Genomic DNA, 60,948 nt, shown 5'->3' with positions numbered 1-60,948 from the left:
GCCTCCACCTCCCGGGTTCAAGCAATTGTCCTGCCTCAGCCTCCCGAGTAGCTGGGATTAGAGGCACGTGCTACCGCGCCCAGCTGATTTTTGTATTTTTAGTGGAGATGGGGCTTCACCATGTTGGCCAGTCTGGTCTCAAACTCCTGACCTAAGGTGATCCTCCCACCTCAGCCTCCCAAAGTGCTGTGGTTACAGGGGTGAGCCACCATGCCCAGCTCCTTAGTTTTAGTTTTTAAACTAAATTCAGGTCCAGGCATGGTGGCTCACGCCTATAATCCCAGCACTTTGGGAGGCCGAGGTGGGAGAAATCCTTGAGCCCAGGAGTGCCAGACCAGCTTGGGCAACATAGCAAGATCCTGTCTTTACGAAAAATACAAAAATTAGCCAGGTGTGGTGGTGTGCACCTGTGGTCCCAGCTGCTCGGGAGGCTGAGGCAGGAGGATTGCTTGAGCACAGGAGGTCGAGGCAGCAGTGAGCTGTGATCACACCATTGCACCCCAGCGAGGGAGACAGAGTGAGATCCTACCTCAAAAAAAAAGAAAAGCCCTTCGCTCACTTCCTTTTGCTCCACCTGCCCTGGCCTCCCCACCTCTCTCCAATCCTGTTCGAGCCTCCACATCTGGGAGATACCTGCTCGTCCCCCTTGACTCACCCTTTTTGCTGCCCCAGGTGGGACCCACCCTCAGCAGGCACACCTGGAGGGACTCACATGGCAGCAACAGGGACCACCTGCCTCCTGCCCAACCCTGACCTGCAGGAGGGGTGTCTGCCACAGTAGGGCTTCAGGAAACGGTTTGTTTGTGGCAGGGTCTTGCTGTGTTGCCCAGGCTGGAGTGCGGTGGTGCAATCTCAGCTCACTGCAACCTCTGCCTCCAGGGCTCAAGCTATCCTCCCACCCCAGCCTCCGGAGTAGCTGGGACCACAGGTGTGCAGCACCATGCCCAGCTAATTGTTTATTTTTTGTAGAGACAGGGTCTTGCTATGTTGCCTAGGCTGGTCTCAAACTCCTGGGCTCAAGCAGTCCTACTGCCTCGGCTTCCCAAAGTGCTGGGATTACAAGTGTGAGCCACCATGCCTGGCCCCAGGAAATTCTCATTGCATGATTCAGTCCAACCAGCAGCTTCCTGACTCATATTTGCCTTTCCAGAAAGCAGATTTTCCCAGGCTGAGCGCCAAGCCTGCCATTCCTCCATGAGAACCACACTGAGTGCCAGTGAACACCCTGTAGACTGTCACTGTTGAAACAATTGTGTCTCCAGGTCTGCAAGAAGTGCAGGGAAAATGACAGCTTGCTCAGTGCCCCTAAAGTGCTAGGATTGCTCAGGGCTGAGGGTGCTTCAGAAACCCAAGCTTTTTGTCCTCAAAGTTTTTTTGTAGGTACTGAAAGTAGTGATTTTTCTGCATCCATTAGCCATATGGGAGTATTGCCTGGGTCCTCCTCCTTCAACGCAAAGGGAAGAGTCATAGAATGGTGGAAAGATGACTGGCTTAGAGTCTGAGACCTGAGTTCAAATCCTGGCTCTGTTGCTAATGAAAGCCGGGCCCCAGTTTCTCTACCTGTAACTTGGCAATCAGAATTCTCCGCTCACGGTGTTGCTGAGAGACTCAAGTAGGCTGAGATCCATGGGAATTTTCGGGAATGTTTATTTAAATTTATTTTTATTTTCATTATTGTAAAGACAAGCTCTCGTTATGTTGCCCAAGGTGGTCTTGAGCTCCTGGGCTCAAGCAGTCCTCCTGTCATGGCCTCCTAAAGTGCTAGGATTACAGGCATGAGCCACCATGCCCAAGAACTTTCAGGAACTTTTGAAGCACAACATAAATGTGAATGACCCTGGCAAATAAAACGTCCAAAGAGCTAGCCCAGTGCTGAGTCCAGTTCCGTCCTGCCTCATCCCAGACACCCCAGCCTCGCTTTCTGCATTTGCAACTGCACTCCTGCCTCAGACCAGAATCTCCTGGTGGCTCTAGGTGGCTGCAGGGAGCACATGGCTCCTCCAGCCCAGGAATCCAGTGGAGGAGATTTCCGGAGACCACCGTGATTCCACCCAGAGGGCAGCCCTTCTCTCCTACAGGGCATATTCTTTCTAGAGCCATTGTGCAGCCGCTTCCATAGGCGAGCCCTCCCTGAATAGGCGCACAGTGGGAGCAGTTGGCTCAGCTCTGGGCTCACAGCTCAGGGCACAAGGATAAATAAGCCATCCTTTCAAGCTCATTGTCATCCCTGGGGTAAAACAGAAGATGGCCTGGTGGCCTTTGTGAGGTGAGTGAAGAAGCACAGCAAGAAGGAGGAGAGATCCGTGCCCCATGTTCAGTGCAGAGAACGGCATGTGCAAAGGCCCTGTGGCCGGAACACATTTGGTGTCTCTGAGGAATGCTGCAGCCTGAACTCAATGAGAAAAGGGAGGGCAGAAACAGATGATGCCCAGAAAGCAGCCAGGGCCAGTGAGGCAGACCACAGCTAGGGCTTCAGAATTCATTCAAAGTGTAATGGGGGCCAAGTGCAGTAGCTCACGCCTCTAATCCCAGCACTTTGGGAGGCCAAGGCGGGCAGATCACCTGAGGTCAGGAGTTCAAGATCGGCCTGGCCAACATAGTGAAACCTCGTCTCTACTAAAAATACAAAAATTAGCCAGGCATGGTGGTGCATGCCTGTAATCCCAGCTACTCGGGAGGCTGACACACAAGAATTGCTTGAACCTGGGAGGCAGAAGTTGCAGTGGGCCAAGATCATGCCACTGCACTCCAGCCTGGGCAACAGAGTGAGACTCAGTCTCAGAAAAAAAAAAGAGATTATAGCACAGTTTTTAGTACTACCTACATTACAACATTGAATAAAAGATTAATTTAAAAAAATTATAATGGGAAACACCAGAAGTTTTGAAGTAGGAAAATTATATAATCAGATTTTTATTTTAAAGGGATAAATAGTAATAAAGGTAATAAAGAGTAATGAATACCTATGTATCACCACCCACCTTCCGTAGTAAGTCATTACAGACAGAGTTAAAGACTGAGTTCTCTTCCATCCCTCCTCATAATGGATGTCACCACTACACTTAATTTCGTGTCTCTTTCTTTTCTTGCTTGCTTGCTTTCTCTCTTTCTTTCTCCTTCCTTCCTTCTTTTCTTTCTCTTTTTTCTTTTCTTCCTTCCTTCCTTTCTTTCTCCTTCCTTCCTTCCTTCCTTCTCTCTCTCTCCCAGCTCCCTCCCTCTCTTTCTTTCTTTTTCTTTCTTTCTCCTTCCTTCTTTCTCTCTCTCTCTCTCTCCCTCCCCCTCCGTCTCTTTCTTTCTTTCCTTTCTTTTCTTTCTTTCTTTCTTTTTTGGAGACTGGGTCTCACTCTGTAGCCCAGGCAGAAGTGTGATCTCGGCTCACTGCAGCCTCAACCTTCCAGGCTCAAGAGATTCTCCTACCTCAGTCTCCCAAGTAGCTGGGACTACAGGTGCCTGCCACCACACCCAGCTAGTTTTTGTATTTTTTGTAGAGGCAAGGTTTCTCCATGTTGCCCAGGCTGATCTGGAACTCATGAGCTCAAGAGATCTGCCCAGCTTGGCCTCCCAAAGTACTGGGATTACAGGCATGAGCTACCATGCCCGGCCATGTTTGTACATTTCTATCATGCTCATATATTTTTTTTTTTTTTGAGACGGAGTCTTGCACTGTCACCAGGCTGGAGTGCAGTGGCACAATCTCGGCTCACTGCAACCTCCACCTCCCAGGTTCAGGTGATTCTCCTGCCTCAGGCTCCTGAGTAGCTGGGACTACAGGCATGTGGCACCACGCTCAGCTAATTTTTGTATTTTTAGTAGAGACAGGGTATCACCATGTTGGCCAGTAGGGTCTCGATCTCTTGACCTCATGATCCACCTGCCTCGGCCTCCCACTTTGGTGCTGGGATTACAGGCATGAGCCACCACGCCCAACCTCATGCTTATATGTCTAATTTTCATTTTCTAGTTCATTTGTCTTTACCACTGCATGATATGATCTCTAAAACATCATTATTTTACATTCACCTATTGACAAACTTTTAGGTTGTTTCCTATATTTTTCCATTACAAATAATGCTGCAATGAGCGTGTTTGTTTCTTATGCATTCATGCAAGTCTCTGTAAAGTAAATACCTAGAAGTGGAATTTCTGGGTCCTAGGAGATGCCCCTGTTCGACTTTATGAGGTCTTACCAAACTGCTTTCAGAGCAGTTGCATCTGTTCATGCTCCCAGCCCTGGATGAAGATTGCTTCACATCCTCAGTTGCACTTGGTAGCATCAGACCTTAAAGTTTTTGCCAATCCGAGGCTGTGAAATGGTATCTCATTGTGGTTTTCATTTTCATTGCCTTAATTACTATTGATCATTCCTATTTCTCCTTCTATAAATTGTCAGTTTCCCCCTCCTTATGATTTTTCTCTTGGGTTGTTAGTTGTTTCTTATTGATTTTTAGCATTTCTTTATATGAATGCTAATTCATTCATTCAGCACATTTTCGCTGAGCATCTTATGTGCCAGATAGTCTTCTCAGGTGGTTGGAGTTTATCGTGAAAAAGAAAACAAAAATCCCGTCTTCCTCATGGAGCTTACTTCTTCATGGCGAATTACACATTATTCTGTGGCCTGAGTTTCCGGAAACACAGTGTACTCTTATTTTGTGTTCAGTGATGTTAACACTGCTCAGTGTTTCCAAAGGTTGTCGGCCTGATCCACAGGATAGGATGGGATGGGATGGGATGGGACGGGACGGGACAGGACGGGACGGGACGGGATGCAACATTGTGTAAAGATCCCATCAATCTCCCATCTAACGGTGCTGGAAACGAATCATGATCATTACCGGGGTCCATGATTTCACTGAGGTTGCAAAATGACTCCTTCTGAATATACTTACTGGAATTCCTTCAAGAAGAACTCATCCTCACCAACTCTGTAGGGTAGAACAGTGGCCACCCCAAAAGAGTGTCCCCCCAGAACCTGTGGATGTGACCTCATTTGGAAAAAGGGGGCTGGGTGGGGTGGCCCATGCCTGTACTCCCAGCTCTTGGGAGGCCAAGGAGGGCAAATCGCCTGAGCTCAGGAGTTCCAGACCAGCCTGGGCAATAAGGTGAAACCCTGTCTCTATAAAAAAAGAAAATTGTTTTAATTAGCTGGGTGTGGTTGAGCGTGCCTGTAGTCCCAGCCACTTGGGAGGCTGATTCGGGAGGATCACTTGAGCCTGGGAGGTTGAGAGGTTGAGGATGCAGTGAGCTACGGTTGTGTCACTGTACTCCAGCCTGGGCAATAGAGGGAGACCCCATCTTGAAAGAAAGAAAAAAATACTGAGAAAGCAGGAGGAAGGAAGGAGGGAGGGAAGGAAGGAAGGAAAGAAGGAAGGAGAAGGGGAAGGGGAAAAGGAAGGGAAGAGAAGGGAGAAAGAAGGAGAAAGAAAGAAAGGGAAAGGAAAGGAAAGGAAGAAAGAAGGGAGGAAGGAAGGGACGGAGGGACGGAAAGGGAAGGGCAAAGAAGGAAGAAAGGAAGGAAGGAAAGAAGGAAAAAAGAAAAGAAAAGGATCTTTGCAGATATAATCAAGTAAAGAATTTTGAGATGAAGTTCTGGATTATTCAAACGGAACTTAAGTCCAATGACAAATGACCTTATAAGAGAAAAGCAGATGGACAAAGACACAGAGAAAAGGGGAAGACCATGTGAGGATGGAAGCAGAGACTGGAGTGATGCAGCTGCAAGCCAAGGAATGCCCGTGACCACTAGAAGCTGGAAGAGGCAAGGAAGAAGCCCCCCACCATCTTTGAGGGCAGCTTGGTCCTGCCAACACCCTGATCTCAAATTTCTGGTGTCCAGAACTGTGAGAAAATAAATTTCTGGTATTTTAAACCGTGCAGTTTGTGGTCATTTATTACAGAAGCCACAGGAAACTGATGCAACCAACCACGAGATCTCTCAGCTACAGTGTGCACAGGGAAGGCGGGAAATATACTTGACCCTTTCCTTCTATTTGCCAATTTACAGAAAAATAAATGGTTTCCCTAGCAACCTCCAAAGAAGACCAGTGCGTTTTCTTTCACTTATTTTTAGGACCATCATGAACTCATATATTTCTATATATTTAGTGTTTCAATTTTCAATCCATTGCAGTTATGGTTCTTTTTATGATATTGTTCTTTAGGATGCTTAAGTTGACCCAGGAGCCCCTTCAAGATGGCGCCAGTGTCTTTTTGACATAAATCCAGTACTCAGATTTCTTGTTTTCTGGCCTAAAAAGATCCCAGGTTCTTCTAAATATTCTTTTTTTAAATTTTTTAATATTTTTTTTTTAGAGACAGGAGTCTTGCTGTGTTGCATAGGCTGATCTCAAACTCCTGGCCTTAAATGATCCTCCCAACCCTGCCTCCCAAAGTGCTGGGATTATAGGAGTGAGCCACTGTGCCCAGCCCATCTTCTATATTCTTGTCCCACATCTGGAATCAGTCATTTCTCCAAGGTTCCCTGATTCCTCATAGCGAAAAATGATATTTAGAAGCCTCTATCTGGGCCGGGCACAGTGGTTTACGCCTACAATCCCAGCATTTTGGGAGGCCGAGGCAGGTGGATGATTTGAGGTCAGGAGTTCAAGATCAGCCTTACCAACATGGCAAAACCTGGTCTCCACTAAAAATACAAAAATTAGCCGGGTGTGGTGGTGTGCACCTGTGACCCCAGCTACTTGGAAGGGTGAGGCAGGAGAAATCACTTGAACTCGAGAGGTGGAGATTGCAGTGAGCTAAGATCATGCCACTGCACTCCAGCCTGGGCAACAGAACAAGACTCCATCTCAAAAAAAAAAAAGGGAGCCATTATCTGGTTATAAGGTGTTCATTGCTTGTAGGTTGTTTTTGTTGGTAGGACGTTTCAGTGAACAGACCTAGGAAATACATGTTTTTAGAAAGAGAAAAAGAATTTATTGCCAAGTGCAGTGGTGCATGCCTGTAGTCCCAGGTAGCTGGAAGGCTGAGGCAGGAGGATAGCTTAAGCCCAGGAGTTCTGGGCTGCAGTGCACTGCGCCAAGTCTGGCATCAGTATGGTGACCTCCCTGGAGCAGGGGACAACCAGGTTGCCTAAGGAGGGGTGAACCAGCCCAGGTCAGAAATGGATCAGGTCAAAATTCCTGTGCTGATCAGTAATGGGATCATGCCTGTGAATAGCCACTGCACTCCAGCCTGGGCAACATAACGAGATCCTGTCCCTAAAAAAATAAAAAAAAAAAAGAATTTATAAATTTATACTGATATTTCTAAATTTATGATTACAGAGTTTTTTTTATCTAGCTTTGTAAATTTTTTTTTTGAGACAGGGTCTTGCTTTGTCACCCAGGCTGGAGTGCAGTGATACAACCATGGCTCACGGCAGCCTTCACCTCCCTGGCTCAAGCAATCCTCCCACCTCAGCCTCCTGAGTAGCTGGGACCACAGGCATGGACCACCATGCCAGGCTAAATTTTTATTATTTGTAGAAACGAGGTCTCGTGGTGTTACCCAGGCTGGTCTTGAACTCCTGGGCTCCAGTGATCCTCCCACCTCAGCCTCCCAAAGTGCTGGGATTAAAGGTGTCAGCCATGAAGCCCAGCCTAATTTTTAAAGTTGGATCTCTGTTTTTTATGCTGAAAATCTTGTTAGTAAGGACAATAACATAATTATTTGTGCACATATAGTAGTAGAGGATAGTAATTGCACACACACACAACTTCAAAATAACAATACCAATATAATTATTAAGAGGATTCCTAAGTACTGTTTAAGATTCCTTGGTACTTTTTCTTGTCCTTAGGATATACTGCAGGAGGTATATAGATGAAAAATACTATGTCTAAAATAACATGAAAAAATCCATCAGTGTTTATGCCACCGACCCTATGTACAATTGTTCAATTGTTCCGCTATATTTTTATGTTGAAACATAACTTGCATTTTATGTTTCAGGAATGCTTTTTTCCTTACTTACTTAATTTTGCTTTGCAATTACATAAAGCCTAATGTTCCAAAGTCAAAACTACCAAACAGGGCACATCCAGAAAACTCCACCTTCCCACGCCACCCTCAGCACCCTTCCCCTGCCTTCTCTTTTTAGGAAACCATTTTAATTTATTTTTGGTTTCTTTTTCCCTTGTTTGTGCTTGAAAACATAAACAAATACTTAACTATATTCATATTTCTAACTCTTCTTGTGCCATCTGTAAAACTGCTTTTTTCAGGCTTAAAAACGTAGCCTACAGGCCAAGCGCAGTGGCTCATGCCTGTAATTCCAGCACTTTGGGAGGCCAAAGCAGGCAGATCATCTGAGGTCAGGAGTTCGAGACCAGCCTGGCCAACATGGCGAAACCCCCATCTGTACTAAAATTACAAAAATTAGCCAGAGCGTTGGTGGCATGCACCTGTAATCCCAGCTACTCAGGAGGCTGAGACAGAAGAATCACTTGAGCCTGGGAGGCAGAGGTTGCAGTGAGCTGAGATCGCGCCACTGCACTCCAGCCTGGGTGACAAAGACTCCATCTCAAAAAAAAAAAAAAAATGTAGCCTAGAGATTATGCCCTATGCAGTTCTCCGTTGTGTGAATAGCTCTGGTTTAGTCAACCAATCCCCAACTGATGGACATTTGTGTTTTTTCCTGTATTTTGCCATAAATAAGGTCAGCATGAATGGCTTTTTGCAAGTTTCTTTCTTTTTTTTTTTTTTTTTTTTTGAGATGGAGTCTCACTCTGTCGCCAGTATGGAGTGCAGTGGCGCGATCTCAGCTCACTGCAACCTCCGCCTCCCGGGTTCAAGCGATTCTCCTGCCTCAGCCTCCCGAGTAGCTGGGATTACAGGTACATGCCACCACACTCAGCTAATATTTTTGTATTTTTAGTAGAGACAGGGTTTCACCATGTTGGCCAGGATGGCCTCGATCTCCTGACCTCATGATCTACCCACCTCGGCCTCCCAAAGTTCTGGGATTACAGGCATGAGCCACCGCGCCCGGCCGCAAGTCTCTCTCAAGGATAGATTTTCAGGGGTGGGAGGGCTGGATCCCTGAGCGCAAATGAGTGTAATCCCATTTCCACCTTCATTTCCTTGTCTGCCTTCCCACAGGAATGTAAGTAAGCTCTTTGGCCGTACCACCCACTGTTGCGTCTCTCATTCATTACAGACACGCATATCTGGTGGAAAGAATGAATCTCACCGTGTCATTCCCCTGTGGAAACCCTGCAGTCGCTGCCATCACCCACAGGGTAAAATCCGAAACCCTTTAGTGGCACGGAAGATACTAGTGATGGCCCAACCTCCCCTGGCCACATCCCCGCTTTCCATGCCAGCATCCTTAAAACTTGGTCCTCTGACTATGCCAAATTGCTTCCACTTCCCCCGGTGTCTTCCCATCAGCACATGCTACACTCTTGGGTTACAACACCCCCGCCCCTCTCTGACTTGGTTTCCCAGGTGAACTCTTTCTCAGCCTTCAAAATCCAGGCCAAGCACTTGGATTTTAAACACAGGCGCTCCCTCCACCATAGGGCGATATGGCGATTACTTATTTCAGTGTCCGCCCTGCTCACCAGACCCGAGCTGTAGGAGTGTGGGAGCTGTTCTCACCCATCTCTGAACCCCCAGCGCTTAGTGTTATGTCAGGCTCAGAGCAGGTGCATAAGAAAGCTTGTTGAGAAAATGAAAGGGAGGCTTCCTATGGTTAAAAGAATGTGGATACAAAAGGCTTGGGTTCAAACCCTGGCTTTTCATCTGCCACCTAGGAGATCTTGGGCAAGTCGACATTTTGGTTTGTTTTCTGCAAACTGGGGATAATGCAAGTTCACTGAGGGTGGCCTTCGGGGCTGAGGGCAGTCACATGTGGTGGAAGTGCTTAGGATATGATAAATAATGACACGGGAAAACAACGGTGGTAACAAGAGCAGAAGGAATTCAGAAGAGCCAGAGCTCAATCAGAGGTGAGGAGGAAGCTAAGGCATGGGAAGGAAGGGGCATCAATGAAGGGAATGCATAAGTGACCAAGAAAATTAGTAGCAGCCAGGTGTGGTGGCTCACGCCTATAATTCCAGCACCTTGGGAGACCAAGGTAGGAAGATCGCTTGAGCCCAGGAGGTTGAGGCTGCCATGAAGCTAGGATCACCAGTGCACTCCAGCCTAGGCCACAGAGCAAGACCCTGTCTCAAAAAACATACACATAAAAATAAAAATAAAAAATATTGGTCACTCTGCCGGGTACTTCTCAGTGTTATTTAATGAAGCCACAGCCCTATGAGCCCTGTGAGGTCATGTTATCATCCCACATAACTAATGGCATGCCTGAACCTGGGTCTGGTAACAAGGCCCAGGCACCATTTGACCAACAAGGGGGTTTGCAGTGAGGTCTCCTCTCTTCTCTCCTTCTGTCCTGGGAGCCCTTCTTCTTTCTCGTCTCCTGTTTTTTCTTTGACTCACAGCCACTGCTCCAAACTTCCCCACTGACAAATTCTCAGTGTAAGAATCTCTTCCTAGGCCAGGGGTGGTGGCTCACGCCTGTAATCCCAACACTTTGGGAGGCCAAGGCAGGAGGATCACCTGAGATCAGGAGTTTGAGACCAGCCTGGCCAACATGGCGAAACCCCATCTCTACTAAAAATGCAAAAATTAGCTGGGCGTGGTGGTGCACACCTGTAATCCCAACTACTTGGGAGGCTGAGGCAGGATAATTGCTTGAACCCAGGAGGCAGAGGTTGCAGTAAGATTATACCACTGGATTCCAGCCTGAGCAATAAAGCGAGACTCTGTCTCAAAGGAAAAAAAAAAAAAAAGGCCGGGTGCAGTGGCTCACACCTGTAATCCCAGCATTTTGGGAGGCCGAGGTGGGTGGATCACAAGGTCAAGAGATCGAGACCATCCTGAGCAACATGGTGAAACCCCGTCTCTACTAAAAATACAAAAAATTAGCTGGGCGTGGTGGTGCGCACCTGTAGTCCCAGCTACTCAGGGAGGCTGAGGCAGGAGAATTGCTTGAACCCAGGAGGCGGAGGTTGCAGTGAGCCAAGATTGTGCCACTGCACTCCAGCGTGGCATCAGAGTGAGACTCCATCTCAAAAAAATTAGCAACAACAACAAAAAACACCTCTCTCCTTTTTATTAATCTTAGTCTTGGAAATCCCTCCCACTTTGATCTCTATCCCTTCACCTGTGTGTGGTGGGGGGGGAGTGGGGGGAAGAGTGGGGGGTGGGCAGAACAAAGAAGGGATATGTGAAGTAATACAAAGGAATAGGAAAGAAATTTTTAAATGACAAATTTCCAAAGTTATTTTATTACATCTAATGCTAAAGGACAGGTCAGGCTGGTTTATAATTTCGATAGGTCAACATACATGATTTGATGGGAGAATAGTTAGGGTTCTATTTCCTTTAAGTTTCTGTTCCAATCAATTTCCACTGGTGATGTCTAACTCAGATCCCTTCTCATGAACTGAAGCCATCTCACTTCCTGTCCAGGATGATCGTTTCCCTCTTTCAATCAGAAACTCAACAGCTGCCCCAGAGGGAGCAGTGTGTTCCAGGCACACATGGTTTCTTAGACAAGGCAGGGTGCGGCTGCAGTGGACAGGCACCTCTTCTGGCTACGTCAGGCTTCAAGCTAGTTAATATTGAATCTTCCTCTTAGCTTTCCTCAGTTCAATGCTCTTCTTAAGTACTCAAGAATTTCCTCAATCTTACGTAGGTAAAACTGGAATTCAGAGCCTAGAGTATATTCTGTAAAAAGAAGGAGTTAGTCGGAAATGGTTAAACCTTGTACAGTCCTCACAAAAACAGAGAAGGGGGACCGCCAGACACCATACCCGCATCGTATTTTTGGGAAGTCTTTTGATTCCTTAGAATGCTCTCCACGTGCCCAGTGCATTGCCTTTACGCATCTTCACTGTGTTTGAACTCAGGCTTCCAAGCTGCCCAGAGCCAAGGGGTGGCGTGTTGAGGTGGGCTGTACTCTTGGATTTTGGCTTCTCCCGTGATGCCCCGTGGCCCTTGCCTGAGGGGATATAGGTGTTCTCTAGTAAATAAATTGCAAGAGGTCCGTATTTGGCCATCTTCTTGTTTTTGTAACGGACCTTGGTTTCTCAATTCATTCCTTGTGAGTGGGTTAATCATATCAACCCCGCTGGGGTACAGTTCTCTACAGAACAGTGAAATCCCATGAGTCACGCAGCTGGGTTGACCAGAGCCAATCACTGCTACATAGAAATCAGGGCCTGGCCAGGTGCGATGGCTCATGCCTGTAATCCCAGCACTTTGGGAGGCTGAAGTGGGTGGATTGCTTGAGCTCAGGAGTTCGAGACCAGCCTGGGCCACATGGCCAAACCCCGTCTCTACAAAAAAATACAAAAATTAGTTGGGTGTGGTGGTACATGCTACTCCCAGCTACTTGGAAGGCTGAGGTAGGAGGATTGCTTGAGCCCTGGAGGTCATGGCTGCAGGGAGCCAAGATCGCGCCATTGCACTCCAGTCTGGGCAACACAGCAAGACTCTGTGAAAAAAGAAGAAAGAAAGAAAGAAAGAAAGAAAGAAAGAAAGAAAGAAAGAAAGAAAGAGAAAGAAAGGAAGGAAGGAAAGAAAGAAAAGAAAGAAAAGAGAAAGAAAGAAAGAAAGAAAGAAAGAAAGAAAGAAAGAAAGAAAGAAAAAGAAAAATCCAGGCCTGAGGGAAGGTGGGCCAAGATGATGCCCAGTTCTCTGTTCTATAATCAGCAAAGGGAGGCCACAATTCAGGTTCCCTGGGGGTAAGGAAGCCCTCTGACGCTGAACTGGGAGTTGAAGTAATCGATCCTAAACAGCGATTCTCAGTGGACCTACAGACAAATCACAGCATGGAATACCTCAGTCTGGGGCCGGTACCTAGAACATCTGACCCCCTCGTGAGGAGATGCTAGAGTGAGGCTCTAGTGGAAAAACCATTTCAGATGTGGCATATAGAACGATACGCAGTCTGTTGGTGACTATTGCAAGAATAGCGTAAAATTGTTTTAGGGAAAGCAGGGGAAACATGGCAACATTTAGAACTAGGAGACAGGCCAGGCACAGTGACTCACACCTGTAATCCCAGCACTTTGGGAGGCCGGGCAGGCAGATCACCTGAGGTCAGGAGTTCAAGACCAGCCTAACCAACATGGTGAAATCCCATCTCTACTAAAAATACAAAAATTAGCCTGGCATGGGGGCGCGTGCCTGTAATCCCAGCTACTTGGGAGGCTGAGGCAGGAGAATCGCTTGAATCCAGGAGGTGGAGGTTGCAGCGAGCCCGTGAGATTGCACCACTGCACTCCAGCCTGGGTGACAGAGTGAGAGACTCCAAAAGAATTAGGAGATAGACCCATGAGTCTAAGCTCCCTTTGGTCAGCCTGCTTGCAATTGGACCTGTTAAAGACGACATCACCTTTGGAAAAAGGGATTCTTGCCGTTAATGTTGTATATGGTATAATATGGGGAAATGATTACTGTAACTGATGGCAGTTTTTTTCCTCTGTTAGTATTGTATTGGAGGAGTGAATTGTATTGGAGGAAACAGTATAGAAAACACCTATATCCCCTGTTAATTCAATAAGTGAACCAGGAAGGAAAGGTGGGGAGAAAATCACAAATAGGCCTTATTCGGATTGGGGAGGTGGAAATTTAGGTGTTTGTTTGTTTGTTTGTTTTGAGACAGAGTCTCTCTCTCTCTCTTGCCCAGGCTGGAGCACAGTGGGGCAATCTCGGCTCACTGCAAGCTCTGCCTCCCGGGTTCACGCCATTCTTCTGTCTCAGCCTCCCCAGTAGCTGGGACTACAGGTGCCCGCCACCTCACCTGGCTAATTTTTTGTATTTTTAGTAGAGGCGGGGTTTCACCATGTTAGCCAGGATGGTCTCGATCTCCTGACCTCGTGATCTGCCCGCCTCAGCCTCCCAAAGTGCTGGGATCACAGGCATGAGCCACCGCACCTGGCGGAAATTTAAGTTTTAAAAGATACACATAAAGGTGGGATAAGGCCGAACCAGGTGGCTCGTGCCTATAACCCCACCACTTTGGGAGGCTGAGGGGGGAGGATTGCTTGTGGCCAGGAGTTTGAGACCAGTCTGAGCAACATAGTAAGATTCCATTTCTACAAAAAATACAAAAAAATTAGCTGGATATGGTGGTGTGTGCCTGCAGTCCCTGCTACTGGGGAGGCTGAGGTGGGAGGATCACTTGAGCCTGGATGGTTGAGGCTGCAGTGAGCTGTGCTTGTGCCACTGAGCTCCAGGCTGGGCAACAGACTGAGACCTTGTCTCAAAAAAGAAAAAAAAAGTGGGTTAATATTGAGTACACAATATTGATAGGGTGCTGATTCTACTGTATTGGAAAATATAAAGGTATCAGGAATGGTTAACAGAATGGGCTGTAAAGACAATGGATTCACCAGAACTTTACAGAAAGCAGACAAAATAAAGATGAGGAGGCTGTGAAATATTTACGTTCTTGCCAACACAGAAACGAGGTGAGCCAAGGACACAGTTGGAGCCTGATCCAAGGAATTGGAGGATGCAGTGGAGGCTGGCCTGCCCGCACCTACTTCCAGCACACTGGGGTCTAGGGCCTGCGCCCCAGGCAGATGCAATGAACAATATGTGGTCTAGTTAACTCTGCTTTGAGAGAATGTATAGGAGGCACTGGGGGTGGGTTCATAACACAGACTACGATCAAGATGCGCAGGAAATAATCTGAGTGGGGTTAATAAGGTTAACTTTGCCAGGCGCGGTGGCTCACGCCTGTAATCCCAGCACTTTGGGAGGCCGAGGTGGGCAGATCACTTGAGGTCAGGAGTTTGGGACCAGCCTGGCCAATATGGCAAAACCCCATTTCTGTTAAAAAAAAAAAAAAAAAATTAGCCGGGCGTGGTGGTAGGTGCCTGTAATCCCAGCTACTGGGGAGGTTGAGGCAGGAGAATTGATTGAACCCGGGAGGTGGAGGTTGTAGTGAGACGAGATTGCACCACTGCACTCCAGCCTAGGTGACAGAGCAAGACTCTGTCTCCAAAAAAAAAAAAGTTAACTTGAACCTACACTCTTATGAGAGCTTCTGGATGTTGCAGTCTTCTCGCTTCTCCTGCTATCTCTAGCCAAGACTAGGTAGGTAATAAATCACGTAGCTGTCGCTCCTGATTGTCTCTTGTGTACTACTCACTGGCATCCCTGCCTGGACTGGGAAAAAGTCATCACCCTCTGCCCAAGCCCTGTGCAGCTTGGCCCACCTGAGCCTCTTGCTACTGAAATGACTCTCCTTCCCTTACTATTGCCAGAAGAGATGGGTCTATCCAGAGGAAGGAGCAAAACAGGAGTTAAACTGCAGAACATGATCAAGAGTCAATCTCACTCACCCTGATTCGGGAAGTTGGATTCTACCACTCTGTGGTTCAGGGGCTGGGTCCTGCGGTAATCATTGTGGATGGTCTTATTGCGGTGATCCAGTAAGGAATTCTCCAGCTTCCAAACCTGGGGGCAATATGAGTGCATTATGGAGGGGAAGAGGCACTGGGTAATTAAAAAAAAAAACAATTGGCCGGGCACAGTGTAATCCCAACACTTTGGGAGGCTGGGGCGGGCGGATCACTTGAGCTCAGGAGTTGGAGACCAGCCTGGCCAACATAGTGAAACCCCTTCTCTACTAAAAATATGAAAATTAGCTGATCATGGTTGTGTGCACCTGTAATTCCAGCTACTCAGGAGGCTGAGGCAGGAGAATCGCTTGAACCTGGGAGGCAGAGGCTGCAGTAAGCCAGTATCACGCAACTGCACTCCAGCCTGGGAGACAGAGCGAAACTCTGTCTCATAAAAAAAAAAAAGAATTAACAACTGGGCTAGAGCTTGGATTTATATAACCCTGATGAAGTGACTGTAAGAGGATCTCAAGTCCAGGGGACGTTCTGGGTGCCGTATGTCAGGCATTATTCCAGAACTAATCTATCTGTGCATTCTTCCAACAGGTATCTGCACACAAGCTCTCTTTTCAGCTTTTTATATGAGTATTTGTCCAATAGTAGAAAGGAGAGAAAGAAGAAGCAGAAATACATCAAGTGGCAAACTCAATTTTTGTTTTTCTGAAAATGTCGGGTTTTTCTTTTTTCTTTTTTTTTTTTCTGAGACTGGAGTCTCGCTCTGTCTGGAGTGCAGTGACGTGATCTCGGCTCACTGCAACCTCCACCTCCCGGGTTCAAGTTATTGTCTCCTGCCTCAGCCTCCTGACTAGCTGGGACTACAGGCGTCCACCACCACACCCAGATAATTTGTATATTTTTAGTAGAGATGGGGTTTCACCATGTTGGCCAGGCTGGTCTCAAACTCCTCAGGCCATTCGCCCACCTCAGCCTCCCACCTCACCTGGCCTGAAAATGTCTGTATTTTGTCTATATCCTTGAAAGGCATTTTTGCTGCACATACAATTCTATCTTGGCTATTTTTTTTCCCTCGGCACTTTGAAATTATGTTTCCACTCCCTTCTGACTTTCATGTCGCTGTTAAATCAAGTCTGTCTAATAATACTCTTTTCATGATAATCTGTCTTTTCTTTCTGGCTAATTTTTAAATTGTTTCTTTGTCTTTGATGATTTCAGTGTGATGTGTTTAGTGCAGGGTGTTGTGTATACATACACACATATATATACACACCCAGAGAGAGAGAGAGAAAGAGAGACAGAGAGAAACTAATTGGCATTCTTGAATATATGACTTGGTATCTCTTCCTGAAAATTGTCAGCTAATATTTTATCAAATCATGCCTCTTCCCTACTCTGCCTCTCTTCTCCTTCTAGGATTTCGATTATACATTTACTAGACCTTTCTACCATGTCTCTTCACTTCTTTTCATAGTTCCATCTCTTTTTCTCTGTGCTGCATTCTAGATAATGTTGTTGGCTGTCTCCAATTTACTAATTCTCTCTCAAACTGTATCTAACATGCTGTTAAACCCATTCATTGGGTTTTGTTTTTTTTTTTTTTTTTTGAGATGGAGTCTCGCCATGTTGCCCAGGCTGGAGTGCAATGGCACGATCTCAGCTCACTGCAATGTCCGCCTCCTGGGTTCAAGCGATTCTCCTGCCTCAAGCCTCCTAAGTAGCTGGGATTATAGGCTCACACCTCTGCGCCCGGTTAATTTTTTGTATCTTTAGTAGAGACAGGGTTTCACCATGTTGGCCAGGCTGGTCTCAAACCCCTGACCTCATGATCTGCCCACTTTGGCCTCCCAAAGTGCTGGGATTACAGGCGTTGAGCCATCATGCCGGGACAATTTTTTTTTTTTTTTTTTTTTGAGACAGGGTTTTGCTCTGTTGCCCAGGCTGGAGTGTAGTGGTGCAATCTCAGCTCACTGCAACCTCCACCTCCCAGGTTCAAGTGGTTCTTCCACCTCAGCCTCCTAAGTAGCTGGGATTACAGGCGCCCACCACCACGACTGGCTAATTTTTTGTACTTTTAGTAGAGACGGGGTTCCACCATGTTGGCCAGGCTGATCTCAAACTCCTGACCTCAGGTGATCCATCCACTTCGGCCTCCCAAAGTGCTGGGATTACAGGCATGAGACAATGCAACTGGCCTGGATTATTAATTTTTGATACTATTTTTCCATTTCTAGAAATTCTATTTGAGTTTTTGTCCCAAGTCTGGATGTCCATTTTTATACTTTTTTGCTCTTTTCTCATATTTAAACCTTTTATTTATTTATACATATTAAACATTCTTATGTCATATTAATTGTTGGATAATTGCACTAACTGAAGTCTTTGTAGGTCTGAGTCTGCTGGTTCTCATTTATAATGTCTTTTTTTCTCATATGTTTTGTATTTTTTTTTCTTAATTGAGCTAATTTCAGGTAACTTTATTTGTGAAAATTCTTCTAGGTCTGGATTTAAGGTCATTTTCCCAGAGATAATTTACCGTTTGCTTTTGTCAGGTGTCTGGGGGCACTTCTAGCCTGACTGGCAACATTTTGGGGTGTGGGTGTCCTTGAGCAGCGGTCTTTTCCACCTTTTTCTAAGGAAATGAAAAGTTTAAGAAAAGGAGATGGCCGGGCGCAGTGGCTCACACATGTAATCCCAGCACTTTGGGAGGCTAAGACAGGCAGATTGCTTGAAGCCAGGAGTTTGAGACCTGCCTGGGCAACATGGTAAAACCCTGTCCCTACTAAAAATAAAAACTAGCTGGGCATGGTGGCGCATGCCTGTAGTCCCAGCTACTCGGGAGGCTGAGGCAGGAGAATTGCTTGAACCTGGGGGGCGGAGGTTGCAGTGAGCCGAGATCGTGCCACTGCACTCCAGCTTAGGTGACAGAGCGAGACTCTGTCTCACAAAAAAAAAAAAAAAAACGGTTGGCTAGATGAGGCACAGTAGCCCTGCACACAGAAAATACTGTAGGACCCCCTAGTTGTTGACATTCGTTGAGATGCTGGGGAGAACCCTTGTTAACCAGGCAATGGAATGGGAAGACTTCGGCAAAGTGATGCCATACATTACCTGCGTCCTGGAGAGCTTGACAAAATCTGCCAGCACAAACCAGTGGACGTTCTCAGTGCAGGGAGGCGTGGTGAGTGAGCCATGGTAGGTGTAGTAGTGCTGGAGGTTCTTGGGCAGCATGTCCTGAATGTCAAGGCCAGTCAGGGTTGTTCTTTGTCCTGACCAAGAAGACAGAAGGTAACAGAATGTCAGGGACCACTGCTGCCCCTCGGGAGGACAGCTCAGGCCCAGGCCTCGCCAGGTTCCAATCTCTTGAGTTCAGCAGAACATAGAAGCTGATGATTAGGAAACAATTTCCCAGTTTGCTTCTCCCTGGAAGGGATTGAGAGGAGAGACTTTGGGGATAGATGCGCTCAGGCACCTCCTCCTGGCTGACTGCTCTTGGTCGGGTGCTCACTCTGGGGCCGTTTTCTCATCGGTAGGAAGGGAATAATCAGCAGGATTGTTGTGAGGATAAGGAGGAATAACGTCTGGAAAGCGACTGGCATTGAACCACTACATAGGGAAGTACTCCTAAGTGTAACTGCTGCGGTCACCATTATCATGGCTAGGCAGAGGACACATTTTATGATCAATGAAAGAAATAAATATGGCCCCTGGCGACTTCTGGGTAAGTGCCTCCGAAGAAAGACCAAAATGCCTTGGTTTGGGCTCATTGAGAAGTGGGTAGACAGCAGTTGTAAATGCAGAATCAGGCCGGGCACAGTGGCTCACGCTTGTAATCTCAACACTCTGGGAGGCCAAGGCAGGAGGATTGCTTGGGGCCAAGAGTTCAAGACCAGCCTGGGCAACACAGGGAGGCCCTGTCTCTACAATAAGATTTTTTAAAATTTTTTTTAAATAATAAATGCAGAATCAGAACTAAGCCAGGGTCCAGGTACAGGCATTTGGTCCTGAGCTCTTCCTGCCACACCCGCTAGGAACCAGGCCCAGCCACAGGTGGGGCTTAGGGAGGGGCCACTTCCACCAGGCCTGCAAAGCTCCTGCAGCAGCCACACCTGCTCCTGCTCTGGAGAGGTCCTTGTCTCATTCATGTCAACAACACTGAGCCCCTGAGCTCAGCACGAGACTCTCAAGGCAACACAGGATTGAGTTGGATTTTGCTTCACTTTCCCTGAACACTTTTGTGCTTCTTAAAGGCAGACAACATAGTTTTGGTACATACGTAGGTAGGTCTGTTCAACCAAGGCCACAATGTCTCAGAGTGCATAAGCCCATAGTAGGCAAAAGAGTTCCAAGTTTTATTATTATGGGAAGATTTCAAGATATAACCTCCAAAAGCGCTCTGTGGTAGAGATTTATTTTTGTAACTCTAATATATTTAAGCAACAGTCAAATTCCAGAATCATGATACAGCCACCATGGAAAAATTCCAGAATCATGATACAGCCACCATGGAAAATAGTATAATGCTTCCTCAAAAAATAAACATATGGCCAGGTATGGTGGCTCACACCTGTAATCCCAGCACTTTGGGAGGCCAAAGCGGGCAGATCACTTGAGGTCAGGAGTTTGAGACCAGCCTGGCCAACATGGTGAAACCCCGTCTCTACTAAAAATACAAAAATTAGCTGGGCATGGTGGCAAGTGCCTGTAATCCCAGCTACTCGGGAGGCTGAGGCAGGAGGAGCGCTTGAACTCAGGAGGCAGAGGTTGCAGTGAGCCGAGATCGAGCCACTGCACTCCCCCGCCGCCAGCGAGACTCTGTCTCAGAAAACAAAAAAAATTAAAAAAAAATAGATTACCATGTGACCCAGAAATTCTACTATCTACCCAAAAGAAATGAAAGAGATACTTGGACACCCATATTCATAGCAGCGTTACCTCACAATAGCCGAAAGGTTGAAGCCACCGAAATGTTCACCAGTAAATAAATGGATACACAAAATATCATATATCCACACAATGGAATATACTTCAGCCTTTTTTTTTTTTTTTTTTTTTTTTTGAGGCAGAGTCTCACTCTGTCACCCAGACTGGACTGCAGTGGCGCAATCTCAGCTCACTGCAACCTCTGCCTCCCGGGTTCAAGCGATTCTCCTGCCTCAGCCTCCTGAGTAGCTGGGATTACAGGCACCCTCCATAACACCTGGCTAATTTTGTATTTTTAGTAGAGACGGGGTTTCACCATGTTGGCCAGGCTGGTCTCAAACTCCTGACCTCAAGTGCTCCACCAGCCTTGGCCTCCCAAAGTACTGGGATTACAGGCATGAGTCACCTTGCCCGGCCACTTGAGCCTTTAAAAGGAATGAAATTCTGATAACATGCTACAATGTGGGCAAACCTAAAAGACATTATGCTCAGTGAAATAATCCAGACCAAAAAAAAAAGACAAATACTGTATGATTCTACTTATATGAGGTACCTAGAATAGTCAAATTCTTAGAGACAGAAACTATGGTTACCAGAAGCTAGAAGGAGATAGGGAGTTACTGTTGAATGGGTACAGAGTTTCAGTTTAGGAAGACCAAAGAAAGTTCCGGCAATGGAGGGGGGTGATGGTTGCATCACATTGTGAATGTTCTTAATGCTACTGAACTGTACATTTAAAATGGTTTAAGTGGTACGTTTGTTGTTGTTGTTGTTGTTTGAGATGTCTCGCTCTGTCATCCAGGCTGGAGTGCAGTGGCACAATCTCAGCTAGCTGCAACCTCCACCTCCCGGGTTTAAGCAATTCTCCTGCCTCAGCCTCCCGAGTAGCTGGGATTACAGGCGTGTGCCACCACGCCTGGCTAATTTTTGTATTTTTAGTAGAGACGGGGTTTCACCATGTTGGCCAGGCTGATCTCAAACTCCTGACCTCAGGTGATCAGCCCGCCTCCGCCTCCCAAAGTGCTGGGATTACAGGTGTGAGCCACCGCACCCAGCCTTAAGTGGTAAGTTTTAATTCAGGCCGTGGGACTGCATGGAGTCACTGAGATGAGACAGAGCCTGACTCCACCCAACATTTAGGGCAGGAGCCAGAAAGAGAGTGAGAGGGCAGAGCTGGGGTGCACCAGACCACCCTTTGAAGGTAAACTAAGACAAGAGAAGAAGAGTGGCCCATAGATCTGACCGTCACTCCGGCTCCGTGGAGCAGTGGGGCCAGCTCAGGGTGGGGTGGGTGAGAATGGAGAACAGGACTATTCTATGACCTTTTCAAGGGGAGCCAGAGAACTGGGGGGAAGCTGGGGAATGGTAAGGTCAGGAGATAACATTTGTTTGCTTGTGTTTGGAGGTGGGAGGAATTAGGGCAGATCTGTGTGCTGAGCAGGAGGCTTTAATAAAGAGTAAGACATCAACGACGCAGACCGGGCGCGGTGGCTCATGCCTGTAATCCCAGCACTTTGGGAGGCCGAGGCGGGTGGATCACGAGGTCAGGAGATTGAGACCATCCTGGCCAACATGGTGAAACCCTGTCTCTACTAAAAATACAAAAAAATTAGCCAGGCATGGTGGTGTGTGCCTATAATTCCAGCTACTCAGGGGGCTGAGGCAGGGGAATCACTTGAACCCGGGAGGCGGAGGTTGCAGTGAGCTGAGATCATGCCACTGCACTCCAGCCTGGTGACAGAGCAAGACTCCGTCTCAAAAAAGAAAAAGAGAGAGAGAGAGAAATCAACGATGCAGAAGACCGGGGAGAGAATGGCAGGAAAGGAGGCCCTGAGCGTGGGAGAGGAGTGGGGTTGGGCCCCACGTGGGAGGGGTGGTGTTGACAAGAGCAGGGATTTGTCATCTGTTGCAGCTGAAGAGGGGATGTGGAATTTGGTCCAGATGCACGTGGGTTAAGGAGCGGAGAGTTTCTGGCCTGTGGCTTCTGTCTTCTCAATGGAGTGGGAGGGGGAGTTGCTGGAGCCCGGGCACAGGGGCTTCAGGAGAGGGGAGAAAGCGTGTGACAAGAATTTGGAAGGTCAGAAAGAAAATGCCCAGGGTGGTACTTCAGGATTTCTGGGCACTGTTCATATTTGTAGCTATGAATAAAAAATAATACCAGTTGGCCAGGTGTGGTGGCTCATGCCTAGAATCCCAAAACTTTGGGAAGTTGAGGCAGGGGGATCACTTGAGCCCAGGAGTTCAAGACCAGCCTGAGAACATGGTGAGACCCTGTCCCTACTAAAAATACAAAAAACCAGCCAAGCATGGTGGTGCATCTGTAGTCCCAGCTACTCATGAGGCTGAGGTGGGAGGATCAACTGAGTCCCAGAGGTCGAGGCTGCACTGAGCCATGATCGCGCCACTGCACCCTAGCCTGCACAACAGACCAAGACCGTGTCTCAAAAATAATAACGATAATAATACCAGTTAGATGTCTATGGATTTCTGTCCAGTTGCATTCAGGTGTTTGGCTGCCAGCCAACCACTAAGAAAATAACTAAAAAAGCTCCAGAGTTGGTCTGGAGCTTTGCCAGGTGAGTTTGTGGAGGGGTGGAGGGGTGAGGGCTAGAGGGTGTTTGCATGGGAGTGTTGAGGGAGACTTGAGAGTGTCGGGGTGGAATCTAAGCTGGGAGAGAGATGAAAGGACACAGGCGTCACTAGGAGCGAGAATGTGGAAGCCCCAGGTTTGGAGGACTCGGGTCAGGTGAATTGCAGGAGGGGCGGGGTGCCGAATGGCTGGGAGGTGTGGCCGGAATGGGACGTGTGAAGTCGAGGATGCAGAGCTATTGTGGTTATGGCTCAAAAGTCAAGGGTTGACCCTGGGTGGGAGATGGCTCTTACTAGAACGCCGCCCTCTGGAGGAGAGGGGATGGAAGAACACCCCGAGTGTCTGTTATGTCCAAGTGGTATGACGAGGGCTTCCCTCTTGACATTCATCTCAGCTTGGAGCCAGGTGGACATCTCTCTAGCCGCCAGGACTGTCACTGCCAGCTGAGGTGACAGTCATCAAAGCAAGGATATGCCTGCTTAGTGCAACTCCAGCCAGAAGTTCCAATCATGGGAACTGACACATCGAATTTATGCACAGGCTTCTCAGAGAGGTTTGCTGCCTAAGCCAACAGCAGAAATCACTGGAACAAGTAACCTGGCACAGGGAGGGGTGGACTCCCTTGGCAGGGCCCGCTGGCCACCCTCCCCACCAGCATCAATCCCCTGCGCCCTGGGCCCACCTCACACGCACACTCACATTCATTCCCCTTCCCTCCTGCAGCCACAGTTGGCTTCCCTTACCTGGGAACTTGATGTTGGCCAGATGAGAAATGAAGTTGCTGTAATAAGTGTTTTCAGGGTAATTCTTCACCTGCAGAGAAACGCAGAGCACTGAGCGTAAGTGAAGAAGAGGCCCCAGCACCGTCTCTACTAATCCAGCCACTCAGCTTTCTAGCTGATTTGGCAGAGCCTAGAGAGTAAGGAGAGGCAGCCTGTGCTGTCTTGTGTTTTGGCAGAGACAGTCTGGCTCTTCTTTGCTACCAACCACGCAGGTTCATGAGTCCTTCCAGAAAGGCACTATCTGAAGTATTTTGGCAGCTTCCAGGGAAAGAAGCTTCTCGGCCATTGGTGATGCCCTCAGAAATGGCCAACTCTTACTCTAAAAAAGTTCCCTGTGCACTTGTTTTTGTTTGTTTGGTTGTGAGTTTGTTGTTGTTGTTGTTGTTGTTTTTTAAGAGAGAGTCTTGCCCTCTTCCCCAGGCTGGAGTGCAGTGGCATGATCTCGGCTCACTGCAACCTCTGCCTCCAGGGTTCAAGCAATTCTCCTGCCTCAGCCTCCCAAGTAGTTGGAATTACAGGTGCCCACCACCACGCCTGGCTAATTTTTTTGTATTTTTAGTAGAGACAGGGTTTCACCATGTTGGCCAGGCAGGTCTCGAACTCCTGACCTCAGGTGATTGGCCCACCTCGGCCTCCCAAAGTGCTGGGATTACAGGCATGAGCCACTGCGCCTGGCCTGTGCACTTGTTTTGGGCAGTGTCAGCCACAGTCAGATTCTTTGTGATGAGGAGGGCTTGATCTCACAAGCTGCCTTCTTCATCCTCAGGACTTCCGACAGAGAGCCAGATGTCCAAGGCAGAACAACTACAATTCCCTCAACACCAGGTCACTCTTTCTGTATGAGTATTGACTTTAACAGTCAGAAAAGTTGCTTTGGGTGAAAAAGATCTATTTTCAATGGCTCTTTTCAGTCAAGTGGTGTTGATCTCTTTCACTGTGCATAAATTTAGCTTTCTTGGCTTTATGACTGCATTTGCTGTTTGTTTTCTAGATGTCTCGTGCCTTTTTTGTTGCATTGGTCCACCTTTACTGCCTTCTTTTGTGTTAAGCAAATACTTCTCATGTACCATTTAATCATTTTTAGTTATTTTCTTAGTGGTTGCTCAAATGATTACCATATACAACTCAATCACAATCTATGTCAGGTTAATATCAATTTAATTTCAGTAAAATATAGCAGCTTTGCTTCAAAAGAGCTCTGTTTCTTCCTCATCCTTTCTTCTATTTTTGTCATATGCTTTACATCTACATATATTATAAGCCAGTGGTGTATACAGTGGTATAGTCATTGCTTTAAATAATCTTGATGGTTTTTAAAAAGAAATTAAAAGAAGAAAACACAAAAAATATATGTATGTAGTCTTTTCTATTCTCCATTTCCCGTATTCTTCACTTCTTTTTGTGGATCGGAGTTACCGTCTGGTATCATTTTCTTTCAGCCAGAAGAGCATCCTTATATATGACTTGTAAGATAGACCGGCTAGCAATTATACTGGTTTTCGTATATCTGGGAATGTCTTTGTTTCACCTTCATTTTTGAAGGGTGGTTTATAGAATTCCTGATTGACAGTCATTCCACTGTGTTCTGATGACTTGAAAAGTCAGCCATTAATTGTACTGTCATTCCCCTACATATAATAAATCCCTTTTCTCTTGCTGCTTTCAGGAGTTTGATTTTTGATGTATCTAGACTTGGGGTTTATTTATCAGACTTGGGGTTTTTTTAGTTTCTTGGATTGATAAATTTATGTTTTTCCTCAGATTTGAGGCTTTTGGGCCATTGTTTTGTTTTGTTTTGTGTTTTTCTTCCACTTTCCTCTCCTTCTGGGACTCCCATTATATATATATGTGTGTGTGTGTGTGTGTGTGTGTGTGTGTGTGTGTGTGTGTGTGTTGCTATACTTGATTTTGTCCCCATGAGTCTACAAGGCTGTCCATTTTTCTTCTGTCTTTTTTCTCTCTTTTTCAGATTGGATAATTTCATTGCTCTATCTTCAAATGCACTGATTCTTTTTTCCTTCTGCTGCCTCACATCTGCTTTGGGCCCATCTAGTGATTTTTTTCCATTTTGTTTATTGTACTTTTCAACTCTAGACTTTCCATTTGGTGCATCTTTAAAGTTTCTATTTCTCTATTGAGATTCCTTTTTTTAGTCATTGTCATCATATTTTCCTTCAATTCTTTGAACATAGTTTCCTTTCATTCTTCAAACATTTATGATAGTTGTTTTTTTTTTTTTAATTTTTCTCCCAGCCACAGCATTGATAGTTGTTTTAAAGTCCTGTCTGCTTAATCACTCTGGGTCCACTCAGGTCAGTTTCTATAGATTGTTCTGAGTTATTTTTTCCTCCTAACTATGGATTACATTTTCCTATTTCTTTGCACGCTCAACATTTTTTTTTTTTTTTTGAGACGGAGTCTCGCTCTGTCATCCAGGCTGGAGTGTAGTGGCATTATCTTGGCTCACTACAGCCTCTGTCTCTTGGGTTTGAGTAGTTCTCCTGCCTCAGCCTCCCAAGTAGCTGGGATTACAGGCATGTGCCACCATGCCCTGATAATTTTGTATTTTTAGTAGAGACGGGGTTTCTCCATGTTGGTCAGGCTGGTCTCAAACTCCTGCCTTGGCCTCCCAAAGTGCTGGGATTACTGGCATAAGCCACCGTGCCTGGCTTTTTTTTTTTTTTTTTTTTTTTAGTTTCACTCTTGTTGCCCAGGCTGCAGTGCAATGGCACGATCTCAGCTCACAGCAACCTCCGCCTCCCGGGTTCAAGTGATTCTCCTGCCTCAGCCTCCCAAGTAGCTGGAATTACAGGTGCCTGCCACCATGCCCAGCTAATTTTTGTATTTGTAGTAGAGATGGGGTCTTGCCATGTTGGTCAACCTGGTCTTGAACTCCTGACCTCAAGTGATCCACCCACCTTGGCCTCCCAAAGTGCTAGGATTACAGATGTGAGCCACCACGCCCAGCCCCACCATCTAGACTTTCTTAGAAATGCAGAGGTGTTGACTGGGTGCAGTGGCTCATGCCTGTAATCCCAGCACTTTGGGAGGCCAAGGTGGGTGGATCACCCGAGGTCAGGAGTTCACGACCAGCCTGGTCAACATAGTGAAACCCATCTCTACTAAAAATACAAAAATTAGCCAGACGTGGTGGCAGGCGCCTGTAATCCCAGCTACTTGAGAGGCTGAGGCAGGAGAATCATTTGAACCTGGGAGGCAGAGGTTGCAGTGAGCCGAGATTGTGCCACTGCACTCCAACCTGGGTGACAAGAGTGAAACTTCATCTCAAAAAAAAAAAAAAAAAAAAAAGGAAATGCAGAGGTGTTGCCTTTGTCTGATTGGGTAACAGGTTTCCTCTTGCCCTTCGAACAATTTGTGTCTACGCAACCCCTCTGGGATTCCAGCTCTTTTAAGTCAGCTTGTCCATGTTAACCAAGGTCTGGAGATTGACAGCACAGAAGGAGCACAGTGATCTTCCATCGAGTCAATATTTCCAAGAACTGTGAGCTCAGGAAAAGATGAGGAGGGATAATAAAGAAGACTGTTCAACTAGACTTCACACCTTGTTTGGACATCACCCTATAACTTCAAATGCAGACACACATGGGTAGTTTCTGCTTACCTCAACGAAGGCTGCCAGTACAGCCAAACCATCTGGCGCATCTTGGGCTATATCATAGCTCTTGTATTTAGAATTGTAGTGAACAACGTGAATCTGTAAGAGCAAGGTAGAGTGGGTCAAGGGCAGTTCATAGAAATTCAAATGCTTAAGATTTCCAGGGAAGGAGGGAGAGAAAGAAAGGTGCTCCGTCTGAGGCCTCAGACTGTTCCACACAAGCAACTTGGACCTCCATCTCCTTCCATCTGGGCTGCAAATCCCATCTATCAGAGCAGAAACTTCCCCAAGAATGGAAAGAGCAAGAGTGGGATTCTGGAAGATGGCAGTTCCAGGCCATTTCCAACCACACCTCCCTCCAGGCAGATAAGGTGGCAGAGTCTGAAGGGATCACATGAGGACGTTGGGTTCTTCTGGGGTGTCTGGGGGCTTTGCAGGGAGAGTGAGCTTGTGCCCCTTGTCCCAGGCAACCACTGTTAATGTGTAGTCATCCTATGGATGGATTCTGGCAAAAGAGGGAACTCAGAAAATCTAACACAGTCCATGCACAGTGGCTGATGTCTGTAATCCCAGCACTTTGGGAGGCCAAGGCTGGTGGATCACGAGGTCAGGAGTTTGAGACCAGCCTGGCCAACATAGCGAAACCTCGTCTCTACTAAAAATACAAAAAGTAGCTGGCCATGGTGGCAGGTGCCTGTAATCCTAGCTTCTCGGGTGGCTGAGGCAGGAGAATCATTTGAACCCAGGGGACGGAGTTTGCAGAGAGCCAAGATCACGCTGCTTCACTCCAGCCTGGGCAAAAGAGCAACACTCTGTCTCAAAAAACAAAAAAAAGGAAATCTAACACATAGAAATCCAGCTGAAACAAAGGAGGGCTTGCCACACCCTGTGGGCCGTGAAGTCCTGCCAACCTGAGTTCTGTGAGGGCAGGACCTTGCCTGAACCCCTGTCACAAAGTGGTGATCTGTCAATAGTTGCTGAGTGAATAAAAAATAAACTTAACTTCAGGATGACTTAACTGCTACCATTGGCCGGGCGCGGTGGCTCACGCTTGTAATCCCAGCACTTTGGGAGGCCGAGGCGGGTGGATCACGAGGTCAGGAGATCGAGACCACGGTGAAACCCCGTCTCTACTAAAAATACAAAAAATTAGCCGGGCGTGGTGGCGGGCGCCTGTAGTCCCAGCTACTCGGAGAGGCTGAGGCAGGAGAATGGCGTGAACCCGGGAGGCGGAGCTTGCAGTGAGCCGAGATCGCGCCACTGCACTCCAGCCTGGGTGAGAGAGCGAGACTCCGTCTCAAAAAAAAAAAAAAAAAAAAAAAAACAAAAAAAAAAAACTGCTACCATTGCACAAAGTCTTTTGGCTGTTTTTGTTTGTTTTGTTACTCATACTGGAGTGCAGCAGCATGATCAGGACTCACTGCAGCCTCAACCTCCTGGCCTCAAGCAATCCTCCCACCTCAGCCTCCTCAGAAGCTGGAACTATAGGCATGCACCACCACTCCTGGCTAATTTTTTTTTTTTTTTTTTTTTTTTTTTTTTTGTAGACACAAGATCTCGCTACATTGCCCAGGCTGATCTACAACTCCTGGGCTCAAGCAATTCCCCTGCCTTGGCCTCCCAAAGTGATGGAATTACAGGCATGAGGCAGTGCACCCGGCCTTGGCTATTTTAATAAGAAAAGTGACGGCCAGGCACTGTGGCTCATGCCTATAATCCCAGCACTTTGGGAGGCCAAGGCGGGTGGATCACCTGAAGTCAAGAGTTCGAGACCAGCCTGGCCAAAATGGTGAAACCCTGTCTCTACTAAAAATACAAAACTTAGTAGGGCATGGTGGCGGGTGCCTCTAATCCCATTTACTTGGGGGACTGAGGCAAGAGAATTGCTTGAACCCAGAAGGCGGATGTTGCAGTGAGCTGAGATCGTGCCACTGCACTCCAGCTGGGGCAACAGAGCAAGACTCTGCCTCAAAATAAATAAATAAAAAGAAAAGTGACTAGGGGTTCAAAGGAAAGAGGACGCAGTGGGGGTCCTCTGGTACCTCGATCACATGTCTGATCCCGTCCACGGTGTGCTCAGAGCCGCTGATCTCCGAGGATGCACCTCCCCAGTGAAAGTGCATCTGCTGGGCTATGTACACAGTGCCGTCGGCCGCTGTCATGCGCATGGTGGAGGGCAGGCTGATCTGCACTGGAGAGACAAGGTGGGGCTGAGAGCGGAGTAGGTGAACACAGAGGGGTCAGGCCTACAGGCTGGGTAGCTTCTCTGCTCACCTCCCACCTGTCTGAGCCTAGGGCAAGCCAATACCATAGACTGGCTTAGAACGCCATGGGCAGGGTCACCAAAGGAGAAGAGGCGTTTGCACACAGGGCACAGGGTGAGGTCAGGATGGAGGCCAGGCACTGAGTAAACCAGGCTGGGCAAGTGCCTCTCCCTAGCACACTCCTTCCTGCCCAGAACCAACAGGCCAGAGGCAGGACCACACAGTGGCAGGTCCAGCTTGCTGGTCCCAGGGAAAGGGAAGGTCCTGAAAAATTATGGCCAATGGGCTTGGAAACTAGAATTCTACTCTCTATCTCTGGCCAATTTTGGAATTTGCCGAAGGTATAAGAATAGGAAGTGGGGCTCTTAGAACTGTTTTCTTTTTTTTTTTTTCATGCTTACTCTGTTGCTCAGGCTGGAGTGCAGTGGCACGATCATGACTCACTGCAGCAACTCACTGCAGCCTCCAACTCCCGGCTTCAAGGGATCCTATCACCTCATCCTCCCGAGTAGCTGAGACTACAGGTGCCCACCACCATGCCTGGCTAATTTTTGTATTTTTAGTAGAGACAGGGTTTTACCATATTGCTTATGCTGGTCTCGAACTCCTGACCTCAAGTGATCTACCTGCCTCAGCCTCCCAAAGTGTTGGGATTACAGGCATGAGCCACCACGCCCAGCTGAAATCTCTGCCTTTTGGAATGAACTACACAAAAAGAAAAAATGGACTCAGTTACTAAGAAAAGTGACTAAGAAAAATATCTATGAGGATATAATTTCGGCATTGGAAAGGGCCAGGTAGCATGTGTCTCATGAGCAAGATCTTCCTATTTATTTATTTTGAGACAGAGTCTTGCTCTGTCAACCAGGCTGGAGTGCAGTTGGCATGATCCAGGCTCACTGCAACCTCCGCCTCCTGGGTTCAAGCAATTCTGCCTCAGCCTCCCCAGTAGCTGGGATTACAGGCATATGCCACCATGCCCAGCTAATTTTTGTATTTTTAGTAGAGACAGGGGTTCACCATATTGGCCAGGCTAGTCTCGAACTCCTGACCTCAAGTGATCTGACCTCCTCAGCCTCCCAGAGTGCTGGGATTATAGGCGTGAGCCACGGCACCCGGCAAGATCTTCCTATTTAAAGTCATCAATGGTGGCTGTAAACAAGAACATTTTCTTAAAAGATAGCAAACATGAGGTATTTAAAACCTGTCACGTGCCCCCTTCTTCGTTTCCAAATTGTCTAAAGGAGCGGGGAGCTATGATTAAATTCATAACGTAACGTGCTGTAACACAGTAATCTGGCCTGAAAGGTTTTCACCGGCCCTTTGGCAGAAAAATTGCTTTGTATTTAGAGCTTGAGATGTGGCTGGCCTCAAAAATCAATGCTTGCAAGAAAAGGACGGAAGGGCCTTAAAAGGAGGTGTGCAAGGTCAGTGATGCTGAAAGCAGACGGGAGCCGAGGAGCTGAGGACCCGAGCAGAGCTCCCTGTATGGACAGTAAGCGCCACAGAAGAAATGAGAGAGGTCCTCACAATTTCCCCAAAACACAGCTCCCAGGAGACGGAATGTGTTACTTCTGGTGACACTGACAGGCCCACTTGGAAAAGAGCCACAATCCTGAGCCTGTTACTGTGCTTTTTAAAAAATTTTTTTATTGAGACAGCGTCTTACTCTGTCACCCAGGCTGGAGTGCAGTGGCATGACCTCAGCTCACTGCAGCCTCGACCTCCCAGGCTCAAACAATCCTCCTGCCTCAGCCCTTCAAGTAGCTGGGACTACTGGCACACACCACCATGTCCAGCTAATTTTTAAGTTGATTTGTAGAGACAGAATTTCACCATGTTGCCCAGGCTGGTCTCAAACTGGGCTCAAGCAATCCGCCTGCCTTGGCCTCTCAAAGTGCTGGAATTATAGGTGAGCCACGGCACCTGGGCAATATATATTAATGAATCAGTGCCGGCCCACCGACTGTTACTAGTCTGCAGCAAAACAGAGAAATTGGGAGTTCGTTTTAGAAATTTTGTAGCAATTTGTCTTTGTTTCAACAGCCTGTGTTTCAATTTGAATTTCTCTTTACTAAAATGTTGAATCTAATTTAAATTTAATTTTCAAACGAGGAGGCCAGGCCCGGCAGCTCATGCCCGTAATCCTAGCAATTTGGGAGGCCAAGGCAGGCAGATCACCTGAGGTCAGGGGTTCAAGACCAGCCTAGCCAACATGGCGAAACCTCATCTCTACTAAAAATACAAAAATAGCCCCAAAATATGGACAAAGTCTGTATAAGGAAAATCACAAAACTAATGAAATTAATCAGGAAGAACTAAATAAGTGGAGAAATATTCCACGTTCACAGATAGGAAGACTTAATACTATCTCAATGTCAATTCTGAGCCAAGATCATGCCACTGCATTCCAGCCTGGGTGACAGAGTGAGACTCCATCTCAGAAAAAAAAACCCTTTACATCGAAAAATAGAATTATGGCCAGCCGCGGTGGCTCGTGCCTGTAATCCTAGCACTTTGGGAGGCCGAGGTGGGCGGATCTCTTTAGGCAAGGAGTTCGAGACCAGCCTGGCCAATATGACAAAACCCTATCTCTACTAAAAATACAAAAATTAGCTGGGCGTGGTGGCACATGCCTGTAGTCCCAGGTACCAGGGAGGCTGAGGCAGGAGAATCACTTGAATCTGGGAAGTGGAGGTTTCAGTGAGCCAAGATTGCACCACTGCACTCCAGCTGGGGCGACAGAGCAAGACTCCGTCTCAAAAAAAAAATTTTTTTTAATATATATATATAATTAATGTGAACTTTGGGTCCACTCTAATGTCCAACATGCTGTTGTGTGAGGTGAGAACCCCAAAGAAACAGACTTCCAGGCCACAGAAATTTGAGCAGAGCCCTAAAGGAAGAAGGTACAGGGTCCTCTGGAAATTGGGAGGAGGGAGCCGCTGCAAGCCCCTTGGAAAGCTGGGCTCTTCTCTTCCATATGCCTTCCCTCTTCTGGGCCCTCAGCACGAAGCCCGCACTCAGCAAGGACTGCCCATAGAGATCCTCCATCACTGATTGCTTCCCACCTGCTGTCCAGGGAGGGTGAACAAAGCCACTGCCTTTGGTCTTTGTGCTTCACCCCTTCTCCACAAGCAGAGGACAAGGAGGGGAGGAAGAGTTCAGCCTGCCAATCTGGAAGCCTCAGTAATTTTGGAAACAAGAGCTTGACATTATGATGAAAATGAGGCTTTTGTTCATCCTTTGTGTATTTCAGGGCTCCTGGCCACATAAACCTGAGTCCTTTTACAGACAGAGCTTCATTCTCCAATTTGCTACTTTCACCAGCCCTATAAAGTACAATCGGTTTTCTTTCTTTCTTTTTTTTTTTTTTTTTTTTTTTGAGATGGAGTTTTGCTCTTGTTGCCCAGGCTGGAGTGCAACTGCGTGATCTTGGCTCACTGCAACCTCTGCCTCCTGGGTTCAAGCGATTTTCCTGCCTCAGCCTCCTGAATAGCTGGGATTACAGGCACGTGCCACCACGCCCAACCAATCTTTGCATTTTTAGTAGAGACAAGGTTTTACCATGTTGCCAGGCTAGTCTCGAACTCCTGACCTCAGGTGATCTGCCCACCTCGGGCTCCCAAAGTGCTGGGATTACAGGCATGAACCACCTCACCAGGCTGGTTTTATTTTCTTGGTTGTGCAAGATAAGAAAACTAAGTCCTGTGACCCTTTTATTTTTTTATTTTAAAGAAACGGGGTCTCGCTCTGTTGCCCAGGGTGGAGTGCAGTGGTGATCTCGGCTCACCACAACCTTGACCTCCCAGGCTCAAGTGATCCTCCCACCTCAGCCTCCCGAGTAGCTGGGACTACAGGCACTCACCACCACTCCTGGCTAATGTTTTGATTTTTTTGTAGAGATGAAGTCTCACCAAGTTGCCCAGGCTGGTCTCAAACTCTGGCATCAAGTGATCCTCCCACCTCAGCCTCCTAAAGTACTACTGGGTTTACAGGCATGAGCCACCATGCCTGGCCAAGTCCAGTGACTGTCCTATCGCTGTGTGGCAGGCAGGGAAGTATCTCAACGAGGGCAGGAGGGAGAGAGTGCAGTACCTAAGAAGGATTTGGCCAAGAAACCCAACATCTGGGGGTGTGAGCCCATCTTGGCCATTAGACACTGTGTGGCCTTGGGTGAGTTCCTCAACGTCCTGAGGCCTCAGACTTCCCGCCTAAAAAATGCCCCCTCCTGGGGTGGTCATGAGGCTCAGAGGAGTTGAGCCAGCTTGGGAAAATCAGGAGGATGTTCTGCACAAGCAAAGCACAGATTTCACAGTTTCCAGGCCGGGCGTGGTGGCTCGTACCTGTAATCCCAGCACTTTGGGAGGCTGAAATGGGCAGATAACTTGAGGTCAGGAGTTCCAGACCAGCCTGGCCAACATGGTGAAACCCCTGTCTCTACTAAAAATATTTTAAAAATTAGCTGGGCGTGGCGGTGCATGCCTGTAATCCCAGCTGCTCAGGAGGCTGAGGCAGGAGAATCGCTTGAACCCAGCAGGTGGATGCTACAGTGAACCGAGATCACGCCACTGCCTGGGCAACAGAGTGAGACTCTGTCTCAAAATAAATAAATAAATAAAATGTACAGTTTCTCATATCGGATTCCTGAAGTGGGGCATCCCCACGGTCCTGCTTTTTCTGTCTGACCTTCGCCTTCTTTCTTGTAGGGAGCAGAAAACCAGAGCTTTCTTCTTAAAACTCTGAGAAACCCTGGTCCTACCTGTCAGGTGCTTTGAGCTGAATAGACTCAATATAGGAAATATGGAAAAGCTGACCCAAGCTGACGGACAGAGAGCCCCTGTGAGAAGGGTAGCTTCAGCAGCACGGCCTGTCCTGCCTGTCACCTGCTGGGTGCGTTGGGTGAGCTCGGGTAAGAGGATAACGCGGCAGGAAGGGACCAGCAGGGAGCTGAGTTGAAAGACGGATGCTGCCCTCTCTGGAAGAGCCACTAGGTTTCGCGGCCGGTCAGCCCTCATGTTCGACCCTCATGTTCTCGAGGCCTCCAGCTCTGAGGCTGTGCTCTGTGTCTCTGTGCAAGCCACTCCTGGCAGGGACACGTGTCACCTGCCTTCCCCTGCAGGCTGCCAGGGGCTGCCCGTGGACTGGAGCCCCTCGCCACCCCTTCCCCTTACCTGTGTGGCCATTGTTGACCATGGGGAACTCGCCTGCCTGGGTCTCATAGCCTGTCAGGTTGAGCCCCTTCAAGGCGGGGTTGTACCGCACCTTCGTCCTCTGTAGGTTGATGGGCGACTGTCTCTGGCCCCCACAGGCGGGGTAGTGCTGTGGCCAGTGCGCTTCGTCCAGTGCCCCTTCTGAGACAGGAGAGAGACAGTTCAAGGGGCTGCCTGGCCGAGCCCACTCTGGAGGAATCTCACCAGGCCAGAGGCCAGGGCCTGCTGAGCGGGGACCCACAGAGGCACCTTCCAGAAAGCAGAAGCATGGCCCCCAGAAGGAGGCCAAAAAGACAACAAGGTCAACTCCAAGGACTCTGGTGTTTGGGGGGCTTTGGTGCTAACCTCTAACTTTCCTGTGGCAACTGCTGGCCCTGGGAACAAGACTTAGTGTTTTGAAATCAATGAAACCTTTTTTTTTTTTTTGAGACAGGGTCTCGCTCTGTCACCCAGGCTGGAGTGGTGCAGTGGTGCGATCTTGGCTCACTGCAACCTCTGCCTCCCAGATTCAAGAGATTCTCCTGCCTCAGCCTCCCAAGTAGCTGAGATTACAGGCATGCACCACCACTCCTGGCTAATTTTTGTGTTTTTATTACAGACAGGATTTCGCCATGTTGGCCAGGCTGGTCTCTAACTCCTGACCTCAAGAGATCCACCCACCTTGGCCTCCCAAAGTGCTGGGATTACAGGTGTGAGCCACCGCGCCAGGCCTGAGCGTCTTCTCTACATAACTTTTTGCTCTCGTTTGATTTATTTCCAGCTGATGAATGCATGGAGGGATCCTTGGCTTTGCTATTCCTGTGCTGCTCCAGGGGCCTCTTCCTCATTTCCTCTCAAGGGCCCAGTTGTCCTTCCAGGCCCCCAACAGGAACACAGCCCCCACCTCCCCATGCTGCAGGAACCCCCCACCACTATTTTCTTGCTCCAGCCCCTTTTATGGATTCCCAGTATGGTAAAGACCATCTAGGTGTCTACATTTACAGATTCAGGGAAACTAAGGAAGCATCAGGTTCCAGGACAACCTAGAGTGAGTACTTTTTTAAAACTCATAAGGAGAAAGTTTATCTTTTCAGAGAGGGTTGATAATCACAGGGGACAGAGTAACATAGGTGAGTCGTCATCATAGGTGACTTGGCCCTCAAACAGCTGTGGAGCTTGGTGTCAGCCATGTGACATGGAGAATCCCACCTCTGTTCCCTGTTCGGGGGGAGCTGTGTGGTGAGTACACAGCTTCTTTTAAGAAAGGTGTTTGTGGCTGGGCACGGTGGCTCACGCCTGTAATGGGAGGCTGAGGCAGGCAGATCACCTAAGGTTGGGAGCTCGAGACCCACCCTGACAAACATGGAGAAACTCCGTCTCTACTAAAAATACAAAACAATCAGCCGGGCGTGGTGGCACATGCCCTTAATCCCAGCTACTTGAGAGGCTGAGGCAGGAGAATCGCTTGAACCCAGGAGGCAGAGGTTGCAGTGAGCCAAGATCGCGTCATTGCACTCCAGCCTGGGCAACGAGAGTGAAACTCTCAAAAAAAAAAAAAAGATGTTTATACCAGGGCCTCTCACCGCTTTTTGGTTTGTAACCAGGGCCTCTCACCGCTTTTTGGTTTGTAATCAAGGCACGAGGCCTGTAGCACAACGCCTTCTCACAGCAAGATGCATTGGCCCAGGGCACTGTCAATACTGGGACATCTCTCAGGTATTCCTGGAAGGCATTTACAAAAGCTACTCTCAAGCTCTCCCGGAGCCCCTAGTAGTTTTCCAGGAAGCCCACTGTCTCAGAGGCTGGGCAGAGCCTGGGGAGCACAAGGATTTCATTGTCTGAATTCTCTCTTCCTTCACCTCTGAACCACCTGCCTGCACTGCTTGGCCGAGTGAAGCAGAATGCCCCAGGCTTCCGAGGCACTGCCATGTGTAAGATCACTGTGCTCAGGAACAGAGCGGTTGGTCAGAGCTGGCTGGACTTTCTGAACCTCCCAGGATGTCCCTAATTCTGTTGCCCTTGACTTAACAGATCGTCCCGTTCACCCTGAAGGAATGCTTCCGGAGCAGCTGAACTGGGGCGGACTCTGCAGGAAGCAGATGTTTGTCTCACTTCCTGCATCGGCCAGTGGGCACCAGCCTCCTCATGGGCCCCAATCCATGGTCCCGTACAGAAAGGAGGGGGATGCGGGAAGAAGCTCTCCTCACTGCCCCTGGAAAGGGCTGTTTAGTGTCCACAAACCCCACAGACATGGCCTTCTAGCTTTGGCTCACATGTGGACCAGAACCCACGTTGAATGCCAGGATTTTACATTTCACATTTTAAAAGTCTGGTTTGGGGCCTGGCACGCTGGCTCACGCCTGTGATCCCAGCACTTTGGAAGGCTAAGGTGGGCAGATCACTTGAGGTCAGAAGTTTGAGACCAGCCTGGCCAACGTGGTAAAACTCCATTTCTACTAAAAATACAAAAGTTAGCCAGGCATGGTGATGAGTGCCTGTAATCCCAGCTACTTGGGAGGCTAAGACATGAGAATCGCTTGAACCCAGGGAGGCAAAGGTTGCAGTGAGCCAAGATGGCGCCTCTGAACTCCAGCCTGGGCAACAGAGCAAGACTCTGTCTCAAAAAAAAACAAACTTCTGGTTTTGGCAGCCCACAGACCAAAGGGAACTGGGTCCTTATGTCAAGATGTTCTGGGTAAACTGCCTACCATGAAATTTCCAAGAAAGAAGGTCTCACAAACCCCACAGCACCTTCCGTGGGGTTACCGAGAGTCTTTTCTAAGAACTTTATTTTCCACTTACACGGACCAACAAAGCAAATGGTTTTATGAAGCGAAGCAGTGAGTGTGCCTTTGAACCAGCCAACACCGTGGATGGAAAAAAACTTAAAGCAAAAAGCCTGTAAGTAAATCAAGAGTTCATGAAGGGGAAAGCTATTTCCTTCTTTTCCTTATTTGAAGTTTAAGTTCAGCTTGTTCTCCATACCTTCTGAGACACTGAAAAGGTAACATCTGAAGCCACAATGAGCAGACCCCCAACAGATGGCAGGTGGGCTGCCTGGCCATCCTGCGAAATGCCCTAAAGGAAGACTCTTGGCCAGGCACAGTAGCTCATGCCTATAATCCCAGCACTTTGGGAGATGGGCAGATCACCTAAGGTCAGGAGTTTGAGACCAGCCTGGGCAACATGGTGAAACCCTGTCTCTACTAAAAATACAAAAATTAGCCAGGCATGGTGGCAGGCACCTGTAATCCCAGCTACTCGGGAGGCTGAGGCAGGAGAATCACTTGAACCTGGGAGGCGGAGGTTGCAGTGAGCCAACATCACACTACTGCACCCAAGCCTGGGCAACAGAGCAAGACTCTGTCTAAAAAAAAAAAGAAGGGCACTTGTCCTGTTGTAAGGGTGTGAGGGTAACTGAGGAAGTGTGCAGAAGCTAGGGGCTTACCTGAGTAGGTCCAGTCAGACCCATGCTGGGCCTGGCCACCCAGCAGGAACAGGGACAGCAGAAGCACCAGGGCCCTCATGGTGCTGCACATCTGGAATGAAGACTGATTCCGGCGAAGCTCTTCTTTTAAAGGCTCAGAAACTGTAAATAACAATTTACAAGTGATCCGCCCAGCTGGCTAAACCACCCTTTGCTGCTCCCACTAAAACAATAACACCCTCCCCACAACAGCACTTCTGGCTCCGTGCATTGGGCCAGGCAGCCCAGCACCTGCCTGACCTCCTCCCACATCAATTTCATATCCGGTCAGCCCATGGGTTTGGTTGTTCAGTGTCTTAGGAACACCTGAAGGGCCACACAGTGCAGCCATTGTGAACAAGTGACCGCGGAAATGGGAAAAGGCCCAAGACAGGGAGAAGCAGGATGAAGGATTTTCCTGGACCGTCGGACTTCCCATGCTTTTTCTCCTGATGTTGGAGATCTGGGGACTGCTGACGGGATCACCACTGCCTGCAAACCCTGCCCGTCTCAGTCATGGACACAAGCCACCGCTGCAGACACGTGGCTGCCCTCAGCCGGGCATCCAGGGAGATGGCCTGGCCTCCATGTTTGGGCATTTCACGGTCCTCTCCTTAAACCAGTGGTTTATCCTGGGTCCCAGCTCATGAGCCACATTCCAATGCGCGCCTTTATGTCATTCAAGCTGGTGTGGGCGTCTGCATTTCTGCATGGATTTCTTCTGACACCTGCAGGGCACTTGGGCACACCTAAGCCAATCAGCCAATTGCCCTCGCAGGATCCATGGATTACCTAACCCTGTGTATTCACTTGGCTAGACAGTCCCCGAAATTAGCTGAAGGAGAAACTTTTGAGTTTATGCCTGCTGACAGGCCAGCGTTTCCCATGCCCTTCCACAAGGTCAAACACAAAAGGTAGCCGGAGCTCCCGCAGGGAGGCTACCATGCTGCTGGACACAAACGGCCGCCCCTGCCTTGTTGTGAGGAGCCGAACCCCCTCCTGGCCTAGCTTAACACATTGTCCACTTGGTCCTGGAATGGCAAACGGCAGCAGGCCTTCACAACAAGGATGTTAGCGGTGAACCTAGGCTCTCCCGAATATTTCAAAGATTTCGCGCTGTCATTTAATAGAGAACAGCAGCTGCTGCAAAGAACTTGCTGGAAACTTCCATTTCTAAAGCTCAAGAGCTGAAAGAATCTCAGAGAGAGAGCAAAGCATATTCAAGGACAAGGATTCTGAAACTAGACAGGATCTGTGCCACCTGCTAACTGTGTGACCATGGGCAACTCAGTGCTCTGTGCCTCAGCTTTCCTTCCTTTTCTTTTTTTCTCTTTCTTTCTTCCTTTCTCTCTTTCTTTTCTTTCTCTCTTTCTTTCTTTTCTGAGACAGGGTGTCTGTCTGTCACCAGGCTGGAGTGCAATGATATGATTTCAGCTCACTTCTCTTGGACTCAAGCAATCCTCCTGCCTCAGCTTCCCAAGTAGCTGGGACCACAGTCGCATGCCACTATGCCCTGCTAATTTTTGTATTTTTTGTAGATATAGGTTTTTACCATGTTGCTCAGGCTGGCCTCAAACTCCTGGACTCAAGTGATTCTCCTGCCTCGTGCTCCCAAAGTGCTGGGATTACACGCATGAGCCACCGCACCTGGCTGCCTCCTTTCTTTAAAAGGAGTTAGTGATAGCACCTCCTTTGTGTGGATTCAGCAATAAATGTGCCTGCAGTAGTTGGAGCAGTGCCTGGTGTGTATGTAGCAAATGGCATTAGCATCTATTCAGACCCCTCATTTTACAGGAAAAGGAAGTGACTTATCATTGCCACCCAGCTGGTTAGTGAGGGAACTGGAGGAAAAATCCTTCAATCTCCAGCTTATGGACCATTTATTTGCAAAAATGCGAAACCTACTATTCTGTCCTTGCTAAACCAGTGACGCCCACCTGCTGACTCCCAGCCCTGTGGAAAGGGCCACCTTGTAAATCACAAGGTCCCACCTCTGCTGAGGAGAGAAAGACGCTTTACAAGCCCGGGCGGGACCCTCGACATCAAACTGGCAGGAAAACACGAACTCGGTCATCTGAATTTTTTCTTGGGAATCTGAATTGAGAGACCCAGAAAGAATCAGGGAGCTGCAGGCGGGCAGAGACCAAAATGTCAGGCTGTCATGGAAGCCTGGAAGGACTGGATGAGCCCAGGTGAGGGGAACTGGAGTGGAAAGGAGCTCAGAGAAAGCCTGGGCCAAGGGGGAGGGGAAGACTGCCCAGAGAGGGAGGAAGGAAAGAGCCCTGGAGAGTCAGAGAGAGGAGTGCTTGGGGGAGAGCACAGTGAAATGGAGAGGGCCCACCATTCCTGGCAGCTCCCAGCCCCACGGGTCTCACTGCCCTGCGGTGAGCATTTGGGGCTTCCCAGGAGAGCTCTGGGACTTTCCTTGCCTCACACAGCTCCTTAAAATACAGTGCACATACTGCGTCTGTGAAGCCGCGATGCCAGCAGCCCCGCCGCAGAACTGCTGTGCAGATCACATCTGAAGCTTTGCCCTGGTTTTGCCTTTTGCTCAGGCGAGAGCCTGGGCTGGCCAGCAACCTGTTGACCTGGCTGGTGTTGAGAATCGATGTGAAAGTGAGTAATTAAGGCAATAAGGGGGTCAGATCAGATAATGGGCTCTTGGAGTAGTAAGGCCATCTGCCAACGAGGGCACATTTCTAGAGAGCGGGTCCCCTCCCTTCGCTATGCAGCACCCTGCCAAGGACATACTGGACCCAGAATCAGGTACGGTCAGTAGTGTTGCCTATTTTCTGACTCCTTGTCTACTTCAACCCTGAAATTTTCCATCACCTTTGAACATGAGTCTTCTTCTTGGATTTGGGAGGCACGTTGTTTGTTTGGGTTTGCTTTTGTTGGTGGTGGTGGCAGTGGGTTTTTGTTGTTGTTGTTGTTTTTGGTTTTTGGTTTCTTTTTTGAGACAGGGTCTCACTCTGTTGCCCAGGCTGGAGTGCAGTGGTGCAATCATGGCTCACTGCAGCCTCCCAGGGCTCAGGTGATCCTCCTGCCTCAGCACCCCCTTCCACCTCATCCCCTCCAAGTAGCTGGGACAACAGGTGCATGACCTATGTCCGCTCTGTTTTTGTTGCTTTTATTTTTAGCGTGTCTCTCTATGCTATGAGCTTCCTTCTGCCTTCATCCAACCATATCCTTGGCTGATCAAAGTTGTTTTTTTAATTCTATACTCCTATTTTCTAGGGCCTGTGGTTGGATTGGCTGTCTGAGATGAGTTGACAAGCTTATCATTATTACAACGTAAGGTCAAAGGGAGAAAGGAGCCTTTGTTCTTCCTTGGTTCTACCACTGCCCCTTGACAAGGCCCACTGAGGCAAGGAAAAAGAAGGGGGCAGGGAGGCATGGCCAGCCCAGGTGGGGAAAAAGGCACCATCAGCCCAGGTGAGCAGGGAAGCACTGTCAGCCCAGGTGAGCAGGGACAGATGATGAACCAAATGACTAGGGAGGCACCATTAGCCCAGGCTGCACAGGAACAGCATAAAAGAATGAGTCTGGCAGGCCGGGCTCGGTGGCTCACACCTGTAATCCCAGCACTTTGGGAGGCCGAGGTGGGTGGATCATCTGATGTCAGGAGTTCAAGACCAGCCTGGGCAACATGATGAAACCCCATCTCTACTAAAAATACAAAAATTAGCCAGGCATAGTGGTGCCTGCTTGTAATTCCAGCTACTTGGGAGGCCGAGCCACGAGAATCACTTGAACCCAGGAGGCAGAGGTTGCAGTGAACTGAGATCACGCCATTGTACTCCAGCCTGGGCAACAGAGCGAGACTCTGTCTCAAAAACAACAACAAAAACAAAAACAAAAAAACAAACAAAAAAGAAAGAGTCTGGCCACACAAGAGTATGCATATCTTGGCTGTAAGTAACACAGAAAGGCTATTGTTCTGTTTCATGAGGGAGTGTGAGCTCATCCTGAAGAATGAGTCACTCTGAACAAGTAAGTTCTAGATGGTTACAGGCTCAATCCTATGTAAGCATCAAGATGATTAAAACCTCTAAAATGTACGGTACATTTTTAAATAGATAAAGCTGAATTTTATTAAACTTTTCTTAATGACTGAGTCCCACTAATATGAACATCAATTATTCTCCTGCATTGTAATATACTGATGTCTGCTGGGCCTATAACATATAACATATATATATATAATTCTCCCTGCAAGAAACGACCCCTGGCCAGGCACAGTGGCTCACACCTATAATCCCAGCACTTTGGGAGGCCAAGGGGGACGGATCACCTGAGGTCAGGAGTTCGAGCCCATCTTGGCCAACATGGTGAAACCCCATCTCTCCTGAAAATACAAAAGTAGCCAGGCGTGGTGGCATGTGCCTGTGATCCCAGCTACTCGGGAGGCTCAGGAGGGAGACTCCATCGTCTCAAAAAAAAAAGAAAAAAGAAAAAAAGAAAGAAAGAAAGGAAAGAAATGACCCCTAACTGTAATGTTTTTGGATTTCTTTTACCAGATACCGAGAGGGGAAAGTTAGCTAGCTTAATTGATTCCTAAAGTAATGCACGTCTATGCTCATGGGTATCCATAAGGCTGGGACATAACCAATCAGGACAGAAGCCAGACTTGGTGTGGAGGAAAGTCTGGAAGCTCCCTGCTATGCCAGGAGTTAACCCTGGATTGGTGGATTGTAGGGAGATTGGGAAGTTTTTGGGAAGGGCTGACCGGCAGGAGCAGCTGGAGGTACCATTGTGTATTGATTTTTTTTTCATTGTTAGCATTTCTTTCTTTCTTTTTTCTTTTTTTTGAGATGGAGTTTCACTCTTGTTGCCCAGGCTGGAGTGCAATGGCGTGATCTCGGCTCACTGCAACCTCCACCGCCCAGGTTCAAGCAACTCTCCGGCCTCAGCCTCCCAAGTAGCTGGGATTACAGGAGCCCAACATCACGCCTGGCTAATTTTTGTATTTTTAGTAGAGACGGGGTTTCACCATGTTGGTCAAGTGGGTCTTGAATTCCTGACCTGAGGTGATCCGCCTGCCTTGGCCTCCCAAAGTGCTGGGATTACAGGTGTGAGCCACCACGCCCAGACACTATTAGCATTTCTAACATAGGCTTCCAGCTCTTGCCTCTTAGGGTTGTCTGTCTGTTCTCATCTCCTGGCTTCCTCATCTGTTTGGCAGAAAGCAGATGACCACACTTCTTAGAATTACATATACAAGAAGAATGGATAGAGCTAAGCCAACAGCCCAGAGACTGTCCTCTACCTAAAATATACACACTCTGAAATGCCTTCAGCATTTTGATGCTAAACTCACAGATTTCTATTTCCTTTCTGACTTTCAGCTATATCCATATAAATGGAACATCGACACAAGTAAGTCATTGTGTGAACTAACCCACTCGCAGAATATCCAGCTACAGTCAGGTCCAACTCCACGGGGGGGCCCTCGCTTTCTCTCACTAGCCTCCTGGTGATGAGTTCCCCAGCCTTAGAGAGCATCTCCAGCCTCACACATCCTCCTGGAATTCAGCACCTGTCGGGTAGGGTTGACTCCCAACAGGCATCTCCTCCTCTGTCTCTATCCTCTTCCCCACTGGGTACCAGTAACCCACATCCAAAAGCAATCAGCCCAAAACCCTAGTGGAAATCCTCTTTTCTATCATTAATTTAGGTATAAGCAAAATAGGAACCAAATACCTAAAAATATTTACAGCTCAGCCTGCCATCAACATCCTGTGCCCCTTCTCTGTGCAAACTCACCATCCTCCTGCCACGAGAATTGGATGTTCTGTTTGTATCTCCTGCTGGCTCTACCTTCTACTTCTTGTAGAAGTAGAGTTCTATGTTCTGTGTCTTTTATGTGGCAGAAGCCAGGAAGTCTTCTGTGGGCTTTGCTCAAATGGGAGGGTAAAATTCCCTCCTAGGAGTTTTGCCTCTGTATATGCCTGGGGTTGGCCAGAGTGACTCCATCTTGGTTATTATCCATGAGTCTTGCTTATATCTCTTCAGTATGCTCCACCCCTAGTAGGCCAGTCTTGCTTATATCTCTTCAGTATGCTCCACCCCTAGTTTACACCTGCAAGGCAGGTTTGTATGTCTTTCAGCTCCACCCTTCCCTGGTTAATAAGCAGGTCAAATCCACCTTTCCTGATCAAATGCATAATAAGTCCTCACCCTCCCCTCATGCCTAAGGGACCGATTATGCAAGCAGAGGATTGTATTCGTTTCCTGCTGCTATAACGAACTGCCAAAAACTCAGTGCTTAAAACAACACAAGTTCATTCTCTTACAGATCTAAAGGTCAGAAATTCAAAACCAGTTTCACTGGGCTAAAGTCAAGGTGTGGGCAGGGCTGGCTCCTTCAGAGGCTCTCAGGGGATCATCTGTTCCTTTGCATTTTTCAGCTTCTAGTGGCCACCTGCATTCCTTGGCTCGTGGCCTCTTCCTTGAATCACTCCAATCCCTTGCTTTCTTTGTACTTTGCTTAGTCCTTGGCGCAGCTAGGTCCGAGTTCTTGCTCTACGACCAAGAAGAATAAGGCACACAGACAGTGGAGAGTGAGTAGAATAGAACAGGATTTATTAAACAAAAGGAAAACTCTCAGCAAAGAGAGGAGTCCTGAAAGCAAGGCAGAAATTTAAAAATAACAATAATAATAATAAGTACTGCATTTATTCACTCCAAGAAAAGTAAAAGCTAAGGCCCAGAATGTGGCAAGGCAAGGTTTCAAAAGAAAAAGGAAAGAACAAGTTTTCCTCTGCCTAGCAAGCTCATTTCAAAGACTGTTATAACACTGTCGGAATAGCCAAGGCCAAAGGAATGGGCTCCAGACACTCCCCTGCTTCCAGAGCAAGGTGAGGGGAAAAAAAAAAGAGAGAGAAAGACAGATTCTTTTACTGTTACTCTTTTCTCAGTCTTCTTAAGCATTATTATGTTTTACAAATGTCTGTATTTAGCCAGTTCTTGTTTTTCTTTCAGTGCAGCTACAAGGCCACCAGCTATGCAAGGTCACAAGTTATGTTATGCTATAGATTACGTGACCTGTCACTGTATGATTAACTGCTTCTGTTTTGCTTCTGTAAGGCCACTTATAAAAACCCCGCTCTGTCTTTGTTCAATGCTCACCTTTTTGGATGTGAGTCCACTGAGCCAGTGCATACCAAAAATAAACGATTCTCCTGTTTCTCTCATATTGGTCTTTCCATTCCTCAGTTTACTGCAACAAAAGCAAGTTACCAGAAACAGGGCTGAGTTCTGTGTCTTTTATGCCGCAGAAGCCAGGAAGTCTTTTGTGGGCTTTGCTCAAATGGGAGGGTAAAATTCCCTCCTAGGAGTGTTGCATCTGTATATGCCTGGGGTTGGCCAGAGTGACTCCATCTTGGTTATTATCCATGAGTGCCCAAACAAAACCCACAGGGGGGCTAAAACCACAATGCTAATGTTATGTTAATGACATTATAATGAGCTGGGTCAAGTGAAGGACATTTAGGTTGATTTATTGCACCTGCACCTTGGTTGGACAGTCACTTTTGAGCAACATCCTGGCACAAGGGGAAATTCTTAACCACATTTCTTCCCCTTAGCTGTTCTTCAGTTGTTCCTGTGAACATTGTCCCTCTCTGTCCTTCTCCAGAGACCCTCCCTCTCTATGTGCCTAACCAGCTCCTAACTGCCCCCTCCCTCACTTCCTCCTTTGATCTTCTTGACCTCCCTCATATTACGGTCCTTGTGATTACATTTAGGGTCTACCCAGATAATCCAGGATGATGAGATGAGACTTAATCACATCTGCAAGTCCCCTTTGCCCTGTAATGTTATGTACACAGGTTCCAGGGGATTAGGATGTGGACATTTTTGGGAGGTCTTTATTCAGCCTACCACAAAGATATTGGGAATTACCAAGATAAATTAAACCATGAGTTGCTGAAAATTGGATTTAGACTTCAGAGAACGGAGTAATAACTCAGCAATATCATGAAATATACCAGGAACGAAGAGGGTCATAGAGAAGCCAAATGAACAAGGGCTAGCTTGTCCAAAGAATGTACTATTGCCAGGAACTTTTCTGAGCTCTTAATGGTCACAGTGATATGACCAGAGTCAGCTGACTAGACTGGAAAAGTCCTGGTAACCTGCAAAACAGTAAAGAGAGAAGTGGGGTCAAACACCCAATGTAAGCCATGCCTGTAATCCTACCACTTTGGGAGGCTGAGGTGGGTGGATCACTTGAGCTCAGGAGTTAAAGACCAGCCTGGGCAACATGGTGAAAACCCATCTCTACAAAAAATACAAAAATTAGCCAGGTGGGGCCAGGCTCGGTGGCTCACACCTGTAATCTCAGCACTCTGAAAGGCCAAGGCAGACCGATCATGAGATCGGGAGTTCGAGACCAGCCTGGCCAATATGGTGAAACCCTGTCTCTACTAAAAATACAAAAATTAGCTGGGCATGGCGGCGCACGCCTGTAGTCCCATCTACTTGGGAGGCTGAGGCAGAAGAATCACTTGAACCCAGGAGATAGAGGTTGCAGTAAGCCAAGATCACGCCACTGCACTCTAGCCTGGGTGACAGAGCAAGACTCCATCTCAAAAACAAACAAACAAAACCAGCCAGGTGTGGTGGTTCGCATCTGTAGTCCCAGCTACTTGTAGGGCTGAGGTGGGAGGATCGCTTGAGCCCAGGAGTTCGAAGCCAGCCTAGGCAACATAGTGAGATCCCACCTCAATTTTAAAAATTAAAAAAATTAAATGAGGTCAGGTACGGTAGCTCACACCTGTGATCCCAGCACTTTGGGAGGCCGAGGCTGGTGGATCACCTGAGGTCAGGAGTTCAAGATCAGCCTGGCTAACATGGTAAAACCCCTTCTCTACTGAAAATACAAAAATTAACCCAGCACAGTGGCACATGCCTGTAGCTTCAGCTACTCGGCAGGCTGAGGCAGGTGAATCGCTTGAACCTGGGAGGCAGAGGTCACAGTGAGCCGAGATGGCACCACTGCACTCCAGCCTGGGCAACAGAGCAAGACTCTGTCTCAAAATAAAATAAAATAAAATAGGGCCAGGTGCGGTGGCTCATGCCTGTAATCCCAGCACCTTGGGAGGCCAAGGCAGGTGAATTATCTGAGGTCAGGAGTTCAAGACCAGCCTGGCCAACATGATGAAACCCCGTCTCTACTAAACATACAAAAAATTCACCGGGCATGGTGGCGGGTGCCTATAATCCCAGCTACTTGGGAGGCTGAGGCAAGAGAATCACTTGAACTTGGGAGGTGGAGGTTGCAGTGAGCTGAGATCGTGCCATTGCACTCCAGCCTGGGGAACAGAGGGAGACTCCATCTCAAAAAAATAAATAAATAAACATAAAATAAAATAAAAAATAAAGTGGCCACCGACTTCCCAGCCCCTCTGTGGCTAAAGGTAGACATGTCATGCACTTTTAGCTAATGGGATTCCGAGAGGCACATATGCTATGATGAAGATGAACGCTGGAAATATTATGCTAAGTGAAATAAGCCAGGCACAAAAGAACAGATGTTATATAATTCAACTTATATGAGGTACCTGGAATGGGTATATTCATAGAGGCAGGAAGTAGAATAGTGGTTAACAGGGGCTGGAGACAGAGGGGAATGGGGAGTTATTTTTTGATGGATACAGAGTTTCAGATTGGGATGATGAAAAAGTTCTAGAAATAGATAGCAGTGATGGTTGCACAACATTGCGACTGGACTTAATGCCATCAAATTGTACACTTAAAAGTGGCTTAAGGCCAGGTGCAGTGGCTCACATTTGTAATCCCAGGACTTTTGGAGGCGAAGGCAGATGGATCATTTGAGGTCAGAAGTTTCAGACCAGCCTGGCCAATATGGTAAAACCCCGTCTCTACTCAAAATACAAAAAATTAGCCGGGTGTGGTGGTGTACACCTATAATCCAAGCTACATGGGAGGCTGAGACAGAAGAATCGCTTGAACCAGGAAGGCATTTGTTGCAGTGAGCTGAGATCGTGCCATTGCACTCCAGCCTGGGCAGCAGAGTGAGACTGGGTCTCAAAAAAAAAAAAAAAAAAAAAAAAAGTGGCTTAAATGTTTAGTTTTACAAGATGAAGAGTTCTGGAGATTGGTTGCACCACAATGTGAACGTGCACAACTGAACTGTACACCTCAAAATGATTAGATGATTAGGACGGGCCGCGCACAGAGTCTCCCGCCTGTAATCCCAGCACTTTGGGAGGCCAAGGTGGCCAGATCACCTGAGGTCAGGAGTTTGAGACCAGCCTAGCCAACATGTTAAAACCCCACCTCTACTAAATTTACAAAACTTAGCTGGGTGTGGTGGCAGGTGCCTGTAATCCCAGCTACTCAGGAGGCTGAAGCAGGAAAATTGCTTGAACCTGGGAGGCGGAGGTTGCAGTGAGCCGAGATCGTGCCATTGCACTCCAGCCTTGGCGACAAGAGCGAGATTCCATGTCAAAAAAAAAAAGGTTAGGATGGTAAATGTTATGTTGTGTATACTTTACCGTGATTAAAAAAAAAAAGTTAATAATGAAAAGTTCTTTGTCCATTAATTTGAGAACGTACATCAAATAGACAAATTCCTACAAGAATATAACAACAATGTTTAAGAGGAGACAACCAGAATAATTCTGTATTTATTAAAGAAATCGAACCAACAGTAGAAAACTATTCTCATGAATCAAAAACAAGCCCATAACATATTATGGGCAAGTTTTCCCAAACATTAAAGAAACAAACAATTCCAAAATTACATAAAACATAGCTTAGACAGGGCTAGGTAAACCACAGCTTGTGGGCCCAATTTGGCTTTTACGTATCGTCTGTGGCTACTCTCACACTCTAACGGCTGCGCCAAGCAGTCACAACAGAGACACAGAGCCTGGAAAACCCAACATGTTTACCATCTGGCCCTTTACAGGAAAAGTTTGCCAGAAACAGAGAATTCTCTCCAACTCATTTTGTGAGGCTCATATATCTTTGGCACCAAAATCTAACAAGAACAGCATGAAAAATAATTATAAGCCAGTGCCATTCATGAACTTAGATGTAAAAATCGTAACAGGATTGAATAGCAGGAATGAATGAATAAATGGCTGAAAGATCTTCCCAAGACTTTTGTAGTTTTCAGCCCATATTTGCTGGGCTTTTTTGGTCCCTTATATAAGTGTCATCTTTTATTGATCAATCTCTTCCATTTACTCAACTGTGGCAGACACCAATCCCCTTCCCTTGCCCCCTTCCCAGCCCCTCTTGTGGCTAAGGGCAGACATGTCACTCACTTCTAGCTAATGAGACATACAGGGCCCTGGAGACACTTTTGGGCAAGGTTTTGCTTTCTTATAAAAATGGGCAACTGGGCACGGTGGCTTATGCTTGTAATCCCAACACTTTGGGAGGCTGAGGCTGGAGGATCACTTGAGGCTAGGAGTTTTGAGACCAGCCTGGGCAACAAAGTGAGACTCCATCTCTACAAAAAAATGTAAAAAATTAGCCAGGCATGCCAGGTGCAGTGGCTCACGCCTGTAGTCCCATCACTTTGGGAGGCCAAGGCTGGTTGATCATTTGAGGTCAGGAGTTCGAAACCAGCCTGGGCAACATGGTAAAACCCCATCTGTACTAAAAATACAAAAATTAGCCAGGTGTGGTGGCATGTGCCTGTAGTCCCAGCTACTCAGGAGGCTAAGGTGGAACCAGGAAGTGGAGGTTTCAGCGGGCTGAGATCACACCACTGTACTCTAGCCTGGGCGACAGAGCAAGACTGTGTCTCAAAAAAAAAAAAAAAAAATTAGGCCGGGCGCGGTGGCTCACGCTTGTAATCCCAGCACTTTGGGGGGCCGAGGCGGGCGGATCACAAGGTCAGGAGATCGAGACCACAGTGAAACCCTGTCTCTACTAAAAATACAAAAAAATTAGCCGGCGTGGTGGCGGGCGCCTGTAGTCGGAGAGGCTGAGGCAGGAGAATGGCGTGAACCCGGGAGGCGGAGCTTGCAGTGAGCCGAGATCGCGCCACTGCACTCCAGCCTGGGTAAAATTAGCCAGATGTGGTGGCATACACCTGTGGTCCCAGCTACTGGGGAGGCTGAGGTAGGAGGATCACCTGAGCCCAGGAGGTGGAGGCTACAGTGAACTGTGATCATGCCACTGCAGTCTAGCCTGGGCAACAGAACCAGACCCTGTCTCAAAAAAAGAAAAACAAAAAACAGGCCAGAGGAGAGCAGGGGAGCCTGACAACATTGCTTCTTCCCCCTTCTTTGGTCCTAAAATTAGGTCTGATGCCTAGAGCTATGGCAGCTATCTTGCAGCCATGAAGATAAAAAGCCAGCATGCTGATGACAGTGGAGCAGAAGAGAAGAAGAGCTTGGGTCCTCAGAAGCTTCATAGGGCACCTGAAGTAGTGCCAGCAATTGCCACCAGGTGTCTTGTTTTCCAAGAAAAATTACTCCTCTTTTTTTCTTTCCTTCTTTTTTTTTTTTTTTTTTTGAGACAGTCTCGCTCTGTCACCCAGGCAGGAGTGCAGTGGCATAATCTAGGCTCACTGCAACCTCTGACTCCTGGGTTCAAGCAGTTCTCTGCCTCAGCCTCCCGAGTAGCTGGGACTACAGGCATGCACCACCATGTCTGGCTAATTTTTGTATTTTTAGTAGAGAACGGTGTTTCACCATCTTGGCCAGGCTGGTCTTGAACTCCTGACCTCGTGCTCAACCTGCCTCAGCCTCCCAAAGGGCTGGGATTACAGGCATGAGCCACCGTGCCCAGCCACTCCTCTTTTATTGGGTCGCTGGTAGTTGGATGTTCTGTTACTTGCATCTGAAAGCATTCCTAAGTGATACATCCTCACATATACACTGTTTCAGTGTATATTTTCTAAGCATAACTTAGAAAATATATTGAAGGTAGACCTGTTAGGGTCTGTTAATTGATTGGGCCTGGGATTTCAATATTCCCACCTTCATGAACATGAATAGGCTTTTTTTTTTTTTTTTAAGAAACGGTCTTGCTGTGTTGCCCAGGCTGCTCTCAAACTCCTGAGCTCAAGTGATGCTCCTGCCTCAGCTTCCCGAGTAGCTGGGGCTACAGACAGTACCACTACACCCAGCTGGGAGTAGTTTTTAAGAATCATTAAAATCCTTAAGACTTACAGATGGACCCACTCATGGGTGAAAATAACCCTGGTCAGAAGTGTTCACTTTAACCTAGCATGAGCCGAGGGTTACTTTCTTTTTTCTTTTCTTTTTTTTTTTTTTTTGTGATGGAGTCTTACTGTATCAACCAGGCTGGAGTATAATCTCCGCCTCCTGGGTTCAAGGGATCCTCCCAACTCAGCCTCCCAAATAGCTGAAACTACAGGCACCTGCCACCACGCCCGCCTAATTTTTGTATTTCCAGCAGAGACAGGGTTTTACCATGTTGGCCAGGCTGGTTTCAAACTCCTGACTGTGAGGGTTGCCAAGAGATGAGACAAGGAGACCCAAAGTCAGGCCAGCAAGTTTATTAACCTGCCGGGCTGCTCCTTTATAGTCAGAGGAGGCAGCCCCGAGCTAGCAAAGCAGGTGGCTGATATAGGGGTAAGGCTTGGGGATTTTCTAGGTGCGACCGTATCCTGGGTCTGTTTGCCAGGCCTCTTAAAACTTGGCAAAAACAATTACTGGAATAGAACAAAGAAGATGGGTAATGGGGGCAGTCTAAGGAGGAAGTTATAGTGGTTTAGCAGCCTCACAGAGGAGTTACAAGAGCTGTTTGTGAGGCTTATGGGGGAAGAGAGGGCTAGCTTTGTCTCAAACATTTCGGCCTTTTAATAGATAATAGAAGAGGGGCACCATTCTCATCTGGCTACTTCAAGCTAAAGAGGGTCGCTGGTTAAGGGGAAAGGCCGGATGGTGGAGATTGGGCTTGGAACGGTTGGTGTCCTTGGAGCAGCAGCATGTCTTGTATTGTTCCACAGGTGAATGTTCTGATACGGTTCTGTAAAAACTGGGTAAGGAGACGTAAGAGGCAGGGGCCAAATGCTAAAAGGAAAAAAGGGTTATAGCAGAACCGAGGAGGGGCAGAAGCCAGGGAGCCCAGGAGTTACTGAACCACTGGGGCCATGTGGATTGACTGTCCCTTGATTTTTGTGCTCGGTCTTTGAGTTTTTTGACCGCGTCTCACACTAACCCAGATTGGTTGAGATAGAAACAACATTGTTCATCTATAAAGACACAGAGACCGCCCTTTTCGGCTATAAGAAGATCAAGGCCTCTGCGGTTCTGTAGGGTAACTGCTGCTAGAGAGCCTAATTGATTTTGGAGGTGAGTGATAGAATCTGCAATCTCTTCTAATGATGCTTGAAAATCTTTGGAGAGTGACTGAAAATATGATAATGAAGTTCCTAAGCTTCCTGCTCCTAGTCCAACACCTGCTGTGACCCTGAGGGCTGCTAATAAAGGAATAAATTGTATTGCCTTCTTTGAAAAGGCATGGACTGCGGCGGGAATAGGGAGTTCTTGGTCTGGGGGAATGAGATTAATATTGGGGGTAAGGTAAATTAAGGTACAGGTACGTGTCCAGTTGGGAGGGAGACAGAAGTAGGTTGTGGATCCGCAGAGGAAAAAGATGCCTGAGGTGTTGATACAAACAGGCAAGTGAATTGAGAACAGATGCTGTAGCTTGTACCTTCCTCATTTAGAGGGACTAGGCTTGGCTTCAGCAACCCAGAGTGAGGAGGAGAGAGAGACCCCTTTGAGAACCCCTGTTTGGGGAAGGAGTTCCTATGTCTGAGAGGCCGGGGGAGAGGTGGTGCGAAGGGGCTGAGTGAAGAGACCGTTGGCTTCAGGAAAGACTGAATAATCTACTCGGAGTGAGGTGTGGGAAGAAGAGTGAGAGATGGTCTGGGTTGAATTACAGGTGGAAGGAGGGATGGTGCCTATGTGTACGTGTCTATTGGAAGAAGTGATACATAAGGGGACTTGGCCAATTCTAGTGGTGTTGAGGGTTATGGGGCCTTGAATGGCAGGGTGAGGGAGCTTGGAGCAGTCGTAGCCGGCAGTACATGTGGAGAGAGGTTTGGTAGCTCTGTTAGCTAAGGCAGTCGGATAGTTTCCGGCAAGGGTGAGGGCTTTGTCTATAAAGGCAGAGCCCCTCGTTGTAGTAGTGAAGCTCTCTCAGTGAGGGAATACTGGGGCAATGAGGAGGAGAGAAGCAGGGGCAGAAGAAAGGGAGGCTTCTTTTGCTGCCTCATCAGCCTTTCTGTTCCCTCTTGAAATGTTATCTGATCCTGTTTGGGGTCCTTGACAGTGTATAACTCCTGCTTGAGCTGGCAGGTGTGCAGCCTGGAGGAGTTGGTAAATAAGGGGGCCGTTAGCGATGGGGGTCCCTTTGGCAGTAAGGAATCCCCTCTCTTGCCAGATGGTGGTGTGGGAATGAAGGATGTGATAGGCATATTTGGAGTCCGTATAAATGTTGACTCATTTGCCTTTGGAAAGGGTTAGGGCCCTGGTGAAACTATAAGTTCTGCTTTTTGGGAAGAGGTTCCTGGAGGTAGGGGCTTGGCTTCGATTACTCGGTCAAGAGGAACAACTGCGTATCCAGCAATTTTGGGGGAGCCAGTGGGCCCAGAAGAGGAACCATCTATGAATAGCTGGTCATCAGGGTCGGCGAGAGGCTCGGAGGAAATGTTTGGGAAATGTGGCTGCAGGTGGTCTAGGATTTCAGTGCAAGAATGAGTAGGAGGGGACGAGGATACAGGGAGTAAGGTGTTCCAAGGAAGGACGCTGGGTTGAGGGTAGCACTCTTGGCAAGGCTGAATTTGGGATTTTTGATAAAGAGAGTGTGGAGTGATTGAATCCGGGAAGGAGGAAGGGAGCTTAATGTTCGGGAGGAGAGGAGATCTTGTAGGTTATGAGGACTGTGGATGGTGGTGTTTTGTCCGAATGTTAGTTTCCTGCTTTCTAGAGCTAGAATGGCTGCTGCTGCTAAAGCCCTAAGACAAGCAGGCCACGCTCTGATTGTGTTATTGAGTTGTTTAGAGAGGTAGGCTACAGGGGCAAAGGAAGGAGGATTTCTTTTCTGTTGCCCTTGTACACTGAGGGCTGTTCCTTGGTTCTCGGCAGTATAGACAGTGAAAGGTTGGGTGATATTAGGTAAGGACAGAGCCGGTGCAGTGACAAGAGTGGTTTGGAGTTTGTGGAAATTGGGGAGTATGTTATATGAGGGGTTTAGGGGTTCATTGAGGGGGACTTTGGCTGCTTCATTGAGGGCGTGAGCCAGAAGGGCAAAGTTGGGAATCTATATTCTAAAAAAGCCTGCCAGGCCTAGAAAGGAAAGGACTTCACCTTTGGAGGAAGGCAGGGGCAGATTGTGTATGAGCGCCGCTCAGGCTGGGGTCATGGCCCGGGCCCCAGGGGAAAGTTGAACTCCTAAGCAAGTCACTTTGGGGGTGGAGACCTGAGCCTTGGAAGGGGAAACTCTATACCCTTTGGCAGCGAGAAAGTTTAGAAGAGTGACTGTGTGAGTTTGAGAGTCTTTTAGTCGTCCACATACTGAAGGAGACGGCTAGGAGAGAGGTCTAAGGAGGTGAGGTCCTGGGCTAAAGCTTGTCCAAAGAAATGAGGGCTATCCCTGAAGCCTTGAGGGAGGACAGTCCATGTGAGTTGTTGTGACTGGAGGATGTCAGGGTCAGTCCAGGTGAAAGCAAAGAGGTCTTGGGAATCTAGGTATAAAGGAATGGTGAAGAAGGCATCCTTGGCTGGGTGTAGTGGCTCACACCTGTAATCCCAGCACTTTGGGAGGCCAAGGTGGGTGAATCATGAGGTCAGGAGTTCAAGACCAGCCTGGCCAGGATGGTGAAAACCCGTCTCTACTAAAAATACAAAATTTAGCCAGACACGGTGGTGGGCGCCTGTAGTCCCAGCTACTCAGGAGGCTGAGGCAGGAGAATCACTTGAACCCAGGAGGCAGAGTTTGCAGTGAACCGAGATCGCGCCACTGTACTCCAGCCTGGTGAAAGAGGCTTGGTGACATGTGGACGAGAAATAAGTCCATCAACCCCTACAACTGAGACCTGGAAGGGATGAGTGGGTCCTGAAAATTCAGGCAAAGCCAAGTAGGTGGCCCCGGTATCAATTAAAAAAGAGATTGGCTTACCTGCCACTAGTAGAGTTACCCTGGGCTCTGATGCAGTGATGGCAGATGGGGCCAGGGGCCCTGTGCCTTGTCAATCTTTGGTGGCCATGCCAAGGAGCTGCAAGAGTGCAAGCGGCTCTTCGCCCTTTGTGTTGCTGAAGAGGTGGAGGTCTAGAGGGACAGGTTTGTCTGACTGTTTGTTGAGGGGACAGTCAGATTTCCAGTGACCTGTCCATTGACAAACCGGGCAAGGGCTCTTTGGTACTCGTGAATTAGGACATGCCCCCACCCAGTGGCCTTCCTTGCCGCACTTGAAACAAGGCCGGGGAGGGATGCTGCTATCAGATCTTTTGTGCCCTTGGGTACTATGCCTAGGCTAACAGATAGCTGCTGCTAGAAGCTGGTATTTAGCACGATCTCTTTGGGCTTTATTTAATTTATTTTGCTCAACCCTGTTAAAAGACTTGAAAGCCAGGTTAAGGAGGTCTTGCTGTGGGGTTTGAGGGCTATCCTCGACCTTTTTAAGTTTGTGCCAAATGTCTGGGGCTGATTGGGAAATAAAATGAGTATTGAGGACAATAGTCGTTTTACAGGAGGTAGGATCAACAAGGGTATATTTTTGGAGAGACTTTGTAAGGCGGGAAAGAAACTCAGCAGGGTTTTCATCTGCCCTTTGGGAAATTTCTTTGAGTTTTTTTAAGTTTACAGCTTTATGAGCAGCTTTGTTAAGGCCTACAATGAGGCAAGTAACCATACGGTTTCGGGACACTTGGCCGGGGTCTGTGGGTTGCTATTCCCAGGAAGGCTCTTCCTGGCGGACTGCTGCATCCCCTACTGTCTTAGTAGGATCTTGCCAATGGAGGTCATTGGCATGTGCCTGGGCCGAGAGCCACACTCTTTCCTTCTCTTCCAGAAGGAGGGTAGAGGAGAGAATAATATAGAGATCATGCTAAGTAAGCTTCTAAGACTGGGTGAGATATTTAAATTATTTGATATAAGTATTGGCATCAGAGGAGAAGGACCCAAGATGCTTTTTGATTTGGGAAAGATCAGTAAGAGAGAAAGGAACATGGACATGGACAATTCCTTCAGCTCTTGTGACCTCTCAGAGCAGGAGTAAGGAAGTTGGCTGTTGGGCACGCTGGGTCTGGGGGCGGGTAAGAAGTGGAGACAGAGAGGACTTAGAGTCTGAAGCCAGGTGGTTTGAGAGAGGAGGAGAAGAGGACAGAGCTGGAGCAGGGGCATATGGTGGCGGGTCGGGGTGATGGGGAGGAGGATTAGGGCGCGGTTGGGGAATGGAAAAGTCAGCAGGGTCAAAAGAAGAGGAGTCATTGGTTGGAGCTGATGGGAGGGAAGCAGAAGACGAGTCGGGCTTGGAGCAAGCAAGGAGGATTTGGAAGGTTGAACAGGACTGGCAAAGAGAAGGGTGGCAACAGAGGGTGAAAAAATCCTGGACATAAGGAATCTCAGACCAGCTTCCATTGTGATGGCAAAAGTTATCTAAGTCCCTGAGTACACTGAAATCAAAAGTGCCATTTTCGGGCCATTGGGAACCATTGTCTAATTTACATTGAGGCTATGTGGTGTTACAGTAAAAGATAAGCCTCTTAGGACAGACCTCTGAACAGAGGCGGAGAGCATTGAGATTGCGCAGGAGACACTCGAGGTGGGGGTAGTCTTGGAAACCGTAGACTGAGAGGCTCCCATGGTGAAGGGAAGGAGAAGGTAGAGGAAGAAGAGACTGCCGATGACAAGAACGGCAGGAGAAGGCATCCCCTGTCCTGCCGATCGTGCCAGGAGAAGGGAGGTAACCCCCGAATCAGGCATCCGCGAGATGGAGGAACCAAAGACCTCCAAAGGGAAGGAACCAAAGGCCTCCAAAGGCCTGGAGGCTGGAGGAAGCCCTTGGCCCAGCGCTGGGTCTTTTGGGCAAGAAAGCTTCGGTCAAGGGTTCCAGGTAAACAGCAAGGGTCTCTCTTACTCACCCCCATGGAGGCCCTGATGGTGGATGCAGTCGCCAGCAATGGAAGAGTCCAGGAGATTCTTTGGGTCTTTGGCAGGTTTGGGAAGAGGAGGTCAGCTGGGGGAGGGGGTGATGGCAGTGGGGAATAGAGAGAGAGAGAGAGAGAGAGAGAGGGAGAGTCCTTTAAGGATGTCCAGCCAGAGCCTATCCCCTTCCCGGGTTTCGGCACTAAAATGTAAGGGTTGCCGAGATAAAAGACAAGTAGACCCAAAGTCAGGCCAGCAAGTTTATCAACCTACCGGGCTGCTCCTTTATAGTCAGAGGAGGCCGCCCCGAGCTAGCAAAGCAGGGGGTTGATATAGGGGGTAAGGCTTGGGGATTTTCTGGGTGCGACCACATCCTGGGTCTGTTTGCCAGGCCTCTTAAAATTTTGCAGAAACAATTACTGGAATAGAACAAAGAAGACGGGTAATGGGGGCAGTCTAAGGAGGAAGTTATAGCAGTTTAGCAGCCTCACAGAGGAGTTACAAGAGCTGTTTGTGAGGCTTATGGGGAAAAGGAGGGGTAACTTGGTCTCTAACACTGACCTCAGGTGATTGTCCCACCTTGGCCTCCCAAAGTACTGGGATTACAGGTGTGAGCCACCACGCCTATCCTGTTTTTTGTTTCTGTCACCCAGGCTGGAGAACAGTGGCATGATCTCAGCTCACTGCAACCTCTCCCTCCCAGGTTCAAGCGATTCTCCTGCTTTAGCCTCCCAAGCAGATGGGATTACAGGAGCATGCCACCATGCCCAGCTAATTTTTTTGTATTTTTAGTAGAGATGAGGTTTTGCCATGTTGGCCAGGCTGGTCTCGAACTCCTGGCCTCAAGTGATCCACCAGCCTTAGCCTCCGAAAGTGCTAGGATTACAGATGTGAGCCACCCTGCATGGCCAGATTTCAACACTTTGAACTTCATGAACATAGATGGGCTTTTAAGAACAATTAAGCTGGGCCTAATAGCACACGCCTGTAGTCCCAGCAATCTGGGAGGCTGGGGCAGGAGCATTCCTTGAACCCAGGAGTTCAAATACAGCCTGGGCAACTTAGCGAGACCCCATCTCTAAAATAAAACACACTAAAATCCTTATAACTTGTAGGCAGACCCCATTGGTATAAATGACCCTGGTGTCCTTGGAAGTGTTAGATTTAACCTGTCAAGAGCCCCGACTTACTTCCGACTTAATTTGTTGACCTTCCTTCCTAATTTAAAAAAAAAAAAATGTTGACAGGGCACTGTGGCTCACACCTGTAATCCCAGCACTTTGGGAGGCCAAGGCAGGCAGATCACTTGAGGCCAGGAGTTCGAGACCAGCCTGGCCAACATGACAAAACCTCATCTCTACTAAAAATACAAAAATTAGCTGGGCATGGTGGCATATGCCTGTAATCCCGGCTACTCAGGAGGCTGAGGCACAAGAATCACTTGAACCCCGGAGGCAGAGGTTGCAGTGAATCAAGATTGCACCACTGTACCCCAGCCTGGGCAACAGAACAAGACTCCATCTCAAAAAAACATTATATAAAAAAAAGTTGCCAGGCACGGTGGCTCACGCCTGTAATCCCAGCACTTTGGGAGGCTGAGGTGGGTAGACCTTTTGAGGTCAGGAGTTCGAGACCAGCCTGGCCAATATGGTGAAACCCCGTCTCCACTAAAAATACAAAAATTAGCTGGTCATGGTGGCAGACACCTGTAATCCCAGCTACTCAGGAACCTGAGAAAGGAGATCACTTGAACCCGGGAGGTGGAGGTTGCAGAGAGCCAAGATCATGCCACTGAACTCCAGCCTGGACAACAGAGCAAGACTCTGACCCCCACCCACCCCCAAAAAAATGTTAACAATGTTCCTATAATGGACGATTTTCCACAGCCAAGAAGAATAAATAAAGGGTACTGGTTTGCATATTCGGGCCTCTCTGAGCTACCCCAGCTGAGAGAAGAAACCAAGAGTACTTTTATCAATGAGGAAGTGCTGGTGCCAAAATGGTATAGCTGAAAATTCATAATCATACTGCTCTGAAGTGAGATCAACTCTGTTCAGGGCAATTGACAAGGAAGTTGCTGTCTAGTAAAATTAAAAGACCAGTCATTGGGATATAGATAGTGACAATAAGCAACCGCTTGCTTGCTTGCTTTTTTTTTTTTTTTTTTTTTTTTTTTGAGAAGGAGTTTCGCTCTTGATGCCCAGGCTGGAGTGCAGTGGCACAATTTCGGCTCACTGCAGCCTTCACCTCTCGTGTTCAAACAATTCTCCGGTCTCAGCCTCCTGAGTAGCTGGGATTACAAGCATGTGCCACCATGCCTGGCTAATTTTGTATTTTTAGTAGTGATGGGATTTCACCGTGTTGGTCAGGCTGGTCTCGAACTCCTGACCTCAGGTGATCCACCCGCCTCGGCCTCCCAAAGTGCTGGGATTACAGGCGTGAGCCACCACGCCCGGCCCACTTTCTTTATTTTAACTTTCTAGGTGAGCAAGCCCCGTGCTGTCTGAGGCCAAAGGGTTCAAGGTTGCTCATTTTTCTTTCAGAACTGTTGTTTTTTTTTTCAAAAACAGGGTCTTGCTATGTTGCCAAGACTGGAGAGCAGTGGCTATTCACAAGTGTGATCCTAGCACGCTGCAGCCTGAAACTCAGTAGCTGAAACAACAGGCATGCACCACCTTGGCCACCTCTTAGTTACAATTCTTGAGAGGTGTCCCTAAGAATACTTTATTTTAGATTTTTTTTTTTTTTTTTTTGGCTTTGGTAGAGACAGAGTCTTGCTATATTGCCCAGGCTAGTCTTGAACTCCTGACCTCAAGCAATCCTCCTGCCTCAGCCTCCCAAAGTGTTGAGATTACAAGTAGTGAGCCACTGCTCTCAGCCTTACTTTAGATTTTTATATTCCTCCCATAACAGCTGCTCCACTGAAATATTCTGTAAAACACAAAGAAGCAGCCAGTGCTGTGTTTTTGCTTATCTTCAATTGTCTACATTTTCTTTGCTTCTCAATGTCATGCTTGCAAAAACAAAGCAACTTTTGAAGGGCTTATTACTTGCTGCTGCATCCCCTGTAGTCAGGAGAACCACCACCAGATTGAAGGCAGTCGTGTAAATATGCAGTGTTCCCAGCTTAAGCATTTATTGTACGCTCATGACACCCAGTGGTGAGAAAAATACTGTGCAGAATTTTTGTTGTGTTTTTGTTTTTGTTTTTGAGACAGAGTCTCGCTCTGTCGCCCAGGCTGGAGGGCAGTAGCGCAATCTTGGCTCACTGCAATCTCTGCCTCCCAGGTTCAAGCCATCCTCCAGTCTCAGCCTCCCAAGTAGCTGGGATTACAGGTGCACACCACCATGCCTGGCTAATTGTTGTATTTTTAGTAGAGACAGGGTTTCACCATGTTTGTCAGGAGGCTGGTCTCAAACTCCTGACCTCAGGTGATCCACCTACCTTGGCCTCTCAAAGTGCTGGAATTACAGGCGTGAGCCATCGTGCCTGGCTAATGTTTGTATTTTTAGTAGAGATGGGGTTTCACCATGTTGGTCAGGCTAGTCTCGAACTCCTGACCTCAAGTGATCTGCCCACCTCAGCCTCCCAAAGTGCTGGCATTACGGGCATGAGCCACCACGC

General features: G+C 47.9%; 1 protein-coding gene across 3 annotated transcripts; it reads right to left on the bottom strand.

Moving 5' to 3' along the window:
- Positions 1-11,263: 11,263 nt before the first annotated feature.
- CA6 (carbonic anhydrase 6) lies at positions 11,264-38,293 on the bottom strand. 3 transcript variants are annotated; one of them, XM_003274319.3, is made up of 8 exons: positions 38,196-38,287; positions 34,730-34,909; positions 29,334-29,482; positions 27,298-27,390; positions 23,637-23,706; positions 18,492-18,649; positions 15,366-15,480; positions 11,264-11,736 (listed from the first exon to the last, which is right to left on the bottom strand). In XM_003274319.3, exons 1-8 carry the CDS (start codon positions 38,284-38,286, stop codon positions 11,654-11,656), a joined length of 939 nt encoding a protein of 312 aa, XP_003274367.1. In that variant the 5' UTR covers position 38,287; the 3' UTR covers positions 11,264-11,653. The 3 variants fall into 3 exon arrangements, with proteins under 3 accessions (XP_003274367.1, XP_004092233.1, XP_030661261.1); XM_004092185.2 differs by lacking the exon at positions 34,730-34,909; XM_030805401.1 differs by lacking the exons at positions 29,334-29,482; positions 34,730-34,909 and having other exon boundaries at positions 38,196-38,293.
- Between the last annotated feature and the right edge of the window lie 22,655 nt (positions 38,294-60,948).

The sequence above is a fragment of the Nomascus leucogenys genome, chromosome 24, assembly GCF_006542625.1.
Source record: "Nomascus leucogenys isolate Asia chromosome 24, Asia_NLE_v1, whole genome shotgun sequence".
In the NCBI taxonomy this organism is placed as follows: Eukaryota; Metazoa; Chordata; class Mammalia; order Primates; family Hylobatidae; genus Nomascus; species Nomascus leucogenys.
Note: the sequence above shows the minus strand (reverse complement) of the source record. Positions and strands in the feature narration are given on the sequence as shown.

What these genes read in the sequence shown, in the direction of transcription:
- CA6 (XM_003274319.3), bottom strand. Translation starts at nt 38,286, where the DNA reads ATGTGCAGCACCATGAGGGCCCTGGTGCTTCTGCTGTCCCTGTTCCTG. An exon ending in GGATCAGACATGTGATCGAG is followed by an intron (nt 27,391 to 29,333) that starts GTACCAGAGGAC and finishes TTGCTCTTACAG; the next exon opens with ATTCACGTTGTTCACTACAA. An exon ending in TCAAGCTCTCCAGGACGCAG is followed by an intron (nt 15,481 to 18,491) that starts GTAATGTATGGC and finishes TATTGCCCCCAG; the next exon opens with GTTTGGAAGCTGGAGAATTC.